This window comes from Octopus sinensis, linkage group LG27 (genome assembly GCF_006345805.1).
Source record: "Octopus sinensis linkage group LG27, ASM634580v1, whole genome shotgun sequence".
Taxonomy (NCBI): domain Eukaryota; kingdom Metazoa; phylum Mollusca; class Cephalopoda; order Octopoda; family Octopodidae; genus Octopus; species Octopus sinensis.
In genome coordinates this window covers 5,408,898-5,480,986 of record NC_043023.1, presented here as the reverse complement: position 1 = coordinate 5,480,986, position 72,089 = coordinate 5,408,898, and the positions used below count along the sequence as shown (strand labels likewise).

The following is a 72,089-nucleotide window of genomic DNA, read 5'->3' as shown; positions in this document are numbered from 1 at the left end:
AGGCCCTTCGATTCTAATCCTTGTTTCCACACCTGAAACTTCTCCTCCAGTTCTGATAGCGACTCAGCAATTAGAGCAAGGTCATCAGCATAGAGGAGCTCCCAAGGGCATCCTGTCTTGAATTCCTCCGTTATTGCCTGGAGGACTATGATAAATAGGAGGGGGCTGAGTACTGAGCCTTGGTGGACCCCTACCTCTACCCGGAATTCTTCACTGTACTCATTTCCAACCCTCACCCTACTAGCGGCGTCCCTATACATGGCCCGCACAGCTCTCACTAACCATTCATCTATCCCTAGTTTTCTCATTGCCCACCAGATAAGGGATCGGGGGACCCTGTCGAAGGCTTTCTCCATGTCAACAAAAGCCAGGTACAGGGGCTTATCTTTGGCTAGGTATTTCTCCTGCAGCTGCCTTACCAGGAATATAGCATCAGTAGTACTTTTCCCTGGCACAAACCCAAACTGCATCTCATCTAAACTAACTCTCTCTCTAATTAGTTGGGCTATGACCCTCTCCGTAACCTTCATCACCTGGTCCAACAGCTTGATACCTCTGTAGTTATTTGTATCTAGGGCATCACCTTTACCTTTGTAGCAGTTGACTATTATACTGCTACACCAGTCATTGGGTATGACCCCTTGTGTATCACCTGATTACTATATGGGTGACTAGGCTATAGCCGACACTACCAGACATTTTGAGCATCTCTGCAGTGATTCCTGATGGGCCTGGGGCTTTCCCTGTCTTCATGCTTCTAATTGCCTTAGCTACCACAGAACTATCAACTCGGATAGCTGGTCCCTCTGTTGGGTCAACATTCGGCAGACTCCCTTTATCCCATTCATTTTCTTCATTCAGCAACCTTTCATAGTGGCATCTCCAAACCTCTCTCTTTGCATCCTCATTTAGCGCAAGTGAACCATCTTCCATGCGAACACACTTCTCTCCTACCACATCACGATTCTCTCTCACACACTGTCTTGCAACACGAAACACCTCCAGTCTTTGGTCCTCACGGCGCAGAACATTGGCAAATTTTTTCTTATCTGCTTCCCCTCTGGCTAAATAAACCTGTCTCCTAGCTTCTCTTTTGGCAGTCTGATACAATTCCCTATATATATATATATATAATAACTCTACTTTTCCTTTCTCTCTCTATTCTCTCTTTCCCTATTGTTTTCTCTCTCTCTCCTGCTCTCTTTCCCTCTCTCATTTCTTTTGTATGTGGTCCTTTACTAAACCAAAGATATCTTGTTTTTCCCTATTACAGTCAGACTGACAAAGATGTCCTCCCACACAAAAAAGGCCCAAGACCCAAGCGAGTAAAACTACAAGTAAGTATCCCCCCCCATTCCCCTCATTCCTCTCCTCTCTATTTTATTATTTCTGTCTTCATCTTTCAGCTTCATCTCAGTCAAATTCTCCCTAATTTCAAATTTCAAACACTAGTAGAATGTGTCATACAAAACATCTTTTACTGTTAGCGTTTTTAAGAAAAACATATTTACAAAGTTATTTCATGTTAAAGTAGTCCTATTTCAGTAATTTCAACCAATCAGTGACGTGTGTTCAGCTGAATAAAATTACTGCCACTGTTTGTCAACAAGAACTATCAGCAGTGTATATTTTGTTTGTCACTGTTATTTATGACAACCCTAACCCTAACCCTAAAACCTTAAAGCTAAAACCAGTACAAACGCACAAACGATGTCATAAATAACAGTGACAAACAATGGCAGTAATTTTATTCAGCTGAATACACATCATTGATTGGTTGAAATTACCAAAATACGACAACTTTAACATGAAATAACTTTGTAAATATAACTTTGTAAATATAAGTTTTTCTCAAAAACGCTAAGAGTAAAAGATGTTTTATATGACATATTCTACCAGTGTCTAAAGTTTGAAAGTGTTTAGTTACAAAAAATTGTTTTTAAAATCTGTTGGTCAAAAGGTAAAGATCCCTAATAGGGGTTACAAAATTGTATATGTTAGGTGGACATGTAAGGAATTCCCTGTTAGAAATTCTTCAGACAGAGAAATTAAATAATACAAATTTTACATTTGGATGAATTGTTTATATTTAGACAATAATTAGGACCAGCACAGATGACCCTAATGAAGGAAGAAAAGAGAGAGAGACAACAGCTGGGATTTACCATAACTACCTACACAAAATATATGTATAAAAATAGGCGCAGGAGGGGCTGTGTGGTAAGTAGCTTGCTTACCAACCACATGGTTCCAGGTTCAGTCCCACTGCCTGGAACCTTGGGCAAGTATCTTCTACTATAGCCTCGGGCTGACCAAAGCCTTGTGAGTGGATTTGGTAGACAGAAACTGAAAGAAGCCTGTTGTATATATGTATATATATGTGTGTATGTATACTACACTCACGGAGTGGTTGGCATTAGGAAGGGCATCCAGCTGTAGAAACACTGCCAGATCAGACTGGAGCCTGGTGCAGCCTCCTGGCTTCCCAGACCCCGGTCGAACCGTCCAACCCATGCTAGCATGGAAAGCGGACGCTAAACGATGACGATGATGATGATGTATGTGTGTGTATATGTTTGTGTGTCTGTTTGTCCCCCAACATCGCTTGACAACCGATGGTGGTGTGTTTACATCCCCGTAACTTAGCGGTTCATCAAAAGAGACCGATAGAATAAGTACTAGGCTTACAAAGGCGGTGCTCCAGCATGGCCACAGTCAAATGACTGAAACGAGTAAAAGAGTATATATAAATGTTTGTGTCTGTATTTATATATCTGTGTATGTATGGGTAAAAAAACTTATAGTGTGCTTTTCAAAGGTCCTCTTCAGGAATTAGACACCATGTGCTATGATACAGCAGGAATTCTTTTACTGGATACTCATGTGGGAATCCATTAGTGCACATGGAATTCATAAAAAAAGACTTTAATACATCTTGTTTTATCATTTTTGCATGTATGTATACCAAAATGTGAAACTAATATTTAAACACTTTTTTTAAATAGTTTTAACATCTATTTCTAAATCCCCTGTCACGAAACAGTCATTTCATGATCCGTTGAATGTTTATAAGTTATGTGTTTGGGGAATTTACCTTACGAAATTTTGCTGTATAGGATAATTTGCTGTGAGATAAATTCATTGCATGGACAATGATAATGTGAATTATATCAGCATCTTTTTAAAATAAAGGGAAAGAATGATAATAATTTTTTATAAAAGTATTAAATAGACAAGTCAATATTCAAATATTTTTAAATTAAAAAGGTTAGGTTTTATAAAAGCATTAAAACTAACAAGTCTTTACTCACAGAATAAAGAATGATGAATGGTTTTATAAAAACATTAAATAGGCAAGTCTTTATTCAAATTTTATTATATAAAAAGCAATAACAAAAAGTTATAAAAATGCATTAAACGGACAAGTCTTTATTCAAATTTTATAAAATAAAAGAATGATGAAAAGTTTTATAAAAGCATTAAACGAACAAGTCTTTATTCAAATATTTTAAAATATAAAACAGAGTGACGAAAGACATAAAAACATTAAATTAGGCACCTTTATTCAAATGTTTGAAAATAAACAGAATGATAAAAAGTTATTAAAAAAACATTAAGTAAGCAAGTGTTTATTCAACATCAAATATTAAACAAATGTGTTGAGGTCATTTCAAATGAAATTTCTTGCAGTGAATTATTTTTGTATGACAAAAATATTTACAGCAAAATTTCCTGTAACCTCAAAATTCTTGTTGTGTCTGAGGAGAGTCATAGTGCCATAGTATAACACACTCACCAGTTGAATTTCCACTCATTTATTTAGAGTCAAAATCCATTGATACAGCAACAACAGTAGATGTGCAATGGCCCAGTGGTTAGGGCAGCGGACTCGCGGTCGGAGGATCGCGGTTTCAATTCCCAGACCTGGCGTTGTGTGTGTTTATTGAGCGAAAACACCTTAAGCTCCACGAGGCTCCAGCAGGGGGTGGTAGCGATCCCTGTTGTACTCTTTCGCTCCAACTTTCTCTCACTCTTTTTTCCTGTTTCTTGTCCCCGACTTCCTACGCAACCGCTGAGCCTGGATGCGCATTCATCCATCTGTCGATGCTCTCGGTGTCGGGGGTTGACCTGCTTTCTCTTCTGCGGGTCTTACGAATAGCAAAGGACCACGTTCCGGACTTCTCCCACTACAGAGGCGCGATCTTGCGAGCTCTGGGACGAAGACCGCTTCGCTCAACAAACAAACAAACAGCAACGACAAAGTTTTCTGGAATAAATAAATGTGTGGAAATTAAATTGCTGAGTGTGTTACCTTAAAGCAGTAAAACTCTCCCCAGATACAACAAAATTTGTTCCCAACACAAATTCACATAAGGTGCTTTGCAAACCAGATACAAAAGTGAAGTAGAATAACCCCTAAATTCTTCTGATGCTAACAAAAGCTTATATCTTTCCCTTTTCTTTGTAGGATTCAGCAACAGATGACACTGGAGATGGCTCGGACCTGGAGCTGGAAAGTCCTCCTTGCCGACGGAAGTCAGTCAGTCACATCGACCAGGGCCTGTGTGGCTCGACCACGACCACCACCACAAACAGCAGCAACAACAACAACAACAACACGACTTCCTCGACCGGTTCGGCCTCGTCCTCATCGACCAGTGCATGCAACGAGGGTGCGGCGTCGGGCAAATACCGGCCCCGCGACACCTACAGAGGCCTGCCGGCTGTGCCCCCTCCTCCGCCTCCCCCTCCGCCTCCTCCGGACGTCGGCCGCAAGGACCGGGACCGAGAGAGGGAGAGAGAGCGGGAGAGGGAGAGAGACAGGGAGCGGCCATCGTCCCACAAGGGACTCGACGACAAAATGACTGCAGGCAGCAGCAACAACAACAACAGCAGCAGTAATAGTAGTAATAGCAACAACACATCTGGTGGCGGAGGGGGGGCGTGTGGCGGGGCACATCGCAGCAGCAGTAAGACCAGTGAGAGATCAAGTGGCGGGTTAATGGACGCGAACCCAAGTGGGTCACACAGCTCCTCACTTCAGGTGCACCACCTTCCTGTGAAGAGGGGCCCAGGTAGACCCCCAAAGAACCGAACCACATTGGGTGTCACCTCCTCTTCCACCTCCACCTCATCCTCTTCCTTGTCAAATGCCTCCGCGAAGTCTCTGTCCTCGACTTCCTCCTCCAACCGGCCCTCATCAGTCATAAAATCCACGGGGAACGTAACGCACCACACGATGCGCAAGCAGGACAAGGGCTCCGGTGTTGGCGTGGGGTCGTCGTCAGGGGTGTCGACGGGATCCGCGTCGTCGACGACCGCTGCCAGCCCCACCTCCGCGTCCGCGGCCATGACGACAGCATCAGCGGTGAACGGGCAGAGCATAAGGAGCACCACCGCCATCACCACCACCACCACCACCACCACAAGTGTAGCAAAGATGGCGGCGGTGGTGGAGGGGGCAGTGGAGGTGGTGCTACCGGCGGTGGCGGCAGCAACGCCCCAGGTGGCGGTGTGGGTGTCGGTGGGGGCATGTGCACTGGCGTGGGCGGCGGTGGCGGTGTTGGCAGCGGGGAGTCTCGGGCCGTTCTCGGTCAGCTGCAGGACGGCCACGAGGACACGATGTCCTCATCCGGTCGGCACGGATCCGAGAAGTCCGGCAAGCGGATCTCGTTTGTGTCGCGGGACCGAGAGAGGGACCGCGATCGGGACAGAGAGAGGGAGAGGGACGGCAGCTACGATGGGCTGGAGTACGGCACAGACACCGAAAACAAGAGCGGCCCTGGCAGCGGCGGCGGAGCCGGCGGGGTCGGGGGCGCAACGATGGGCGGTGTGGGTGGAGGAGGGACAGGCCCCGAGCGGAGGACCTACTGGTGCCCACCGCCCAATGTCAAACCCTTACTTGACCAAGTGTTCATCACCGACGTCACGTCCAACAAGGTCACCGTTACTGTCCGGGAGTGCACAACCGGGAAGGGGTTCTTCCGGAACAGGGAGGACGGACAGTCCGGGTGATGGTGATGGTGATAATGATGGTAGTGATGGTGATGAGATAGTGATGGTGTCAACGATGGTGGTGGTGGCGATGATAGTGTAGCTAATGGTTTTGATGGTGGTGTTGGAGGTAACAACAAATAGGACCATGATGATGATGATGATGATTGTTATAGGGGATGATTTTGATGGTGGTGGTGGTGGATGATGATTATGATGTGAAGACCCTAGTAATGGTGGTGGTTGTGTTGGCCAAGGTCGATGGCTGTGCAAAAGTGTAGGGAATCGATTATTGGTGGGGGTGGGGTCAGGGTTAGAAGGTTGGGTTGGAAGGGGAGGTTTCTGAGCTCAGCACATGGAGGTGGCAGTGGCGATGACGGCGGGGCATATATTTTATCTCCTCCCGGGCACTCCCCTCCTCCACCTATCTTTGTTACCCCTGTCCTTCGGGAGTGGGGTAAGATTCGGGGCCCTAACCCTTCCCCCGTTACGCTCTCAGTTCACTTGTTTCCCATCCCATTCCAGCACCCTTGTATCAAACTAAAATCTTACCCTCACCCTTCACAAATATTTGTACTGATAAATCAGTAAAGCCTCCGAGAAAATACCTTGTGGTGTTTAGTTCATGTCATCCCTCTTTGTGTGTTTGTCTTTTGTATTTTAACCCAGATCCACCAACATCACTTGACCCTTTATTCCTATCCATCTGTAGATTCGACTGACTGATGAATTAAAAACGAAGGAAAATTACCACAAGGAGTTTTAGGGGTCTGTGTAATCAATAATCAATTGGGGTCCCTTTTCTATTTAAAAGCCCTCAGGTCCTTCCTCCTTTGCTCCTATATTAGAAATCAAATTCCAGCCCTGTCAAAGTCGAATTTATCTTACCTTTTATCCTTTCTGCAGGGGCCGATGAAATACTGTAGCTGTCAATTTCTGTGATGGGGTCTATATATTAAGTACTAAGGCGGCGAGCTGGCAGAGACGTTAGCACGGCGGGCGAAATGCGTAGCCGTATTTCGTCTGCCGTTACGTTCTGAGTTCAAATTCCGCCGAGGTCGACTTTGCCTTTCATCCTTTCGGGGTCGATAAATTAAGTACCAGTTACGCACTGGGGTCGATGTAATCGACTTAATTCATTTGTTTGTCCCCTCTGTGTTTAGCCCCTTGTGGGTAATAAAGAAACATATATATTAAGGCGGGGTCTGTATGCACATATATATATATATATATATATACACACTCACATATATACGTATATTAATATACATACACACCCATTTTCATCTTTTGTTATTTTGTAAATTCTCACCATGTGTTTAGGTCCCCGTAACTTAGTGGTTCGGAAAAAGAGACTGATAGAATAAGTACTAGGCTTACGAAGAATAAGTCCTGGGGTCAATTTGGTCGACTAAAGGCGGTGCTCCAGCATGACCGCAGTCAAAATGACTGAAACGAGTAAAAGGAGTAAAGAGTATATATATATATGTATGTATGTATGTATAGGCGTAGGAGTGACTGTGTGGTAAGTAGCTTGCTTACCAACCACATGGTTGCGGGTTCAGTTCCACTGCGTGGTACCTTCAGCAAGTGTGTTCTACTATAGCCTCAGGCAGACCAAAGCCTTGTGAGTGGATTTGGTTGACAGAAACTGAAAGAAGCTTGTCTAATATATATATATATATATGTGTGTGTGTGTGTGTATGTTTTTGTGTCTGTGTTTGTCCCCCCCAACATCGCTTGACAACCAATGGTTGTGTGTTTACGTCCCCGCTACTTTACCGGTTCAGCAAAAGAGACCGATAGAATAAGTACTGGGCTTACAAAGAATAAGTCCTGGGGTCGATTTGCTCGACTAAAGGCGGTGCTCCAGCATGGCCGCAGTCAAATGACAGAAACAAGTAAAAAGTGTTTATTTAGCATTAAGAACACAATGCAACGCCCAGTTGAGGAATCAAGATCACAATCTTACTCTCAAGATTTGCAACACCCTAAACCCACAGCCATGGGTCCTCACATGTATATGATCGCCTCTATACCTCTCTCTCATTTCCTGTAGATTTTCTGTCGTGTTAGGAGCGTCCATGAAGCGGTGGATTGATAGAATCGGTCGAGCATTGCAAGAATTCTTCGTGTTTCTCCTGGATCTTTATGTCCCATGTTCAAGCCTCGCTGAGAGCAACTTGGCTTTTCATCCATTACGAGGTTGCTAAAATAAAGTACCAGTCATATACTGGGATCGGTGTAATCAGCTGACAAATCCCTTCCCTCAAAAATTGTTGGTCCAGTGCCTAAATTAGAAACAATTATTATTATTAAAAAGGCAGTGAGCTGGCGGAATCATTAGCATGCTTGGCAAAATTCTTAGTGATACTTCGTCCATCTTTCTGTTCTGAGTTCAAATTCCACTGAGGTTGACTTTGCCGTTTATCTTTTCAGGGTCAATAAAACAAGTACCAGTGAAAACACTGAGGTCATTGTGGTCATCATCTAACCCCCTTCCCCAAAATTTCAGGCCTTGTGCCTATAGTAGAAAGGATTATTATTATTATTATTATTATTATTATTACTAAGGTGGAAAGTTGGCGGAATGGTTAGCATGTCAATAAGTTTAAATAAGTACCAGTTACACACTGGGGTCGATATAATCAACTTAATCCATTTGCCTGTCCTTGTTTGTCCCCTCTGTGTTTAGCCCCTTGTGGGCAGTCAAGACATAAGAATGGTTTGCATGACAAGCGAAATTCTTAGCAGTATTTTCTTTGTCCTTATATTCTAAGTTCAAATTCTACCAAGATCATCTTTACCTTTCATCCTTTCGGGGTTGATAAAAGAAGTACCAGTTGCGCACTGGTGTTGATGCTGTCAACTTACCCTCTCCCCCAAAACTGTTGACCTTGTGCCAAAATTTGAAACCAGTAATTATATTCATACAAGGCAGCATGCTGACAGAATCGTTAGCACATCAGACAAAGTGCTTAGCTGCATTTTGCCCCATCTTTACATTCTCAAATTCTGTTGGGGTCAACTTTGCCTTCCATCCTGTTGGTGGTTGATAGAATAAGTAGCGGCCAAATACTGGGGCCAATGTAGTCAACATCCCATCCCCTCAACTGCTGGCCCTGTACCAAAATTTTGAAACTATTATTAACCCTTTTGTTACCAACCTGGCTGAAACCAGCTCTGGCTCCTTGTAGAAATGTCTTGTTTCCATAAGTTCTGAATTAAAATCTTCCACCAAACCTTAGTTACAATTCATGTTTCTAACACTAGCTGAATGATAACTAAGTTATTTTACTGAATTCTTTGTTATATTTAAAGTAATTGAAAGAAACACAGAACATCTCAAAATAAATACGGTAACGAAAGGGTTATGGTGGGCAAGCTGACAGAACCATTAGCATGTCCGACAAAATGCTGAGATACAATTTTTGCAACTCCTTAATGCTCTGAGTTCAAGTTCCACTGAGGCCTTTCACTTTTTTGGGGTCAATAAAATAAAGTAGCAGTTGAGCTCTGGGGTCAGGCTCAGTGGTTAGAGCATCAGGTTCACAATCATGAGGTAGTGAGTTCGATTCCCGGGCTAACCTGCATGTTGTGTTCTTGAGCAAGACACTTTATTTCACGTTGCTCCAATATACTCAGCTGTAGAAATGAATTGCAACATCACAGGTGCCAAGGTGTATCGACCCCTTTGCCCTTTCCCTTGGATAACATTGGTGGCACGGAGAGGGGAGGCTGGTATGCATGGGCGATTGCTGGTCTTCCATAAACAACCTTGCCTGGACTTGTGCCTCAGAGGGGAACTTTCTAGGTGCAATCCCATGGCCCTTCATAACTGAAGGGGGTCTTTACCCTTTTATCCCCCTGACCCCAAATTTCAGGCTTCGTGACCTTGTGAGCTGGCAGAATTGATAGCGTGCTGGGTAAAATGCTTTGTGGCATTGCATCTGTCCTTGTGTTCTGAGTTCAAATTCTGCCACGGTCGACTTCGCCTTTTACCCTTTCAGGGTTGATAAAATAAGGACCAGTTGAGCACTGGGGGTCGATGTAATTGACCAGTCCACTCCCGCAATATTTCAGGCCTTGTACCTATAGTAAAAAGGGTTAGTATTATTATTTTGTTATCTTCTAACGCTGGAGATGTACTACGGTGTCAGCTTATTTTTCGAGCACCATCCGGAGTATTCGAGTGGTTCCAAACAGTGCTGTTTTCTGCAGGTGCTCCACCCTTATTGCAGCCCCTAATTCCTCCATGTACTCCTCAAGATTTTTATTATTAGTATTATTATTATTATCATCATCAGTTGTTATCTTGCCAGACAAAGGGCTTAGCATTTCTTCTGGTTATTTATATTCTGGGTTCAAAGTCCCCTGAGGTTGGTTTTTGCCTTTCATCCTTTCAACCATATCCTAACTGTGGACCCCATTGATTCCTATTTTATTCTATTGCCCCCCATCCCCCCCACCACAGTCATTCAATGTTTAAAAAATACTATTATTATAGGTGCAAGCATGGCTGTGTGGTAAGAAGCTTGCTTCTCAACCACATTGTTCTGGGTTCAGTCCCACTGTATGGCACCTTGGGCAAGTGTCTTCTACTAAAGCTTTGGGTTGACCAAGGCCTTGTGAATGGATTTGGTAGACGGAAACTGAAAGAAGCCCATTGTGTGTGTCTGTATGTGTATATATATATATATGTATTCGCATTGAAAGCATATATGTGTATATATAGGTATGTATGTATATATGCATATATATTCGCACCAAAAGCATATATATGTATGTATATATGTATGCATATGTTTATATGTGTGTATATATATGTGTGTGTATGTATATATATATATATATACACACACACATGTGTATATGTATATATATCTTTGTGTCTGTATCTTCACCCTCACATACCAGGTGGTGTTGGTACGTTTACGTCCCCATAACTTAAACAGTTCATCGAAAAGAAGACCAATAGAATAAGTACCAAGCTTAACAAAAGTAAGTTCTGGGGTTTAGTCATTAAACTAAAAATCATTCCAGGTGCTGCCCCAGAATGGCTGCAGTCTGAAGACTGAAACAAGTAAAAGATAAAAGATTCTTTTATAATTAAATATTCTGAGGAATTTTAGTAAAAAATTCTCAAAACACTTTTATTGTTCTTTCTTTTTTCTTTTACTTGTTTTAGTCATTTGACTGCGGCCATGCTGGAGCACCACCTTTACTCGAGCAAATCAGCCCCAGGACTTATTCTTTGTAAGCCTGGTACTTATTCTATCAGTCTCTTTTGCCCAACCGCTAAGTTACGGGGACATAAACACACCAGGATCGGTTGTCAAGCAATGTTGGGGGGACAAACACAGACACACAAGCACACACATATATACCATATATATGACGGGCTTCTTTCAGTTCCTGTCTACCAAATCCACTCACAAGGCTTTCGTCGGCCCGAGGCTATAGTAGAAGACACTTACCCTAGGTGCCATGCAGTGGGACTGAACCTGGAACAATGTGGTTCGTAAGCAAGCTACTTACTACACAGCCACTCCAATGCCTATTGCAGATAAATTTTAACAACTAAATCTTATATGGACCTTGGTTGAGTAATACTAATCATCTGATGTTATCAACTGTCACTCTACTTTCCTCCACTGCCAAAATATCAGTGAAAGAGAGGCAGAATTAAAACTGAGAGGAAATTGCAACATCAGAGCCTGTTCTGGCACTGTTTTTCTATACATCGCTGGTGGGGAGATGAGTTGCTGCTATCCAGCGGATGGGCATCCATAACTGATGAAACAAGGAAGGTAGAAATTAAGTGATCTGGTAGTCTCGGTGCTGGAGGTGACAAGGATTTATCTCCTCACTAGCAGTATAAACAAGCATGCATTTTGCTCCAAAAGCCAATATGAGGGTTTCTCACATAGCCTAGTTTGTTCTAACAGAGAAGATCCATGTTTAAGTGGGGATAAATATTACCTCTCAGTATTAACACTGCCTCCATAGCTAATATGTACCTTTTAATAAGCTCACTTGCTAATCACAACACCAGTGCCTGCTCTGGTACCACTGATTTTTCTATATATCACTGGTGGGGAGATGAACCACTATCTCTAGAGGTGGAGCATCCATCACTGATGAGACTAATGAAGGTTGAAATCACATGATCTGGTGGTTTCTCTCTCTCAGTGCTAGAAGTAGCAAGTATTTATCTCCCCACTAGAAATATATAAACAAGAATGCATTTTGCACCAAATGGCAATATGAGAGTTTCTCTCATGGTATCTACCACAGTATAGTCTGTTCTAACAGAGCCTCCACATTTAAGTGGGCATAAATATTACCCCACAGTATTAACACTTCCTCTGTTGCTAATATATATATTTTTAGCAAGCTCACTGGCTAATTGCGATACCAGTGCCTGTTGTAGCATTGTTATTCTATATATCACTGTGGGGAGATGAATCGCTGCTATCTCTAGAGGTGGAGCATCCATCACTGATGAGACCAATGAAGGTTGAAATAACGGGATCTGGTGGTCTCAGCGCTGGAGGTTACAGGAATTTGTCTCCCTGCTCGTGATATAAACGTGCATATTGCACCAAAAGCCAATGTTTACCTATCCCAATATGGTTTGTTCTAAGTGGGAACAAATATTACTAACAATTTCTGGCGCATAATGTAAGAGAAGTGCATTTCAAAGTCATGGGATCAAATCCCACTGTGGTCAACACTTAACAATTTGGCCCCTTTTTTTTTAACATCCCGAGGGTGGTGGGGTTGGGAGGGCAGTAAACCAAATAATTCAGCTGCATACAGGTGTGCGTAAATAGTTGGGTGGATGGGTAGGAGAGTTGTGAATTCCGTTGAATGCGTCCTACCTCCATTTTTCTCTGCCCTCTCACCTGCTCCACCACTGATTCTGCCACCTCCACCCTACAAGTCTGCTGCCATCATGGGCCCATATAAAACAAAGGAAATAGATTTTTTTTTTGTGTTTTTTTTTAAAAAAACCCAAAAAGATTGCCAGGAAATTTGGTTTTCATTCAGTAAAGTCCTTTTGACAATATCTCTAGGTTCAAATCCCCGCTGGATTCAACTTTACACTTTCATCTTTCTGGGGTTCAGAAAGTGGGATAAAAAAAAAAAATCAAGATAAATACTAGTCGAAAGTTCTGGGGTCCTACTTTCCCAGATTTCCTGGCCTTCATCCCTGAATATGAAATTATTACACTTGGCAGAGGAGTGGGGTGTCAATGTAGTCGACTGGCCCCACCCCTCAAAATCGTACCAAAATTTAAAACCCTTTTTTTTTTTTTTTTTTTTTCCTCCCTGTATTATTAACTTCAATATGGTGGATCGACTGAATTTTCGGAGCATCGGATAAAATGCTTTGTGATATTTGTTCCGGCTCATTTGCATTCTGAAAGTTCAAATACAACCAAGGTCATCTTTGCCTTTCACCTTTTTTTTTTTTTCTTGTGGGGATGGGTGTGTGTGGAGGTTGATTAAAGAAAAAAAAAGGACCGGTCGAGCACTAGAGGGATAGTGGCATTGACTTAACTCCCCCCTCCTCCCTCCCCTCAAAAATGCTGGCCTGGTGCTTAAATCAGAAAAAAAAAACATTTCTTTTCTTTTTCTGGCGAGAAGTCCCAGGGGTTGAACCCCCACCAATATATCTTGTTTTCTATCTGCCGCCATGCCCATCTCTGCTTCACTCCCATACTACACACAGCTTCCAGAGCAGTGTGGATATGTAAATTTATATGTGTGTGTGTGAGAGCACAATATATATACACACATGCATGCATACATACATATATACAATATATATATATATACACACGTATATATATACATATATATATATATATATATATATATATATACACATATATATTTGTATATGTATGGATTTTCTGTGTGTGTGAATATTTATATTATATACTCACAAGCACATATATTGGTGTGCGTGTATATATATATATATATATATATATACACACATCATAAATATGTCACACGTGTCTATATATATATATATATATATATATATATATATTACATATGTACATATATATATATATACACACACACACACACACTATGTTAATAATATATGTAATATATAGAAAATGTTGATAAATTTCTTGTGCGTCAGGATTTCATGGACACTACATGTGTATGCTTAAGTGTGTGTGTGTATATATATGAGTGTGTATGTAATATATATATACATACACACACATGCATATACACACACACTCATATATATACATATATTATATATATATATACATATATTATATATATATATATATATATATATATATATTATATACACATATATATATATATATATACACACATATATATATATATATATACACATATGTGTACAAATCCATTGAATGTATATAATAATAAATATCTGTAGGGCAAGAAATATACATACATGCATAACTCCTGCATCCATTAACCACAGACTTATTTTACACACTCGAGAACTGGAAAACAATAAACTGTTTGTAGCCATCTATACATACACGCCACAACACACACATTTATATATGTATATACATACATTTACGTACCTACAGGCTGATCTTCATTTCATAATACAGAGGCAACACACACACGTATATTTATCTACACACGCAAACACACACATATATATACATATACACATATATATATAACGATAATGGACAAAGAGAATCTGTGTGAATTGAACTTATAACAGCAGAACCATCCTGAACTGTTCTTCTCTTGTTTTTATTGTAAAACTAATATATATATATATACACACACATATATATATATATATTACACATACATACACATGCAATGTATACATGCATATATATATATATATATATAATGCTTACATGAACACATATATACTGAGATAAATTCTCTACACATCTATTTTCTTTGTTGTTTTTTCTTTACTCTTTCGTATTTAGATTACTCAGAATGTAGGGTGGGTGTGAGAGGCCAAACGTGGCCCAGTTCAACCCTCCAGCGTTCAGATTGCACTGTTAGATGCAATACTTATTTATTCACATTAATTTGAATTGATCATGCATTGTTTTGTTGTGAGATTTTCACGATGGGATTGTTTATTTAAAAATAACACTGTAGGGTAAGTGTGAAAGGCTGAATCTGCTCAAGTTGGACATAAAACAAGGAGAATATTTTGGCCCTTTAACATTCAGATAACTGTAAATCCTCGAGTATAATCGGAATTTTTTTCCCCCAAATTTAAAGGTCAAAATCCCAAGTGCATACTATACACGAGGTTAAAAATGAAAAATATTTTCTAAGCAATGTCCGAGTCTCTATTTGTTGTCCGGCAATGTTTATTCAGACGCATTTTGTGATGTCAGACGCGAAAATACCTTAAGCTAAGCCTGAAAGCAATGAAGCCATAAAAGAATCATCCATAACTTGCAGTAAGCAGCATTTATTAAAACAAAAGTATTCAGAACACAGAATAACATGTAACAAAAACAATTTGCAAACATATTTACATTCCCATATAACAGTTAAGAACATCACCATTATTGTATTACGCATGCGTGGAAGTGTTTGTTCGACTAGGTGCTGCTGGCTTAATTACGCACAACTCAAGTTAGAGAAGGGGTGCGTATTATACACCAGGTTTAGGTTTTTCAGAGGTACAGCCCCCTAAAAATCCCCAGCATATTATACTCAAAGGCGGACTATACTCGAGGATTTACGGTCCTCTTATTTATTAACATTGTTTAGAATTAATCTTGCATTATCTCAAAGCTACACATCTATTGTTTATTTTTAAAATGACACTGTAGGGTAGGTGTGAAAGGCTAGATCTGGTCAGTTTGAACATAAACAGAATATCTGGTCTGAATATGGCCTGTTTAACCCTTCAGTATTCAGAATACTCTATCAAATGTAAGGCTTGTTTATCCACATTGTTTTGAATTAATCCTGTGTTATCTCAAAGCTTTGAGATTTCAGTGATGTGATTGTATTAGTTTAGAATGACATTGTATGAGAGGTGTGAGAGGTTGGATCTGGTCAGTTTAACCTTCCAGCATTCTCATTACTTGTTCAGGTGTAAAGCTTATTTATTCATATTGCTTGGAGTTAATCCTGCATTATCTCGCAGCTCTGAGATTGCAATGATGCGATTGTTTATTTTTAGAATGACATTGAAGGTTAGGTATGAGAGGCTGGATCTGGCCTTCAAAGCAGGTTGAGTATAGCTGGTTTAACCCTCTGGCATTCAGGTCACTCTGTCAAATGTAACGCTTATTTATCCACATTGTTCTGAATTAATCAAGCATCATCTTGTAGCTTGGAGGTTTCAATGATGTGACTGGTTATTTTAAGAATGGCATTTTAGGATAGATGTGAGAGACCAGATTTGGCTAGTTTGAACATAAAACAGACAGAATATTGGGGTTGGATCTGGCCAGTTTAACCCTCAAGCATTCAGATTAAATGTAATTCTTATGTATTCCCATTGTTTTGAATTGATCCTGCATTATCTCATAGCTTTGAGATTCCAATGATGTGATTGCAAATTTCTAGAAATGATATTGTAGAGTTGGATCTGACCAGTTTAACCTTTTAGCATATTTAAAGAAACACAGAGCGTCTCAAAATAAATACAGTAATGAAAGGGTTAACACATAAAGCGTGATGGTCCATGATCGTGGCCATCAGACGCAAGTCGACAGGCCACGATTATGACCCAGATAGATGCGTTTGTTGAGGTTTAATGTCACTCAAACACTCTGATACCCCCCAGAATGCAAGAGGACTAAAAGCTCAACTAATGACTTTTCTGATGATATAAAACTTGCCACCATTATATACTAAGAAGATATTTTAACTATTTTTTGGTTTTTTATGTGTGCATGGTGGTCTTATTTTCATAAAATGTGTTCAGCAGCACATGCTATGTGAGTCCAAATCCCAGCATTTTATGGGTTAATTGATGATCACACCATATATTACAAATGATCGTTTCTATTGTGCCAACATATTTAGGTGCAGAAAAAGATATAAAATACCAAAGTAATAGGTCTGAAAGTATATGCAAACACAGTATTATCAAGGGAATCCAAAGTGGACCAAGAAAATATCTCTTATATATATTCTTACTGTGGCTTAGTGGTTAGGGTGTCAGCATCATGATTGTAAGATTGTGGTTTCAATTCCTGGACCGGGTGACATGTTGTGTTCTTGAGCAAAACACTTAATTTCCCGTTGCTCCAGTCCACTCAGCTGGAAAAAAATGTGTAACGCTGCGATGGACTGACGTCCCGTCCAGCTGGGGGACACATATGCCATAGAAACCAGGAAACTGGGCCCATGAGCCTGGTTAGGCTTTAAAAGGGTGCACTTATTTTTTTATTTATATTCTTACTACACAACCACACCTGCATCCCTGCCAGTTAAATGATGATGATGACAATATATGCTTCTGATGGAAAATTATCTGCACTTTTCAGACGATTGTGGTTCTGTTAGTGAATATGCTTTCATTCATGTGCTTTAAAACTACAGCATTACAGCAGTTTAGCTCTTCTTTCTAGCAATGTAGGTATTTCCTAACACCCTGGTCACATTTAGTGACTCATTTTTGGTGAAACATTGCAAACTGCTGTTTATATCAATTTTATATATACACATTGGATTGCAGAACAACCTGTGCTTACCTTGGATCGTAGGGCGACCTGCTGTGCTTGGAGACCTATTGAGTCAATTACATCAACATCAAAATAAAAATTCAAATGGAAATTGTAGTTGTGATACCTGTGCCGGTGGCACGTAAAAAGCACCAACTACACTCAGTTGGCATTAGGAAGAGCATCCAGCTGTAGAAACTCTGCCAGATCAGATTGGAGCCTGGTGCAGCCTCCTGGCTTCCCAGACCCCGGTCGAACCGTCCAACCTGTGCTAGCACAGAAAACAGACGTTAAATGATGATGATGGTGACATTAGCGAATCATTGAATCATCGAATAATTTGGATGCCAGGAATGTAGATACGAATGGTGAAACTGAAAGAAGCCTGTCGTGGAGAGACAGGGAGATTGGGAGGGAGAGAATGTGTTTACTGAAGGAAACTGAATTTCAATACTTTGTTCATTAATTTTCACCTGTCACTTAATGCATACACTTAGTGAATTAACTATCATAATGCTCAGTTAAGACTTTTACAATATGTCCAACAACAGATGTAAAACTAACAAATAAAAGCTAAAGTGTTTTTATATTTGTTTTCAAGTCACCAAATTAAGATTTATTAAAACTTTACCAACATACTGAAACAACAAAACTATAGATAACGTCTTTCATTCGTCTGGAAACCGTTCAGCGACGTGCAACCAAGAGAATACCCTCCATCAGGCATTTGCCATATCCTGAACGCCTTACTTCCCTGGGCATGGACACATTGAAACTCTGACGTCTGGCAGCTGACTTGGCAGACACCCATAAAATTATTAACCATCTTACTAACAATAACTCTGTGCACCTTTTCAAACTCCACCTGTCTAACACTCGTGGACATATTTACAAAGTCAGAAAACAGCACAGCTCCCATGACTTTTGGAAACATTTTTTCACGCTGAGAGTTGCTGAAGCATGGAACAAACTGCCGGCATCAGTTGTTAGTTGTCGGAGCACTGCATCCTTCAAAACTTCCATGCTTCCTGAGATTCGCCAACACTACACCTGATTTTCTCCCCTCCATACACATGCAAGCATGTATCTGACTCATACACTGTTCACTTCCCTGACATTTGTACATTACTGCATATGCTTTAGAAAAACAGAAACACCTTACAATGCTTCATTTCCGCTGTTTTCAACATAATCTTTCCCAACTGATTTTCCAAACACTTCTATAGTCACGGGACCGCTGAACTCTCATTGTTCCCTTCATTGGATGCAATCAACCAAGAATTAGGACTTCGTTTCTAATTCCTAAGAATGGTAAAAAAATATAAAAAGTGCAAGAGTTGCTTCCCTTGCTCTTCCAACCCCCGTCATTCTTTTCAGATTTGTTTTCATATATAAACACACACACACACGCACATATATATATACATCTGTATATGCGAATGAGTTAGAGGTTAAAATAACTGTCTAAGGGATAATCGATGGTGGGAGGGACAAACAGCACAGAACCAGCGTCCTAGGGAGAAACACACACAGCATGACTTGATTCTCACCATATTTAACCTTTCCTTCTTCTTTTCTTGTCTCTTCTTTTTATTTACTCTTTTATTTTCCACTCTGATGAAGCTCCATGTTTCAAATCAGTTTTATTACCAACTATGATATATATATATATATTTCTATCACAATAAAGGAGATACCAAAGAACATCGGCTGTAGATGGGATAGTCTTTTTGTAAATAATTAATAAATAATAATTGATACAAGTCAATTGTTGTTCCTCAATGTTATCTCCATTTTCTGTTTTATTTATATATATATATATGTATGTATGTATGTATATATATATATATACATATACATGTATGTAAACTGCAGTTGTGATCCCTGAGCCGGTGGCACGTAAACAGCACCATCTGAAGGTGGCCGATGCCAGCGCTGCCTAGACTGGCTTCCGTGCTGGTGGCACGTAAAATGCACCAATCCGACCGTGGCCGTTGCCAGCCTCACCTGGCACCTGTGCGGGTGGCACGTAAAAAGCACCCACTACACTCACGGAGTGGTTGACATTAGGAAGGGCATCCAGCTGTAGAAACACTGCCAGATCAGACTGGAGCCTGGTGCAGCCTCCCGGCTTCCCAGAACGCTGTCGAACCATCCAACCCATGCCAGCATGGAGAACGGACGTTAAACGATGATGATGATGATATATATATATATAGCAAAAAGAAAATGGAGGGATGATAGGTGGTTCATCAACTTTTAGACATTATATTATTTTAACTCATTTATTTATTTACTAAACTGATAATTACAATAATATACATACATATAACATATTATGCTTTACATACAAAATATAAAATATATATAAGGATACTAGTAATTATTATAAAATAAAAAACATGAACATAAATTGGTAAAATAACTTACAGCTGTTTCAGCCTATAGATAAAAGTACCTCATTCTACCTTTATTACTCAGATGAAAATGAGGTACTTGGGTATATCTCTAGGCTTCGCCAGAGATTATAAAGTACATAATGTTAAGTTATAAATAAATATAAATATAATATAAAATAAATAAAATACACACACATTTGAATACTTATATATATAGACATAAATACCTATATATATACTGAAATATACATACATATTTGCATTTATAAGCATATACAATAATAAGTTAATACTAATATTATTAATATTAGATGTATTCTGTTATTCATAATAGATATAATATAAAATATAATATATAAACAGATATTTTTGAAAGTTATGAGGATAGTAATTTTACAATCAATATATCATAAAGGTATTACAGTTATGTCAAAACTAATCTGCATATACACGAGGAACGTATATATATGCATATGCACACATACATATATGCACAAATATATATATATATATATAAATATATATTTTTCCATTTACACATACTTATATGTACATACATATTATGTTTTTGAATGTAGGATAATTCGCAGACTAATTTATATTTATATATATATAGAGAGAGAGAAACGTGGTAAACTTTCTTCTCCGTTGTTTCATCGAATTATTGCAGTAATTTAAATCTTGCGGGAAGTAGAGAGGGATTATTTTTAATTATTTACTTAATCTAATTTTCTTTTTGTCATTTTGTTTTTGTGCCTTATAATGTAACACACTCACCAGTGAAATTTCCACTTATTTCTTATTTTTATTTTCCTTAAATTTTCGTTGCGTCTTGCAACCTTTTCAATAGTCTTGACTCTAGGGTTAAGCAATTTATAGGAAGATTCCTCATTAAAAAAACAAAAAAACTGGAGTTTTTTTTTTTTTTTTACAGGAGTGGATAAGTATAGTTACCTCCCTTAGCCTGTTTATTTTAAAATTTACCAAGATTAGCTTTTTGAATATTTCGATTTAAGAAATTATTATCAGATTGTTATCTATGGAAGAAACATTATGAGTATTATTATTATTATTATTATTAGTACAACTACTATCAACCTGATTATCAGAGGTTAAACTAGGATCAAGCAGGTTGTAATACTTAATTTGCTCCTTATATCCTGCCTTTGATAAAGATGAATTATAGAAGTCAGCATTATTATTTAAAATGTTAACATTAGCGGATAATTTAGAGAGTCTAAATGAAATGTTTTTAACTAGATTTTTAGTTGTATTGGTAGGATGATTGCTAAAAAATTGATATACTTTAGATTGGTTGCAGGTTTGTAGTATGGGAAATACAAAGCTGTATTTGATTTGAGTGGAAGGTCAAGGAAATTAACTTTTGTTCTGTCATCATCAAAGATAATACTTAGGCCTGTATTGCTGAAGAATTCAATTAGATTATTTTTTAAAATATGTAATTTTTGATTAGAGATATTTTGGAGGTAAAGAAGACTGCTGTCATGATATAATTACCGAGGATATATGGGAATTGGTCAGCCATTTCAGATAGATTATAAATACCGACCAGGTCCAAAACTTGGGCGGAGTCGCTAGCTCCTATTGTCATATCAAAGCAATCAGGTCTATCTTTTCGAACCCAAAATTTATTATCAAATTTGATATATTTTCTAGCTGCTAAAACAACATTAATTTCATCTCAGGTGAGGCCGGATTTATTATGCATAAACCATAGGGTTTTATTAAGGATGATGGGATTAATAGAGGAATAATACCTATAAACATCAAACTGGATAAATTTAATGTTTAGTTTATTATCAATAGAGTTGAACCAGTCTAATACCTGGAATGGATTAGACCATAAGTTGAGTTTAAGCTTTTTCATTAAAGTAAGAATGTACTTATCAAGAATATTGCTAAGTAAACTGATATTGGAGATGGAAGGACAGATAAGACAGAGAGTTTGGTTATTGAAGGAGCTAGGTTTGTGGTTCTTTGAAATAAAATGGGGTTGCTTTGGATTTAAAGGTTCAGCCTTCATTTTCCATAATTTTCTTAGCTTCCAGGTTGGCTTTCCTGATAGCATTTTTACTAATAGTCTTGTAGTGTATATTTTGTGTTTTCTTCCTGAGTAATTTTAGGTAATAATCCATGTTTAAGTAATTCACGTTACCAGTTTTATCTAATTGAACAAGTAGACTTTCCATGCTGTAAATTTCCTTGGTAATATTATGTAGATATCTCTAATATCAATTCCTTAAGAGGGAATGGTGGAATTTAATATTCTTAACAATAGACCTGAGGTCGGCTTCAAACTGTTTTGATCTTGGGTTTGGAGGAGGATTACTTTCAGATTTAACACTTTTGGTCAAGATCATTCCCCTATGATAAAGGCAAATCATTTTGCCCTCTTTGTACGGATGAACAGCTATTTATCCTTTTTTCCAAACACACACATCAATACCTATAAAGAACGTGTTTACATCAGAAAAAACACACTTTTAGCTATTTCAAATAATATCTGCCCCCTTTGCCTAATAATATCTGTAACTTACACTTTATTCTTTTCATTCCATACATCCCTTTATCAGTTCTACCCATTTGTCATTCACTTTTTGTTTATTCCTCCATAACTCCTTTTACTTTATCTTTCTCTCTCGTCCTATGACGTTAAATTTCTGAACACTATTTTAAAATTACTAGCATTCTCTATCCACCTTATGTTTTTCATATATTATATAATTTCTTACATCTGTAAAAATGGCTTATTAATGAACGCTGTTATTTATAATCTCCTCCCTGATGATATTGATATTCCACATTGTTTTTCCTCCTGGATAAATTTTAATGTATCCATTGAAACATATGTCGGTCATATGATTTAACCCTTTTGATTATTATGTGTGGGGTGCAGTTGAGCTAGAGACGAACAAAACTTCTTGTAACACCAAAGATGAACTGAAGGCAAGGATTATGGCAGCATTCACCAACTTAAACAAGGAGACCATCCAGAAGAGTCGCAGGAGATTCTGAAGTCGTCAAGAGGCCATTGTTGAAGCCAATGGTGATTTTATTGAATAAATTTACTCTTTAGTATTTCAAGATATTTTTATGTAATTTTGGTAAATGTATCTATTAAAATGAGATGTCAGTGTTATTTTCATTTTTGCGTAATTTAGATGACAGTTTATTCACCATATCCTATATGTGTGTGTATGTGTATTTGAACGTCTGTGTATGTATATAGATATGCGTGTGTATGTGTAATATATATGTACACATGACAAAGCTTTGGTTAGTCCTAGAATATAGTAGGTGCCATGCAGTGGGACTGAACCCGAAAGCCTCTTAACTGCGCAGTCACACCTAAAGTTACTTCAAAATAAAAACAAAAAATAATAAACAAATAAAATAAAATGTCAGCAAGACTTCTTTAATTAAAGCAATCAAGAAATATAATTATGACCAAAATATTGTTGTAAACCAACGGTCAAAGGGGTTAGAGATGTAGTTATGGTTAACATAACAATTAACATGTTAATGAAAGTGAACAAATCAACAGGAAATTAATGAATTACAAATACAAATATGGATATTTCTATGCTAGGGGCGTAACGAACTCACTTATGTGTACCTTTCCTTCATTTGGACACTAAACTCTGCTTGTGAAGACCTGTTGAGGCAAGTGAAATCGAAATTGAAATCAAATTCGATGACTGGCATCCGTGCTAGTGGGGCGCTAAGAGCACCATCTGAGCGTGATCGTTGCCAGAGCAGCAAACTGGCTTCCGTGCTGGTGGCACATAAAAAGCACCATTTGAGTGTGATCATTACCAGTGTCGCCTGACTGGCACGTGAAAAAACATTTGAGCGAGGTCGTTGCCAGTGCCGCTGGACTGACTACTGTGCAGGTGGCCCGTAAAAAACACCATTTGAGCGTGGTCGCTGCCAGTACCGCCTGACTGGCCCTCATGCTGGTGGCAAGTAAAAGCACCCACTACACTCTCAGAATGGTTGGCATTAGGAAGGGCATCCAGCTGCAGAAACTCCGCCAGATCAGACTGGAGCTTGGTGCAGCCATCTGGTTCGCCAGTCCTCAGTCAAATCGTCCAACCCATGCCAGCATAGAAAGCAGACGTTAAACAATGATGATGATGATGATTTTGATTCTCTTGTTTTTTTTGTGTGTGTGGGGTGGGTGGGTGCCACTATTCATTGTCTGTAGACAGGTTTTTTTTTGTTTTTAAAATATCACAAAATATTTGAAGAATTTATTACACCCAAGTGGTTTGTCTAGTAGGAGAGGCGCAGGGGTGGAAATTAATGATTTTTATTACTGCATTTAAAAATTATTTTTTTTTACTAGTGTGGCCATCTTGCTGGGACACAGCCTTGAAAAATTTCTAGTAAAATGGATTGACTCCAGTACTTTTTTCCCTTTTTTTAAAGCTTGTTACTTATTCAGTCGCCTTTTGCTGAACCACTAAGTTACAGGAATGTGTTTCACCATCACCAGTTGTCAAATAGTGGTGGGGGACAAACAGACACAAAGACACACACACATATGTATCACCTCTTGTACCTGACGTGACTTTTTAAACCAAAGTATTGAAAAGGCACCCAGATAGATTGCATATCGTTTTATATATTCTCATATGTATATCTAATATAATAAATGCGAAAATTAATTTTTGTTTGTCAGTGTGTCACACTTTGACCCCTTCACTATTCAATGACACTTCTACTATTCCTCATGCTGGGGTGAGAGCAATAGTAGGCATAGAGATGGTGAGGGCAGTGGCGAAGGCAGAGGGAGAAAGAGACAAAGAAATTTAGGGAGAGTTGATGATGTTTTATTAAAAGTAATAGTGTTGATGGTGGCAGTGGGAGTAATAATAAGAGAGAGAGAGAAGGAGTGGGTATGTGAGAGAAAGAGGGAGATGAGGTGCAACTTTCCTGGACAGAAATTCCTGTGGCCATCATACTGAACCAACTACTGAACACTATCATTTTTGTTTTATTTTTTGCTTTCTTTAATATATATATATGTGTGTGTGTGTGTATGTACATATACATACACACGCATATAGAAAAAAAATTTAATTGAAATACAGTTTCTCCAAAATTAAACATATATATGAATTTATATAAATAAGGATAAGATTGTTATTTAAATACCAATCTTATCAGGTGACCAGCATGGGAATAAAAACCTTCAAAGGTAATAATTATTATTAAAATTATAATTAAGGTTTCTAAGAGATACCTCCATGCTGGAAATAGCAGCCAAAACTTGACTCTAAAACCACATTAAATGTTCATACAGCACCAGGAGATAAAACAAAAAGACAAGATGAACTAGCAAAAAATTACTGGATAATTCCAGATCCCAGATTTCTGGCTTTGCATAAGAAATGCTTTACCTCATCAGTAGAATATACTCAGATAGTAACATATTTCCAGCGTGGAGGTATCTCTTAGATACCCTAAATTATAATTTTAATATATATATATATACATATACATATATATATATATTTATACACACACACAATCATATGTGTGTATGTAAATAAATAAGCACACATTTCTGCATGTATGTCTGTGTTATTCAAGTGCCACACACCTCCCCCTCGACATAGTCACATGAAATTCATCTGACTGAAAACCAATCCCTTCAATTCCACTCGTTCACATCTATAAACTCCTGCCTCCCACCTATTTCCTGTTCTCTTGACTAATTAAATAATCCAGTCAAATGACTTTTAGCTAAGTCCGTAGATAACAAGATAACAAATTTGAAGTTATTTACACAATTACAAATTAAGATTTAAAAAATTTTTTGATCATCTGTCATTATAGTCAGAGGTGTGGTTCTGTGGTAAGAGGATTCCTTTCCAGCCACATGTTTCTGGTGAGACGATTTAGCATCTATTTCTCAGCATATAGGCTAGAAAATTTTTTCTAAGCCTTTATTATAATTATACATATAATTTCACCTTAATCGGTCTTCCCTTTTATAAGCTGGCCCCTGATAAAATTTTTTTTTAAAGTTTTATCCTCTAACATTATATATATATATCAATAATTTATATTAAGGTTTTTATAATTGTATATTTTATAATTTGCCTTTCATCTTATATGTATTGAATTTTAAAGCATATATATATGTTATTATGGTTCTCATATATATGTGTGTGCTTGTGTTTGTCCCCCCAACATTGCTTGACAACCGATGCTGGTGTGTTAAATAAATAAATAAGTCAACATTCTAATATCCGAAAGCTGATGAACCAACTAAATTGTTTCTCCATTTTCTTATTTGCATTATATATATATATATAATACATATATAACGGCGGTGCATCAGCATGGCCGCAGCTCTAAGCTGAAACTAGAAAAAAAAATATATATATTATATTCTTTTACTTGTTTCAGTCATTTGACTGTGGCCATGCTGAAGCACTGCCTTGAAGGGTTTTAGCCAAACAAATTGACCCCAGAACTTAATTTAAGTTTAGTACTTATTCCATCAGTTTCTTTTTCCAAAGTGTTAAGTTATAGGGTTGTAAACACACCAACACTGGTTGTCAAGCGGTGATGGGGGTGGGACAAAACCCAAAGACACACACACACACACATATGACAGGCTTCTTTCAGTTTCTGTCTCCCAAATCCATTCACAAAACTTTAAGCATTTACGCACATATGTGCATGAACACATATTCATATACTCACACACTGATATAGTCATATACACATGCACACGTGTCCTTTTTTGCCCAGATGAGGACAAGTCTATGAGAGGGTTTCTTTAAAAAAAAAAAATATATATATATATATATAACCCACTGAAGTCCCTTTATTTTGTGAATATCAAAGATGTCTGTATGCATCTTAGAGTCTCTTCCAGAATAAACAGGATTTTAGATTTTTTCCCCCATAAATATTCAGTTTTCCTCCGGGAGGAGATTTCTGGAGACATCATTGGAGAGGCTATGTTCGACTGGTCCGGAACTGAGAAATCTGGAATGGGCATACAAGTTTCTTCGGTGTGAGGAGAGAACGTGTTCAGTCTGGTGAGCTGTGGCGCCAACATTCCGACTACTGGCCATCCTGCAAGAAGCATATACATACACATAAATATACACATATGTATAAATAAACACACACACACACACACACACACGTTCTCTCTCTTGCCTAAACACACACACAAATAAAGCCACGTATACATATTTGGTTAATGAGAGAGACAGAAGATGGAAGATACAAGAATCTTTATTGATCACTAGAATTGTTTCAGTGGAGGCACGTGGCTTAGTGGTTAGGGTGTTGAACTCATGATCATAAGGTTGTGGTTTCAATTCCTGGACCGGGCGACGCGTTGTGTTCTTGAGCAAAACACTTCATTTCACGTTGCTCCAGTCCACTCAGCTGGCAAAAATGAGTAACACTGCGATGGACCGGCATTTCGTCCAGGTGGGGAATTTCTACGCCACTGAAACCAGGAGACCGGCCCTTATGAGCCTGGCATGGCTTGAAAAAGAACATTTTTTTAAAATAATTATTTCAACCCATCAAGCATCAATCCCTTGCAGGTGGGATTCTGTAGTGATCAATAACTATTCTCATAGATTCCAACTTTCATCTCTCTCATTATATATATAGTGAGAATTTACAAAAAAACAAAAGATGAAGACAGGTGGTGTAAACAACAAACAGATGTATTAGTTTAACGTTTGGGAAGTGAGAAAGTCTTTTATGTTTTGAGCCTGTGCTCTTTGACAGAAAGGAACACAGAAATAAACAGGGAGAGAATGACACGTCCTTTTTTTCTTTGTATCATCTATCTGGATGTTTTGCGTTCTTGTCCCATTTTGTATTTTATATATATATATATACATACATATATATATTTGTAAGCCTAGTACTTATTCTATCAGTCTCTTTTGCCGAACCGCTAAGTTACGGGGACGTAAACACACGACCATCGGTTGTCAAGCAATGTCAAACACAGACACACACACATATATATACATATACATACATACGATAGGCTTCTTTCAGTTTCCGTCTACCAAATCCATTCACAAGGCTTTGGGTGGCCCGAGGCTATAGCAGAAGACACTTGCCCAAGATGCCACACAGTGGGACTGAACCCGGAACCATGTGGTGCATAAGCAAGCTACTTACCACACTGCCACTCCTGCATCCAAATTACTTTTATGGAACCAACTTCATGGTGGTGTAAGAAGGGGAAAATGTTGTCAGACATTGACAACTTGATTGTAGACATTGGCCTGGAATGTATCCAGGACACCGAAACAATTGTGTTGGAGAGAGAGGTGTGGCAGACGGACTTTGTTGCTGTGACTCAGGTCAGAACCTAACCATAAAAAAAAACAGAGTGGCTGTGTGGTAAGTAGCTTGCTTACGAACCACAAGATTCCGGGTTCAGTCCCACTGCGTGTCAACTTGGGCAAGTGTCTTCTATTATAGCTTCGGGCTGACAAAATCTTTGTGAGTGGATTTGGCAGACGGAAACTGAAAGAAGCCTGTCGTATATATGTGTATATGTATATATATATATATATGAAGCATGGAACAAACTGCCGACATCAGTTGTTAGTTGTCAGAGCACTGCATCCTTCAAAACTTCCATGCTTCCTGAGATTCGCTAACACTACACCTGATTTTCTCCCCTCCATACAGACGCAAGCATGTATCTGACTCATGCATTGTTCGCTTTCCAGACGTTTGTACATTACTGCATATGCTTTATACGCACTTTCTGACAAGTTGTGGTGCACCTGAGCACTATATACAATAATTTCATTATTATTATTTCATTATTATTATATATATATACACATACATATGACGTGGAACAAATATAGTATTATTGGATGCTCAGGATAGAAGGTGGGTTTAACGTTTAGAGCGGAGCTCTTCGTCGGAAACATAGGTGAAGGAAGATCCAGAATATATATATGTATATATATATATATATATATATATATATATATATATATATATATGTATATATATGTATGTATGTATGTATGTGTGTGTGTGTATCTGTGTTTGTCCCCCCCAGCATCGCTTGACAACCGATGCTGGTGTGTTTACGTCCCCGTAACTTAGCAGTTCGGCAAAAGAGACCGATAGAATAAGTACCAGGCTTACAAAGAATTAGTCCTGGGGTCGATTTGCTTGACTAAAGGCGGTGCTCCAGCATGGCCGCAATCAAATGACTGAAACAAGTAAAAAAATGACTGAAACAAAAAAAACCAGAGAAATTACATTCTTGGATATGAGATAAAGCTGTCAACTGGCACCAATAATGATGGTTACGAGTCATGTAGTACTCCAGCATATTTCCAGCCAATGAATACAAGGACCGCTTATCTTAATGTCAACAACCTTTAATCTACGACAAGTGTTACACCAATTGTCCACCAAGTGAAACACTTTATATTCATAATCACTGCTTATCTCGGTTCCTGTTGAGAAGGAAGCGTATATATCAAGCACGTTTAATTCATTGGTAAGAGATAGATCACTAAAGTACTTTTAGAAAATTGTTTTACAAAATTTCAGGCGGTGATTGGTGCATTGCAGAATTTACGACAGGCCTCATACTTCTGGATGTGTATCCAAGTCCGGGTTAAATTCACCAGCTTTGACAAGTTCCGTGTTGTTTGTTTGCAAAGTAGTTTTGCACAATGGAATATGTATGAACTGCAAAGGCGGCGAGCTGGCAGAGACGTTAGCACGCTGGGTGAAATGCTTTGTGGTATTTTGTCTGCCGTTAACATTCTGAGTTCAAATTCCGCCGAGGTCGACTTTGCTTTTCATCCTTTTGGGGTCAATAAATTAAGTACCAGTTATGCACTGGGTTCGATCTAATCGACTTAATCCCTTTGCCTGTCCTTGTTTGTTCCCTCTATGTTTAGCCCCTTGTGGGTAGTAAAGAAATAAGAATCGTTAGCACACTGGGAAAAGTGCTTAGTGGTATTTCATCTGTCTCTACGTTCTGAGTTCAAATTCTGCTGAGGTCGACTTTGCCTTTCATCTTTCCAGGGCCGATAAAATAAGTTTGTTTGTTCCTTCTCGAGTCATGCCTGGCTCATAAGGGCCAGTTTTCCAGGTTTCCTTGGCATATAGGTTCCCCACCTGGACGGGACACCGGTCCATCACAGGTGAGCTGCAAGATGCAGGAGGAAAGAGTGAGAGAAAGTTGTGGCGAAAGAATCAGCAGAAGTTTGCCATTACCTTCTGCCGGAGCCGCATGGAGCTTAGGTGTTTCTGAGATTTGAACCCACGATCCCTCGACCATGTGTCCACTGCTCTAACCACTAGGCCATGTGCCACCACGATAAAATAAGTACCATTTGAATATTAGGGGGTGGGGGTCAATGTAATTGACTATCCCCCTCCCCCGAATTTCAGGCCTTGTGCCTATAGCACAAAAGATTATTATTATTATTATTTTATTATTATTATTATTATTATTATTAAGGTGGTGAGCTGGCAGAATTGTTAGCGTGCCGGGTGAAATGCCAAGTGGCATTTCTTCTATACTCTCTCTCTTTTACTTGTTTCAGTCATTTGACTGCGGCCATGCTGGAGCACCGCCTTTAATCGAGCAACTCGACCCCGGGACTTATTCTTTTGTAAGCCCAGCACTTATTCTATCGGTCTCTTTTGCCAAACCGCTAAGTAACAGGGATATAAACACACCAGCATCGGTTGTCAAGCAATGCTAGGGGGACAAACACAGACACACAAACACAAACACACACACACATATATATATATGTACATATATATGATGGGCTTCTTTCAGTTTCCATCAACCAAATTCACTCACAAGGCTTTGGTCAGCCCGAGGCTATGGTAGAAGACACTTGCCCAAGGTGCCACGCTTTGGGACTGAACCTGGAACCATGTGGTTGTGCTGAGGTCAACTTTGCCTTTCATCCTTTTGGGGGGAGGTCAATGTAGCTGACTAGTCCTAGTCCCCTCCTCACAAACTTCAGGCCTCATGCCTTTAGTACAAAGGAATATCAATATTATTAAGGTGGTGACCGGGCAGAATCGTTAGCACACCGGGCAAAATGCTTAGTGGTACTTCATCTGTCTTTGTGTTCTGAGTTCAATTTATGCTGAGATTGACTTTGCCTTTCATCCAATTGGGGTCAATAAAATAAGTACCAGTTACGCACTGGGGTTGATGTCATCGACTTACCTCCTCCCCCAAACTTGTTGGCCTTGTGCTAAAATTGGAAACCAACATATAGGCAGTATATATATATATTTTTCATGGGAATCCGGGGTAGAGGTTGACCCAGGAAGATATGGGATGAGGTGGTCAAGCATGACCTTCATATGTTGGGTCTCACAGAGGCAATGACAAAAGACTGAGACCTCTGGAGATATGCTGTGACTTCGAAGACCCAACAAATGAAGTGAGTTCATGGCTCACAGGACGGCCTGCTGTGCTAACCTTGGTTCGTAGGGTGACCTGCTGTGCTTGGGGAGACCTATTCAGTCAAGTACATCAACACCAACATCAAAATAATAATCAAATGGAAATTGTAGTTAAGATATCTGTGCCGGTGGCACGTAAAAACACCATCCAAATGTGGCTGATGCCAGTGCCACCTGACTGGAGTCCATGTCGGTGACATGTAAAAAGAACCAACCAACTGTGGCCGTTTGCCAGCCTCCTCTGGCCCCTGTGCCGGTGGCATGTAAAAAGTACCCACTACACTCACGGAGTGGTTGGCACTAGGGAGGGCATCCAGCTGTAGAAACACTGCCAGATCAGACTGGAGCCTGGTGCAGCCTCCTGGCTTCCCAGATCCCAGTTGCACCGTCCAACCCATGCTCGCATGGAAAACGAACGTTAAACGATGATGATGATGATATATATATATATATTTCATTTTTGGATTTGGTTTGCAAGATTCTTTATGTGAGTTGATGTGTTGAAGCATATTTGGTTGTGTCTGGGGAAAGAAATTCTTGTTGCGTCTTCCAACCTTTTCAATAGTCGTGACTGTATGTATGTGTATAATGAAGGCTTAGTGGTTAGGGTTCAAGTACCAGTGGCGCATTGAGTCCTTGAACAAGACTCTTTATTTCTCAGTGCACCAGTCCACTCAGCTGGCAAAAATGAGTAGTACCTGTATTTCTCCCCAAGAAATATGTGAAGGGGTATGTGTGTCTGTGGAGTACTCAGCCACTTGCACGTTAACCTTAAGAGCAAGCTGTTTTGTTGATCAGATCAACTAAAACCCTCAATCTTTGTAAGCAACAGAGTGCCAATTATTTTGTGAAGGTGCATGGCTTAGTGGTTAGGGCACTGCACTCATGATTGTGAGATTGTGGGTTCGATACCCAGACCGGGCGTTGCGTTGTGTTCTTGAACAAAGCATTTCATTTCACGTTACTCTGCGATCATTTGGACATCTGACATGTGTCACCCAGTTGCACCTGTACAGGTAATGTCAGTTTGAAGGAGCTTATGTCTACACAAACATTTGATCACTATAAACAAATCGTCTGTGTGGTTGTTTGGTAAGAAATTGTCAAACCTTCATACGTTACCTAACGACAGAAGAGTCCATCATATGTATATGTGTGTGTGTGTATATGGGCTTCTTTCAGTTTTCATCAACCAAACCCACTCACAAGGCTTTGGCTAGCCTGTGGCTATAGCAGAAAACACTTGCTCAAGGTGCCACACAGTGGGACTGAACCTGGAACCATGTGGTTGAGAAGCAAGCTTCTTACCACACAGCCACTCCTGACCCTATCAGTTCCTCTTTTCAATTTACAGTTTTTTAAAAAATAGTTTTGAATTCTTTTTTTCATTTTCAAAGCATTTAAAACTCACTAACCTTTTCGTTACTCTTTCTCTTTACTCTTTTATTTGTTTCAGTCATTTGACTGCGGCCATGCTGGAGCACCGCCTTTAGTCGAGCAAATCGACCCCAGGACTTATTCTTTGTAAGCCCAGTACTTATTCTATCGGTCTCTTTTGCAGAACCGCTAAGTGACGGGGATGTAAACACACCAGCATCAGCTGTCAAGCAATGCTAGGGGGACAAACACAGACACACATACATAAACACACATATACATATATATATATATATATATATATATATATATATATATATACGACAGGCTTCTTTCAGTTTCCGTCTACCAAATCCACTCACAAGGCATTGGTCGGCCCGGGGCTATAGCAGAAGACACTTGCCCAAGATGTCACGCAGTGGGACTGAACCCGGAACCATGTAGTTGGTTAGCAAGCTACTTACCACGCAGCCACTCCTGCGCCTATGCGTTACTGTATTTATTTTGAGATGCTCTGTGTTTCTTTCAATTAATTTTGAATCTAAAATAATTTGGTTATCATTAATCTAGTGTTAGGAACATAAATTGTGACTAAGATTTGGTGGAAGGTTTTAAATCAAAACTTATGGAAACAAGACATTTGAACTCAGAGCCAGACCGGTTTCAGCCGGGTTGATCACGAAAGGGTTAAAACCATTAAAACAACTCACCAAGTTGGTTCTTGCTGCAACGAAGTACTCCGAGAGATTTTAGGTTCAACCTTCACTTCATAATGTGTTGACGAAGGGCTTCCTTCTCTCACCATTGCTGTTAGTTCAATGTTATCAAGCATTATTTTACTATCGCTGGTGAAGATAATCTCACTTTTGCAATTAGGGTAGAGAATGACATCATTGACAACCACTTCCTTGGATGAGCTGATATTGCGCAGTTTAAACGTGCCACAGTTGTTGACGGGCAACCACAGAACAGCATAGTTCCTCGACATACAATCGTCATTGAGCTGGACGTCAGAATCGAGTCTCCGTCCAAAAGACACATGTTCGCCTTTCGCACGGACTATCACGTCCTTCGGAAAGTATTTAATCACCGAGGTTGAAAGCATTGATGGCTTGTAGAAGAGTGTGAGACGAGTTGGAGTGTGTGGGGTCACACTAGATAAATGTCTTCTGTAGTTTGATAACCCCGTCTCATCCATACTCTGATAGTGTTGGAGATGATTATGGCTGCCACAATTGTTGTTGCCATAGTTTGAGGCTTTTTGTTCCATTATGCTGTTTTGTTCAGCTAATACTTTGGCACTCACACCATTTGTGTCCCCAGGGCCTCTCCCTTTGCTTACCACTTCACTATCCACCCGATCTCTCTCCTTCGTCACACCCTCAGCATCCACCCGATCTCTCTCCTTCGTCACACCCACAGCATCCACCCGATCTCTCTCCTTCGTCACACCCACAGCATCCACCCGATCTCTCTCCTTCGTCACACCCTCAGCATCCACCCGATCTCTCTCCTTTGTCACACCCTCAGCATCCACCCGATCTCTCTCCTTTGTCACACCCTCAGCATCCACCCGATCTCTCTCCTTCGTCACGCCCACAGCATCCACCCGATCTCTCTCCTTCGTCACACCCTCAGCATCCACCCGATCTCTCTCCTTTGTCACACCCTCAGCATCCACCCGATCTCTCTCCTTCGTCACACCCACAGCATCCACCCGATCTCTCTCCTTCGTCACACCCTCAGCATCCACTCGATCTCTCTCCTTTGTCACACCCTCAGCATCCACCCGATCTCTCTCCTTTGTCACACCCTCAGCATTTACCCGATCTCTCTCTTTTGTCACACCCTCAGCATCCACCCGATCTCTCTCCTTTGTCACACCCTCAGCATCCACCTGATCTCTCTCCTTTGTCACACCCTCAGCATCCACCCGATCTCTCTCCTTCGTCTCATCCTCAGCATCCACCCGATCACTGTCCCTCATCACGCCCTCAGTATCTACCTGGTTACCCCTTTCTTCAGTGAGATTTTCCACCCCAGCATCCATCCTCACACTTTCTATCATTTCCTCTTCATCATTTACAACATTTTGCACCCTGGAACCTAACTCTACGCTGTCCATTACACCTCGGTTCCAAATATCAGACCCTCCAGCATAGTTGACTCCATTGTTGTTGTCCACGCTCTGCCTGTCCCCTATGCTTACCTCCTCGCTGATCACTGTACCATGAAGCCTAATACCCACTCTACCCTGAACACTAATCACCACTTCATTCTCGTTTCCTTGATGTGCTTCAACACAAGGTATTACATTCACCATCCTTCAGAGAGCTGTCCTACCCCTGGCTGTTCTCTGTTGAGTCTACCAAAATGGCACAACTACACACACATACCAGGGGACAGGTATGTGCTGAGAGGTGGACTTGTCACCTGGAAGGTCCTTCAAATGGCCAACAAAATGATTTGCTACCAAATTTGATTCCTCTTCAAAATTCTGGAGAACCTACAAAAAAAAAAAGAAAAAAGAAGATATATATAAGATATAAAGAAAGAGAGCAAGTAAGAGATGAATATATTTATTTTAGTGTATAATAAATTATTCTGTAAATGTATATGTATGTATGTGTGTGTGTGTGTCTGTGTTAGTCCCCCCAACATCGCTTGACAACCGAATCTGGTGTGTTTACGTCGCCGTAACTTAGCGGTTCGGCAAAAGTGACCGATAGAATAAGTACTGGGCTTATAAAGAATGAGTCCTGGGGTTGATTTGCTCGACTAAAGGCAGTGCTCCAACATGGCCACAGTCAAATGACTGAAACAAGTAAAAGAGTAAAAGAGTAAGAGTATAATATATATATATATATATATATACGCCTTAAATGGTCCTTTTACATACTGAACACTTGGTGAAATTGATTAATTAATTAATTTTACCCTCAATTGTTGATATTATAATTCATTTCTCTTGGTCATACTGCCTCGGTTCTCGCGGTTAAAATATAATGTTTGCTAGATAGACCACGTGGGTGGAATGGGGAGTGCAGAATTTTACACGCCTGCGCATTTTGAATTTGTTGACACCTGTTTAGTTGGAGTGGTTCATCTGAAGCGACAAGTTCGCTGATAGGTAAGTTCCTTCTTTTTAGTGTTCCCAAATCCAAATTAAGAAATTTTGAGCTGACGAAAGAAATGCTGATTTTATTTGGCTAATCTTGAAACGTTGACGTACTCAAACGATCTATGTACTTGTGATATTTTTCTGTATTTACCCCCAAACCTTCGTGAGCTGTCTAGAGTAAACATTATCTGAGAGAAATTTTCTTTAAGTAGTAGAAATGCTAAGAAAATTTTTTTTTTGGCTGCTATTTCTACTAAGTTCAGTATGTGGCAAAGTAATTTATTTTACTAAGCCCTATTATATAATGTAATATTTTGAATTCGCCTTAAATGGTCCTTTTACATACTGAACACTTGTGAAATTGATTAATTAATTAATTTTACCCTCAATTGTTGATATATATATATATATATATATATATATATATATATATATTATATATATATATTACGTGATTACGTGACCGACCAGTCCATCAGATGTTGTTACACATCGCTGGTCACAATGCGTTCGCATTGTTTTAACCTTCGAATGACGCCACCCCGCTGGCTAAGCGAGCAGGCCAACAGAGGAAAGAGTGGGAGAAAGAGTGGTGAAAGAGTACAGCAGGGATCATCACCCTCGTGGAGTTTTTTTTTAAGGTGTTTTCGCTCAATAAACACTCACAACGCCCGGTCTGGGAATCGAAACCGCGATCCTATAGCAGCGAGTCCGCTGCCCTAACCACTGGGCCATTGCGCCGTATATATATATCGTCAGTGAATCATATATCCGAAAAAGGGGGGGAAGAGAGAAAGAGGGAGGAAGACATGGCGTAACGTGTGTAGACACGTGGTTACGTGTGTGTGTAGGTGTGTATAGCAACAACATCAATAAGTGTAATCATAGCCTAAACACCCACGTCTTGGGGATTTCCCACAAATGTCTACAGATTTGGGATTTACACTCAGTTGTCCATTGTCATAAGCCATAATTGTCGTTGCCACAGACATGACTATGACACCAATTGTAGAAACGTGTTGGTGGGCGTTTGACATTTTAGTTCAGTGACTTCCAACCACCACCACCACCACCACCACCAGCACTACAGATAAACCATTACAAAACATACGCCTACTATTATATATACGCACACACATATATTTGTATATACATACGTACACACACACACACACACACATATATATGGCATTACCTGTTTCAATCATTTGACTGTGGCCATGCTGGAGCAAATCGACCCCAGGGCTTATTCTTTGTAAGCCGAGTACTTATTCTATCGGTTCTCTTTTGCCGAACCGCTAAGTTACGGGGACGTAAACACACCACCATCGGTTGTCAAGTGGTGGTGGGGGTGACAAACAGATACAAACACACACACACACATATACATATATACATACACACATACACGCATACATACACACATACACGCATACATACATATATACATACATCAGTATTGCTACTAGCTGACTCCTACATCGTCAATAATATTGTTTACAAATCCACTTTTTGCCGTTACATACTGATAGGGCACAGAAAGTGTGTCAATAACCAGCTGGAGGAGGTGTCCTCCTGGGGCTACAAGCTACTGTAGCATCCACCCTTAGGGTTAGCCACATTTAAGTGGCAAATATACTTCATGATATATATATATATATATATATAATATATATATATATATATATTATATATATATATATATACGACGGGCTTCTTTCAGTTTTCGTCTACCAAATCCACTCACAAGGCTTTGGTTAGCTCGAGGCTATAGTAGAAGACACTGGTCCAAGGTGTCACGCAGTGGGACTGAACTCGGAACCATGTAATTAGGAAGCAAGCTTCTTATTACAGCCAGTTGTGGCGAAAGAGTCAGCAGAAGTTCGCCATTACCTTCTGTTGGAGCCGCATGGAGCTTAGGTATTTCACTCATAAACACACACATCGCCCGGTCTGAGATTCGAACCCGCGATCCCTTGACCGCGAGTCCGCTGCTCTAACCACTAGGCCATGTGCCTCCACACATACACACATCTTAGAAGAAAAGGAGAGACAAGCAAACAGGTCACATCACCACCACTCCTATTATATTTCCACCACGACTAACAGCAACCAAAATCACATGAGCAACAACCACCATCTGTTACAAAACTACCATCAAAACAAAAGCCGAATTATTTAGCACTAGGTCAGTTTACTGGGAATTTCCCAGAGAGATAGATAGGGAGAGATAGAGAGAAGAGAGAGAGAGAGAGAGAGAGAGAGTGTGTGTGTACAATAGTTATAGACATTCCTACATATACGTCTTGTATACACAGACATGAATAATCACACACAAGAAAAAAAAACCGCGCGCACACACACACACCAACACAGAGAGAAAACACACATACAAATTCACACAAAGAAAGAGAGAGAAACCCAAACACACACACAACCGCAGTGGGAAAGCACAACAGATAAGACTACACAGAAGACAGATATAGATAGAAAAAGAGAGAGAGAGAAATCCAAACACACACACACACCCAATTTCCTGTTTATCTCAACCTTCAGTTATTTCAATTGTTTTAAGGTTGGTTAACGAGAATAAAGAAGACGAGAAATTAAACTACGTTGCACAATCGAATTAGAATGTTTTTCTCCCTCCTGAAAGCATTAAAAACGATTTATCTTTTACCAAATAACGGACAGAATCAAGACTACTGAAAAGGTTGCAAGACGCAACGAAAATTTAAAAATAGAAATAAGAAATAAGTGGAAATTTGGATCTTTTCCTTTTGAATGGCAGTTTTCAACACAATTTCTAGTTAACTTTTAAACTTCGTATACTGGTAGAATGTGTCAAAATAAAACATTTTTTTCTCTTGGCTTTCTTGAGAAAATTGTAATTTGTAAGTTTAACGTTGTTTAATTTTTCGAATTTTAACCAATCCTATGCCCTCTTTTGAGCTAAAATCATTTGCTGTGTCTAAAACAGACAACATCCTGTCACTTCCCCTAATCCACACCCTCAAGTACAGAGAGCTCCTACCTTTGTTGGTAACTAAGGCCTTAACTAAGGCCCTTAGTTACCAACAAAGGTAGGAGCTCTCTGTACTTTGATCAACCTGTTTTTATTCTAGCAGTTACACATTTAGAACTTGCTCCTCCACTACTAACTTGCTCCCCTAGATAACAGAAGCCATCTACTATTTCTAATGATCCCCCACTTTTTAATGCTTATTGTACCCACACATTTGCCACACAAAAAGGCTATTTTCTCCATTAACCTTCCTGTGATAGCACTATGCTTCTTATGTGTCCAAAAGAAAGCGGGGACGACAGGCTACTTTCACTTTCTATCTATCAAATCCACTCACAAAACTTTGCTTGGCCCGAGGCTATAATAGAAGACACTTTTCCCAAGGTGCCATACAGTGGGACTGAACCAAGAACCACATGATTAGGAAGTGAGCTTCTTACCAACCAGATACATCTGCACCTGGAACTTTCTAAAAGAAAAAAAATCATTATACCAGGCACAGACTTTTGGCTATGCTGGGGCTTTGCCTGAAAGCATTTTAGTCGAGCAAATCAACTGCCGTACTTCTTATTTTAAGCCCAGTGCTTTCACTAAAAACTGGCATTCCATCCGTTATGACAAAAGGAGTTACAGTTGACGTGATCAATAGAACAACCTGCTGGTGAAATTTATGTGCAAGTGGTTGAGTATTCCACAGACACATGTATTTTTAACTTAGATCTCAGGGAGATTCAGTGTGACATAGAATGTGACAAAGGTGGGCCTTTGAGATACAGGTAGTGCCCATTTCTGCCAGCTGAGTGGTCTGGAGGAACATGGAATAAAGTGTCTTGCTGAAGGAAATAATGAATTGCTGGGAATTGAACTGACGATCTTATGATCGTGGGCCGAATACCCTAACCACCAAGCCATTTGCCTTCACTATCTATTTCTTTACTACCCACAAGGGACTAAATACAGAGGGGACAAACAAGGACAGACAAAGGGATTAAGTCGATTACATCGACCCCAGTGCATAACTGGTACTTAATTTATCGACCCCGAAAGGATGAAAGGCAAAGTCGACCTTGGCGGAATTTGAACTCAGAACGTAATGGCAGCCGAAATACCGCAAAGTATTTCGCCCATTGTATCAACACCGTAAACATTATCAGTATCAACAATCGTAGCGCAGCCATTTGCAGCCCCGCCACCAACACCAACAAAACCACTAATTGCCACCATCAACAACACCAAACACTGAAAGCTGAAAAGTAGGACAACCACAACCACCATGTCATTTCCATCACTTGTGTCATGGTGATGGTGGTGGTGGTAATGATGATGTTGATGGTGGTGACAGAAATGGTGGCAGTGGTGGTGATGGTGTCACTATGAAAGAAAGGACATAATTTCTTCCACTTACATCAGGTCAAGAAATAAGATGCTGGGGAATTTTGATAGGAAATTCCGTAAACGAAAGAGGCTGATGAAACATCCTTTTTTAGTCAGTGTAGATTTATTATATCGTATTATATTTCTATCTTTATTTAATATTTGTCTATAGGTCTTTTGGTAGTTTATGAATTTTTAGTCGAGTATATTTAACTCTTTGATTGGCTGTTCTGTTTGTATTTTATTTGAATATATTTCTACCTTCTGTGATTTTATGAATGTGTGTTATTTTTTATGTGTTTGAAAACTATGGTGATTTAAATATATGATTAAATGTTTTGGGGGATGGTGTTGTATGTAAAGTCATTGACCCAAATTTAAGGTTTGTTCTATAACCAATGCTTCTTTATATATATGTATATATATATATGTGTGTGTGTGTGTGTGTGTATATATATATGTGTATATATGTGTGTATATATATATGTATATATGTGTGTCTATATATATATATATATATATATATGTGTATATATGTGTGTCTATATATATATATATATGTGTGTATATATATGTGTATCTTATATATATATATATATATATATATATATATATATATATATATATCAGTAGTTGATAGTTTCTGCTACCTATGTGACCAAGTTAGCAGTGGAGGTGGATGCTCAGAGAGTGTCACCACTAGAATAAGAATAGCCTGGGTGAAGTTTAGGAAGCTTCTTCCCCTACTGGCGACAAAGGGTCTCTCGTTCAGAGTGAAAGGTAGATTGTATGATGCATGTGTGTGAACTGTCATGCTTCACGGCAGTGAAATATGAGCTGTGACTGCAGAGGACATGCGTAGGCTTGAAAGAAATGAAGCTAGCATGATCTGCTGGATGTGTAATGTCAGTGTGCACTCACAACAGAGTGTATGTGTCCTGAGAGAAATACTGGACATAAGAAGCATCAAATGTGGCGTGCAAGAGAGATGTTTGTACAACGGATGAATGAGGATAGCTGTGTGAAGAAGTGCCACCCCCAACAGTTGAAGGAAGTAGAGGTAGACCCAGGAAGACACGGGATCAGGTGGTCAAGCATGACCTTCATATGTTGGGCCTCACAGAGGCAATAACAAAAAACCGAGACCTCTGGAAATGTGCTGTGACTGCGAAGACCTGACAAATAACGTGAGTTCATGGCTGTTTCCTGCACCAGCTTCACATAGCAGCCCCAGTTCATCCAAAGTACCTTGGATCGCAGGATGGCCTGCTGTGCTTACCTTGGATCATAGGGTGATCTGCTGTGCTTGAGTAGACCTATTGAGTCAAGTACATCAACATCAAAATAAATATCAAATGGAAATTGTAGTTGTGATACCTATGCTGGTGGCACATAAAAAGCACCCACTACATTCATGGAGTGGTTGGTGTTAGGAAGGGCATCCAGCTGTAGAAACACTGTCAGATCAGACTGGAGCCTGGTGCAGCCTTCTGGCTTCCCAGACCCCAGTTGAACCGTCCAACCCATGCTAGCATGGAAAACGGATGCTAAATGATGATGATGCCGTTGGATGTTGTAACTAACACCTTTATCTTTTAAGGACCATATATGACTGGATAATTGGGTTGTTTTCCTTTTATCCCAGTGCCTGAAGCTCAAGGTGTTATTATTGAACCTGGCCTTGAAATTACCTTCTGTAAGGCCCATGTATTTCTTCATCGAAACCGTGTCCTTAGTGGATATAGAGTCCACGCTGGCTTCATAAATTATGGTCTCGGACATGCAAGCTCCATTCGGTGGGCATAAATTTTTATCCCTGCATGAACAGCTGGTTTTGTATGGTGTGCTGTATGCAATTATGTTTTTAAAACTGATTTTTAAGTTACGTCTACTTTCTGTAAGTGTGGTTGACTGGAAAATGTCTATCAGTGCTAAGAAATACTTGCCTATATCAAAGGTCACTTTGGGTGAGTAGGGGTGTGTGAAACAGATAGTTTTCCTATGCCTGTGTTTCCTTTTCTTTATTATTGGATTAGTGGCAGGTGTATAGGTTATTTCCTCACTAATTCCACTATCTTTTAGAGCCTTATTATATACTGGGACAACACTACAAAAAAATGTCTTTATCGGAGGAAAGGCTAGAAATTCTTTTGCTAATGTTTTTAACTAAATTTTTAAACACTATGGGGGAATGGCAGGAACCCACATTAATATAACTAAGTCTATCATTGGGCTTCCTATAAGGTTTGTAAATATTCTTATTTAGATCTAAAGGAAATTGACAACTGTTAGGTTGGTATTTGTACTTATGCTAAGACCGAAAGTTTTCATCAATTGGATAATGTCCTTCCTAAACCGATCCTGTGCTGGTCCATTGGTATTTGCACTTAATATATCATTATATATATATATATATATATATATATATGTATATATATGTCACTAGCATGGGAACCAGTCAAGGGGCACTGGCATTGATCACATTCCGATGGTGCATTTTATGTGCCACCAGTACGGAAGCCAGTCAGGCGGCACTCGCCTGTTGTATGTGTGTGTGTATGTGTGTGAGTGTATGTGTGTGTGTGTATGTGTGTGTGTGTGTGTGTGTGTGTGCATGTATGCGTCTGTGTTTGTTCCCCACTATCACTTTACAACCGATGTTCATGTCTTTACATCACCATAACTTAACAGTTTGGCAAAAGAGACCAATAAAATAAATACTAGGAATAAGTTCTGGGGTCAATTTCTTCGACTAAAAGCCCCTTAAGGTGGTGCTCCAGCATGGCTGCAGTCAAATGACTGAAACAAGTAAAAGAATATATGTATATAAATAAACACACACACATATATATATACACAAACATTTAAGTCACAATATATGGATTCAAGTAATCCAGTAGTACTTAAGAAACTCCTTAATGTATCATTTTATAAAACATCTAGAATATATAGTTATGAAACAATTTGTTGTGACAGAATTTTTTTATTGTTAAATAAAATTTCTTCAAACTACTTTGCTCTTTGTGTGTGTGCGTGTGTTTGTGTACATATTTATGTACACACACACACACACATATATATATATATATATATATATAAAGTTAATCCAAACATGAAAACACAGAGAACACACAACAATGCAAGGACGTGGAACAAGTATAGTATTATTGGACGCTCAGGAAGGAAGGGAAGAAGGAGGGTTTAACGTTTCGAGCGGAGCTTTTCGTCAGAAGAAAAAGGAAAGATCCAAGACGGGGGAAAAAAATCACCAACGGTACACACGTGGTCACATTGTATGATGCCTGTGTGAAAACAGCTCAATTACATGGTAGTGAGACGTGGGCCAAGACTGCAGAGGACATTTGTAGACTGGAGAGGAATTAAGGTACGTTTGCGTGCGTGTGTGTGTGTGTACAATGGAAATGGGATGATAATGTTCGTGCCAGTCACGAGGCCAAACATCCCTGAAAGTTTCATCCGAATCCATCCAGAGGTTCTTGAGATGACCATGGACAAACCAACATGACTGAAAACAATACCTCCACTTTCGCTAAGGCAGAGGTAATAATAATCCTTCCTACTATAGACACAAGGCCTGAAATTTTTGGTGGGAGGGAGCTAGTTAATTATATCAACCCCAGTGCTTGACTGGTACTCATTTTATCAGTACCAAAAGGGATGAAAGGCTAAGTCGACCTCGGTGGAATTTGAACTCAGAACATTATGACAGATGAATTGCCACTAAGCATTTTACCCAGCAAAGTAACAATTCTGCCAACTTGCTGCCTTTATGCATATATATATCTTTATCTTATTTCTTTATTGCCCACAAGAGGCTAAACATAGAGGGGACAAACAAGGACAGACAAAGGGATTAAGTCGATTACATCGATCCCAGTGCGTAACTGGTACTCAATTTATTGACCCTGAAAGGATGAAAGGAAATGTCAACCTCGGCGGAATTTGAACTCAGAACGTAACGGCAGACGAAATACTTATTTCTTTACTACCCACAAGGGGCTAAACACAGAGAGGACAAACAAGGACAGACAAAGGGATTAAGTCGATTACATCGACCCCAGTGTGTAACTGGTACTTATTTAATCAACCCCGAAAGGATGAAAAGCAAAGTCGACCTCGGCAGAATTTGAACTCAGAACATAACGGCAGACGAAATACCGCTAAGCATTTCGCCCGACGTGCTAACGTTTCTGCCAGCTCGCCGCCTATATGTTTATCTTAATTGCTTGTAGGGATACCGTATTTCATTATGCAGCCATAATATCTTATCAACAAGTATATTAAGAGGAGTGAGGCCAGTATTCTCCACTGGATGTGTAATGTAAGTGTATATGTTCTACGGAGTTTCGTGTATTGAGAGAGAAGTTAGGCATAAGAGGAATTAGATGCAGTGAGCAGTGAGAAGACTGCACTGCTTTGGTCATATGATGCAGATGGATGCTGACAGCTCACAAAAAAGCACTGATCTCTCAAAGTAGATGGAACACGTGGAAGAGGGAGATGAGGAAGACACAGGACAAAGGACTAAAGGACACCTCAGCATGCTGAACCTTTCCAACAAGATGACAAAGAACTGAGATACCTATTTCTTTACTGCCCACAAGGGGCTACACACAGAGGGGACAAACAAGGACAGACAAACGGATTAAGTCGATTATATCGACCCCAGTGCATAACTGGTACTTATTTAATCGATCCCAAAAGGATGTAAGGCAAAGCTGACCTCAGCTGAATACTGAAATACCTGGCACCATGTTGTACTCATGAAGACCTATATTCCACAACAGAAGTGTTAAGGCTGCACCTCTGGCGAAGAGGATTGACCTGAAAGAGTTGTGTGCTGGTGCCACATGAGAGCACTCATGTAGTGCCACATTAGAGCACCCAGCACACCCTGCAAAGTGGTTGGCGTTAAGAAGGGCATCCAGCCATAGTTACCATGCCAACTCAAACTGGGGCCTGGTGCAGCCCTCCAGCTTGCCAGCTCCTGTCAAACCATCCAACCCATGCCAGCATGAATCATGGATGTTCAATGATGATGATGAATATACTTCAAAGTATATTAAAGGCTTCATCAGTCAATACTGTCTCCTGCCTGTGTTAGCAGTGTGATTCAATCAGTTTTAAAAGCTATCTCTTTTACTTGTTTCAGTCATTTGACTGTGGCCATGCTGGAGCACCACCTTTAGTCAAGCAAATTGACCCTAGGACTTATTCTATGTAAATCTGGTACTTATTCTATTGGTCTCTTTTGCCGAACCACTAAGTTACGGGGATGTAAACACACCAGCATCACTTGTCAAGTGATGTTGGGAGGACAAACACAGACACTCAAACATATATACACACACACACACACACACACATATATATATATATATATATATATATATCCATATATACGACGGGCTTCTTCCAGTTTCCGCCTACCAAATCCACTCACAAGGCTTTGGTCAGCCCGAGGCTATAGTAGAAGACACTTGCCCAAGGTACCACGCAGTGGGACTGAACCCAGAACCATGTGGTTTGTAGGCAAGCTACTTACCACACAGCCACTCCTATGCCTATATATATATTTTTTATCTTTTACTTGTTTCAATCATTAGACTGTGACCATGCTTGGGAACCACCTTGAAGAAATTTAGTGGAACAAACTGACTACATATTATTTTCTGTAAAGTGCGGTACTTATTGTGAAGGCGCATGGCTCAGTGGTTAGAGCGTTGAGCTTACGATCATGAGGTTGTGAGTTTGATTCCCGGAATGGGCTGCATGTTGTGTTCTTGAGCAAGACACTTTATTCCACTTTGCTCCAGTTAACTCAGCTGTAGAAATGAGTTGCGACATCACTGGTGCCAAGCTGTATCGGCCCCTTTGCCTTTCTCTTGGATAACAAGAGGGGAGGCTGGTATGCTTGGGTGACTGCTGGCCTTCCACAAAAAACTTTGCTCGGACTTGTGCCTTGGAGGGTAACTTTCCGGGTGCCACCGCATGGTTATTCATGACCGACGGGGGGTCTCCTTGGTACCTGTTATATCAGTTTCTTTTGAGACTAGTTGTCAAATAGTGGTGGGACACGAAGACACACACACACATGATGGGCTTCTTTCAGTTTTCATCTACCATATCCACTCACAAGGCTTTGGTCAGACATTTAGAAGACATTTGTCCAAGGTGCCACGCAGTGGGACTGAACCCTGAACCATGTGGTTGGGAAGCAAACTTCTTACCACACAGCCATCGTTGCACCTATGAGCAATCTTTGAACAAAGGCCATCGTTTACTTTAATTAGCAGTGAGTCACCTACTTCACAGTTTAACACAAACAAACATCAATCAAAAGGTTACCCTATTCTACACGGTGCAATTCTCCTCCCCTTCTCCACCCCATGTAATGTGTTGTCACCTTTACAGGATAAAACAGTGTAGAACATTCTGTGTAAGCAGTGAAAAAAAACCAGACCTATTTCTTACTCATCTTCTCTCAACTCATTAAACAGATAACATAGAGGTTATTATCACCAATTCTCTATATTTACGAAGCTATTAAAAACAGATAAATTTAAGGTCAAGTACTTATACATGAATGTTTGTATGTGTCAACGTGTGTGAGTGTGTGTGTGTGTCTAACCCCTTCAAGTAAATAGCTCTGATTAATCTGTAAAAAAAGCATAGGTAGGAATTCCGTAAGATGTACCAAGTGTAAGCTAAGGACACATAAAAGGTGCAGCAATATCAAAGGAAGGTTAACCAGGCAGATAGTTGCACAGGGATAATAAACACCAAAGATGTACAGAAAACAGCTTCTGTCACATGCCAGGGGGAAAAACTAGAAGTAGTTGATAGCTTCTGTTACCTAGGCGACCAAGTCTGCAGTGGGAGTGATTGCTCTGAGAGTGTAGCAGCTGGGATAAGAATAGCCTGGGCAAAGTTCAGAGAGCTCCTACTTCTGCTGGCAATTAAGGGCCTCTCACTCAAGGTGAAAGGTAGACTGTATGATGCATGTGTGCAAACAGCCATGCTACACAGTAGTGAAATATGGGCCACAAATAACTGCTGAGGACATGCGTAGGCTTAAAAGAAATGAAACTAGTATGATCTGCTGGATGTGCAATGTCAGTGTGCATACATGAACAGAGTGTAAGCACCCTGAGAGAAAAGTTGGGCATGAAAAGCATCAAATGTGGTGTGCAAGAGAGATGACTGTGCTGATATGGCCATGTGTTATGTATGGATGAGGACAGCTGTGTGAGGAAGTGCCACTCCCTAAGAGTGGAAGGAACCTATGGGAGAGGTAGACCCAGGAGATGAGGTGGTGAAGCATGACCTTCAAATGTTGGGCCTCACAGAGGCAATGACAAGAGACCAAGACCTTTGGAGATATGCTATGATTGGGAAGACCCGGCAAGTAAAGTGAAATCGCAGCCATGACTGATGCCAGTGTTGCAGGATTGGCACATTTAAAAGTACCCTTGAAGCATTGGGTGATATGATATGCTTGAGAAGACCTGTTGGGTCAAGTAAAATGGAAATCGTAGCAGTGGCGAGTGCCGCCTGACTGGCTTCCGTACTGGTGGCACATAAAATGCACCATCGGAATGTGATCAATGCCAGTGCCCCTTGACTGGTTCCCATGCTAGTGACATGTAAAAAGCACCAACCAAACGTGGTCAATGATAGTGCCGCCTGACTGGTTCCCGTGTCCTGAGGTCGATTTGGTTGACCAAAGGCGGTAAACAAGTAAAAGAATAAAAGTAAACAATTAAAAGAATAAAAGAATATTGTCATTAAATAGATTTAATATAACATGAAAACCGTAAATATTTTATATAAGATGAAAACATTCACATTTAAGGCAAAATATATCACCTCTTCATGACCGAAATAAGATTCATAAATAGTTTTTCACAATCTCTGAAATTGTTCCGCCACACATGCTTATGAAAATATGATGTCAATATATCACTATTCCCACATTATCGCATGAGTTTCTTCTTTGCGAGCATCCATCACACTTCTCATCGTTTAGATCAACAAAACTCAGTGAATGATTAACAAATCCAACTTCATGAGCATGTAGGAAGTCCAACCATCTACCGTAAATCCTCAAGTATAATCCGCATCCCCCCCCAAAATTTAAAGGTCAAAATCCCTAGTGCGTACTATATACGAGGTTAAAAATGAAAATTTTATAAGCCATGTCCAAGTCTCTATTTGCTGTCCGGCAATGTTTATTCAGACACATTTTGTGATGTCGGGTGCGAAAATCCCTTAAGCTAAGCCTGAAAGCAATGAAGTCATAAAAGAATCATCCATAACTTGCAGTAAGCAACATTTATTAAACATTATTACTGTTATTTCTTTATTTTCTGCAAACAAAATGCACAAAAAAGCTACACGCTTGCATTATATTATATATACAATAAAGGACGTTACCGTATACATTTTTACAAACCAAAGACGTTATATAGACCTCCTTGACTCAGGTTAGAGAAGGGGTGCGTATTATACACAAGGTTTAGGTTTTTCAGAGGTACAGCCCTCTAAAAATCCCCTGCGTATTATACTCAAGGGCGGACTATACTCGAGGATTTACGGTATTTAAAAATGTCTTTAAGAATTTTGACGTATCGTTGTTGTCATTTCCGATTTCTACCTCAATTTAGTTTCATTTTCTTCAGAAAAATTAATTTCGTTTTTTAAAACCGTTGACCGACGTTTATAGCTATTCTACGTTAAGACGAAGAAACACACACACACATATATATATACCCACTTCAAGACCCGAAGTATATACCCACAAAGTTATCAACCACCTCACCAACAACAACACTGAACACCTTTTTGATCTCCATGTGTCTAACACACGTGGACATGCCTACAAAGTCAGAAAACAATACAGCTCCCATGACTTTCGGAAACATTTTTTCACGCTCAGAGTTGCTGAAGCATGGAATAAACTGCCTGCGTCAGTTGTTGATTGCCATGACACTGCATCTTTTAAGGCCCTCATGCTTTCCGAAATCCGCCGAAACTACACCTGATTATATATACACTTTAGATGAGTTGTAGTGCACCTGAGCACTGTACACAATTATTATTATTATTATTAGAATTTAAGACTCAAGGACTCAATTTGGCAAAACTATCCACCACGTGTGTGTATATATATATCTACGTAAGTGTGAATTTTACCATATCTTTATCTTTCAACAGATGGGTACATCGTGTGGTGGTGGTGGGGGGCATTTAAAATTTTTGAAGTTTTTCAGATTTTCACCAGATTATTATTTATTTATGTTGCCATGGTCTCCGAGAAGGGAAAGTATTTGTTCGGCAAATTCCGTATAAATTTTTTATTACTTTAATGTTTGTTTGTGGTCGAACAGTAAAAAGCACGGTCGCACTCACACACACATTAATTGTCTTTCATTTCTATGTATGTGTATCTATATATGTGTGCGCGAGTGTGTTGGCGTGTGTGTCACGGTTGGAGTCATGTTTTTCACAGTTCAGCTGCAAAAAAATAAACATTAAAGAAATAAAAATTTTATACGGAACTTGCCGAACAAATGTTTTCAGTTTACGGAGACAAAAACCGATTGATTGCTTTTTTTCTTAAATGTAGGTCTTATGTAATTTTGCACTTGTTTTATAGACCCCCGAAAAAACTGAAAAGCAAAATTGATCCCAGCAGTATTTGAACTTAGAATGTAAAGAGTCAGAAAAAAATTGCCGCTCAGCATTTCGCCCGACACGTTAGTAATTCTGCCAGCTCACGGCCTTAAGATCCAATTTCCCCAGTGGGGAATTTCCAGAATTATTGCTAAAAACGATGATGATGAAATAGTGAAAAGAAGGACTTCGTTTTTCGTTTTCTGTAAATTATTACACACACATATATATTATATATATATAGGCGCAGGAGTGGCTGTGTGGTAAGTAGCTTGCTAAACAACCACATGGTTCCGGGTTCAGTCCCACTGCGTGGCATCTTGGGCAAGTGTCTTCTGCTATAGCCCTGGGCCGACCAATGCCTTATGAGTGGATTTGGTAGACGGAAACTGAAAGAAGCCTGTCGTATATATATATATATATTATATATATATATATTATATATATATATATATATATTATATATATATATATATATATATATGTATGGTGTGTTTACGTCCCCGTCACTTAGCGGTTCGGCAAAAAAACTGATAGAATAAGTACGGGCTTACAAAGAATAAGTCCCGGGGTCGATTTGCTCGACTAAAGGCAGTGCTCCAGCATGGCTACAGTCAAATGACTGAAACAAGTAAAAGAGTAAAAGAGAGAGTATGTGTGTGTGTATGTATTATGTATATGTATTGCCACACATATATATGCCAATAAAAAAATCTATTAATAGCTCTTATTTTAAATAATTTGTCTGTTAAATTTTATATATCTACTGAGATTAGGCAAATTTGTATAGTATGCTTTGTGTCTCCAAGCAATCTTGAGGCCCTGAGACATGTATTGCTTGGACACACACACACACATATATATTATATATATATAGGCGCAGGAGTGGCTGTGTGGTAAGTAGCTTGCTAAACAACCACATGGTTCCGGGTTCAGTCCCACTGCGTGCATCTTGGGCAAGTGTCTTCTGCTATAGCCCTGGGCCGACCAATGCCTTATGAGTGGATTTGGTAGACGGAAACTGAAAGAAGCCTGTCGTATATATGTATATATATATATATATATATATATATATATATATGTATGGTGTGTTTACGTCCCCGTCACTTAGCGGTTCGGCAAAAAAACTGATAGAATAAGTACGGGCTTACAAAGAATAAGTCCCGGGGTCGATTTGCTCGACTAAAGGCAGTGCTCCAGCATGCTACAGTCAAATGACTGAAACAAGTAAAAGAGTAAAAGAGAGAGTATGTGTGTGTGTATGTATATATGTAATGTATTGCCACACATATATATGCCAATAAAAAAATCTATTAATAGCTCTTATTTTAAATAATTTGTCTGTTAAATTTTATATATCTACTGAGATTAGGCAAATTTGTATAGTATGCTTTGTGTCTCCAAGCAATCTTGAGGCCCTGAGACATGTATTGCTTGGACACACACACACACATATATATATATATATATATATATATATAGGGTTGGCTAATAGTCCCCTGACAGTAAATCAAAACCATTTACTTCCAAGGTTTATTTATGTTAAACAACTGAATGAATTTAATAAAAGCATCTAAACATGAAACATCATGAAAATTATTCAAACTGAAGTCCTTCTTGAGTGACACATTTTCCCATTCAAGTCAATACAGAATTACAGAGAGTATTTATGGAATTTTGATTTACTGTCAGATGATTTTGGGCCAACCCTGTGTATACATACATATATATATATATATATATATATATATATATTATATATATATATATATATATATATAAATGTATGTGTATTTTTTCAATGTGTACAAATAACAAAGAAAACATAAATAGTTACCAGGGTAGCAAAAATTCACATAAGTGTCAAGGATATTACAACCTACTTATAAAGGTAGAAATTCCAGGGTTAAGTGAAATGTTTTTGTATAACATTGATAAATTAAGAAATGGAGTCAAACGAAGGTGTCACTCAAATCATTTATACTTCCAACATATGTTTCGAAGAAAGCATTGAGATCATTCCGGAGGGAATAGAAATTATGTAAAACAATGCAATCATCTCATCAGGGAAACAAAACACATCAATAAGTCATTTTAACCGAATGTGATTACCGCGTATATGATGAAGGGGAATGCTAGCAAGTTATTTTTTTTTAAAAAACCGTTAATAGATTATAAACAATTATAATCAGGGGTCAGCTAATTGCTTCGCCAGGCACCGAATTTAGAAAAAGGTGTTAAAATATTTATAGTAGCGGAAAAGGTATTTTAACTCCTATTTCTAAATTCGGTGCAGGGCGAAGCAATTAGCTGACCCCTAATTATAATTATGTTTATAATTATAGAATATTTGTATAATTTTACCTAAAAAGGTTATTTTAACGTACCGAACTACGTAGTAAAATTAATAATTATTAATTAATTAATTAATTTTACCCTTTCATTATTCTTTTACTTGTTTCAGTCATTTGACTGCGGCCATGCTGGAGCACCGCCTTTAGTCGAGCAACTCGACCCCGGGACTTATTCTTTTGTAAGCCCAGTACTTATTCTATCGGTCTCTTTTGCCGAACCGCTAAGTAACGGGGACATAAACACACCAGCATCGGTTGTCAACTAATGCTAGGGAAACAAACACAGACACACACACACGCATATATATACATGTATACGACAGGCTTCTTTCAGTTTCCGTCTACCAAATCCACTCACAAGGCTTTGGTCGGCCCGAGGCTTAGTAGAAGACACTTGCCCAAGGTGCTACGCAGTGGGACTGAACCCGGAACCATGTGGTTGGTAAACAAGCTACTTACCACACAACCACTCCTGCGTTGAAACATATATATGTCTAATGTAAATAATTCTTCCTAAGTTTTCGAAATCATTACATTGCAAGTATTGCGTCGTTATTTTGTCCTGGTTCATCATACTTAAGAATAAAAATTGGTCAGCATAGTTGTTAAGTTCAGACAGTTCGAAACATAAGCGGTAGCTCCTCTTTTTCCAAGAAATTTTCGTCTGGGGGAGTGTTGTACACATATATACTCGCATTCCGATCAACAGAAACAACCTGCTTGTGAACCTAACGTGAAAGTAATTGAACACTCCCCAGACGAAAATTTCTTGGAAAAAGAGGACCTATTTCTTATGTTTCGAACTGTCTGAACTTAACAACTATGCTGACCAATTTTTATTCTTAAGTATGGTGCACCAGGACAAAATAATGACGCAATACTTGCAATGTAATGATTTCGAAAACTTGGGAAGAATTATTTACATTAGACGGATATTTGTCCCCATCTTGTCTGTTTCGGCTGAGATACCCGCCAAGCCTTCATCAGGTGTCTTGGCTATATCAGCCGAAGAAACAGGATGGGGACAAACATACGTTAAATATAAATAATTCCTCATTTCTTAAATACAGAACTGTATTACGTGTGGTTAAATGACAAAAAAAAGGACAGAAATTACTCATTCTGCCCCACCCGTGTATGTGTGCGTGTGTGTGTGTGTATGCGTGTCTGTGTGTGTGTGTGGGGGGGGCGCAAGGGCCCAGTGATTAGGGCAGCGGTTGTAGGATCGTGGTTTCGATTCCCAGACCGGGCGTTGTGTGTGTTTATTGAGCGAAAACGCCTAAAGCTTCACGAGGCTCCGGCATATATGCTAATACCTTGCCGAACAAATTTTCACTTTCTCGAGCGTAAAACCGATTGACCGGCTACATATACACCCACACATACATATATACACACACACACACTGCGTGGCATCTTGGGCAAGTGTCTTCTGCTATAGCCCCGGGCCGACCAATGCATTGTGAGTGGATTTGGTAGACGGAAACTGAAAGAAGCCTGTCGTATATATGTGTATATATATATATATATATATATATATATATATATATATATATATATATATATATGTGTGTGTGTGTGTTTGTTCCCCTAGCATGGGGGACACCGATGCTGGTGTGCTTACGTCCCCGTCACTTAGCGGTTCGGCAAAAGAGACCGATAGAATAAGTACTGGGCTTAGTATAAGTCCCGGGGTCGATTTGCTCGACTAAAAAAAGGCAGTGCTCCAGCATGGCCGCAGTCAAATGACTGAAACAAGTAAAAGAGAAAAAGAGTAATATATATATATATATAGTTAATCCAAACATGAAAACACAACGCGAGGACGTGGAACAAATATAGTATTATTGGACGCTCAGGAAGGAAGGGAAGAAGAAGGGTTTAACGTTTCGAACGGAGCTCTTCGTCAGAAACATAGGAAGAGGAAAGATCCAGAGAAGGGAAGACGGAGGAAAAAAAACAATCGCCAACGGTACACACGCGGTCAATGACACACACACACATATATATCGTGAGAATTTAAGACTGTGTGTGCGTATTCTTTACATTCGCCCCACTTATGATAGTTACTATATGATACACTATGTATGAATAAAAGACGGGACGTTAATGTTTACACCAAGCATTAACCGATGGGATGCTCATGTCCGGAACATCTTACATCAAAGGACTGTTGGCTCAGGACTGACCTGGGACCAAACAACAATTATAGTCACAAATACAAGCTGCTATATTACTCATTAGAAAGATAAAATAGTCCTTGGTACGGTATGTCTGAATAAAAGGCGGCGAGCTGGCAGAAACGTTAGCACGTCGGGCGAAATGCTCAGCGGTATTTCGTCTGCCGTTACGTTCTGAGTTCAAATTCCGCCGAGGTCGACTTTGCCTTTCATCCTTTCGGGGTCGATTAAATAAGTACCAGTTACGCACTGGGGTCGATGCAATCAACTTAATACCTATGTCTGTCCTTGATTGTCCCCTCTGTGTTTAGCCCCTTGTGGGTAGTAAAGAAATAGGTATGTCTGAATAAAAGACGGGATGGTCACGTTCGGAATATCTCACATCCTAGATCTGTTGGATCAGGACTGACCCGGGGCTAATGAACGACAGTAACCACAACAGCAAAAACATTTATATAATTACAACAAATTAAAATAGACGGAAGCTATAACTTACTTCTGCTTATTAATCGTCTGTTATTTTTCAAATCCTTGATTAATTAAAACAATTAATCAGTGTTCTGGTTTGTAATTAATCCCTTATTTGTTACGACCAGTTGTGGCAGAAGCAATTCGCGAAGCACAAACGGCTGGGGAGCGATTCAGGTTTCAAGTCTGTGCTGTCTCGAAGTTGTTTATTACTCTGAACTAAAGTCTGAAAGAGAGGCGGGATTTTTATGTAAGAGAGAGAGAGAGAAAGAGAGGGGAAAGAGAGAGAGGGTGAGAGAAAGAGAGGGAGTGTGTGTGTGAATGGGTGTACTGTATGAATCATTTACTGTGTGTGATTGTGTGAATGTGTCAGTGTGTGAATGTTGCGTGTGTGGGCGTGAATATGTGAAAGGGTGTACTGTACAGCGTGTGATATTACGTATACTCTTTACTCTTTTACTTGTTTCAGTCATTTGACTGCGGCCATGCTGGAGCACCGCCTTTAGTCGAGCAAATCGACCCCGGGACTTATTCTTTTGTAAGCCCAGTACTTATTCTATCGGTCTCTTTTTGCCGAATCGCTAAGTTACGGGGACGTAAACACACCAGCATCGGTTGTCAAACAATGCTAGGGTGTACAAACACAGACACACAAACATATACACACACACACATACATATACATATATACGACAGGCTTCTTTCAGTTTCCGTCTACCAAATCCACTCACAAGGCATTGGTCGGCCCGGGGCTATAGCAGAAGACACTTGCCCAAGATGCCACGCAGTGGGACTGAACCCGGAACCATGTGGTTGGTTAGCAAGCTACTTACCACAGAGCCGTGTGTGTATGTATGTTTTCAAATACGTGTTTATGTGTCTGTCAGCGTGTGTGTGTATATCGAAATACTACGTTTAGTGTCTAAATGCATGTATGTAGATATTTGTGTGTGAGTCATATATTGGTTCGGGTCTTGTATCCTCCCCGCCAACCCCGAGTACCATATGACGACCTATTTGGGGATAAAATGCAAGAAATGACCTTTAAAACTTCAGAAGTGGTTGTAATGGTTTAGATTCACTTCAGATAAAGTCGATTCATTGAAAAAGAAAAACAAACAAACAAACTGTCACTGTTCGAGAAATAATCCCCGTCTAAATGCAACAATAACAAGCAAACCTACACAACCGTGCCCCACCCAACTTCTGTAGTTATGCCTTATGACGTAAAAGTTTATTTCGTATTTACGCAGTACTTGGTAATGTTTTACTGAGCAAACCTACAGAAACGTACCCCAACCCCGAACAAGGCATACCTACACAAATGTGCCCGCCCACCTTGAATTTGTATTTTTACAACTTTCGTAATTATTCTTTTACTTTTTTTCGGTCATTTGACTGCGGCCATGCTGGAGCGTCGCCTTTTAGTCGAGCAAATCAACCCCAGGGCTTACTCTTTGTAAGCCTTGTACTTATTCTATCGGTTCCTAGCCGAACCGCTAAGTTACGGTGACGTAAACGCACCAGCATCGGTTGTCAAACGATGTTGGTGGGGTCAAACACTGACCTACAATCACACACACACACGCACGCACACACATACATACACACACGCACAGACACGACGGGCTTCCTTCAGTTTCCGTCCACCAAATCCACTCACAAGGCTTTGGTATTTTTTATTGAAGATTTGTACAAGTTCGCTTCATATGATATAGATTACGATTATACTGGAATTAAATATTGAAAAAATGTAATAAATTAATGGACTCGCACTTATACATACTGACAGACATCATAACTTTTTTTCGAAATTTCAAGTTTTAATTTGTAGCTGAATGTGTACGAGCTCACCAATTTTATTTTATCATACTAAATCCCGGTATAATCGTAATCTACATCTGAAGTGTATTTGTACAAAGTTTTATTTTTTTAAAAATTCATTCATAATTATGAAAGTTATGAGGAGACAAATTCAGTGATGAGGCACAGTTATGTAGGTATGCCTAGCTTGAAGTCTGGGCACGCTTTTGTAGGTAAAAACATATACGAAGTCCTTGTAAAGAATAAAGTATAACTACACAAACGTGCCCCAATCACAACTTTGTTTTTTTGCAACCTTCAGAAAAATTAATATTTTTCAATTAAATTTTCTACAAACCCACTTCAGATGGTGTAGATTCAGCTAACATGGATATTTGTTGTGAAAATTATTTTCCAAGGATGGGAAGGGTAGTTTCAGAAAATTCACTCATGCCAGCCTTATTTCCTCGTCACTTACAGAAAAGAACTGCCCTTTTTGAATGAAATTTTCTACAAATACCTTTCAGATGGCATAAATTATTACTGAGTCAGAATTTAATATGATAAAAAAATTTTTTTTTTAACTGATGGGGGCACAATCACGCATACTTGTTAAAGATCGCACATTTATATCTACAGAATGAAACTTGAAATTTGGAAAAAGTATTCTGATGTGTATCTATATATCAGTGCATACTCTCTTTTACTTGTTTCAGTCATTTGACTGCGGCCATGCTGGAGCACCGCCTTTAGTCGAGCAAATCGACCCTGGGACTTATTCTTTGTAAGCCTAGTACTTATTCTATCGGTCACTTTTGCTGAACCGCTAGTTACGGGGACGTAAACACACCAGCATCGGTTGTCAAGTGATGTTGGGGGAACAAACACAGGCACACAAATACAAACACATATATATATACATATATATATATACATATATATATATATATATATATATATATATATATATATATATATATATATCCACCTACCTTCGTCTTTGTTTATTTCCGTAAACCTGCCTTCGTCTTTTGTCTATTTTCATAAAGCTTCCCGTTATATATATATATATATATATATAATATATATATATATAATATATATATATATATATAGTCAAGATAAAACTCTGAGTTTCAGATGCCGAAGTGGAAATCCACAACACCATCTCTTCGGTTATCTGGCCAGAGATGGTGTTGTGGATTTCCACTTCGGCATCTGAAACTCAGAGTTTTTATCTTGACTATTGAGTAATGTAACATATTATTTTATATATATATATATACTAATATACGATGGGCTTCTTTCAGTTTCCGTCTGCCAAATCCACTCACAAGGCTTTGGTCGGCCCGAGGCTATAGTGGAAGACACTTGCCCAAGGTGTCACGCAGTGGGACTGAACCCGGAACCATGTGGTTGGTAAGCAAGCTACTTACCACACAGCCACTCCTATGCCTATACATATATATATAAATTTTTTGTTTTTAACTTTTATCATTCTTGAACCAGATGGACATATAACAACAAGCCGACACAAAAAGTATCCAGTAAGACTCCTTCATCAATGTACCTGACGCGACCCAGACTGAAGAGTCAAAACATATGTTGTACCTAATTAAAGTCTAATACGAAATCCATCTCCTACTATCAATTAATACTATAACACGAATATATATATATTTTATTTGTTAGACTAATGGGTATATGTCAATTAGTGTGTAACAGGTACGAACAACATGCCTAAGACATCTCAGTATATCTAGAGGGACATTCCCTTCTTTGTGCATGTATCTGATGTGATGCAATTACATGCACAAAATCCTACCCATAGCGGTGGACAATTGCAGGATGGATTGAAACGATTGTTGTTCTGAATAAAGACTAGTGCCAAATCTATCTTCTGTTTCCTTCATCAATTATTATATATATATATATAAATTACAGAGATGTACTTGCATAGCGAGTGACCTGATCTGAGATTGTGTGCTGGAACGAAAACAATTGCAGTGTGGAAGGTGTTTATAAGCCATTTAAGAAACACACAAAACCCGTTAGATTCACTTTGTGCTGCATCAGTGAACAGGTCGCGGTCTCAAAGCACCAAAAATATTTTGACAAATTAAATTTAAATGTTGAAGTGAATCTAACGGATTTTGTGTGTTTCTTAAATGGCTTACAAACACCTTCCACGCTGCAATTCTTTATATATATATATATATATACAGGGTGCGTAAGGTATTTGAGGACATACCTTTTTTGGGTCATTGCTGCATTTTTTGCTAACTCTGTAAAATCTTTGTTTCAGAAAATAATAATGGCAGACCTTCAGCTTACTCAAGAAATGGAGAGACATGCTGTTATTGTGGTTATAAAGGTTGAGATTTAGAAATATCTCGTTTTTTAAACATTGCCAGATCTTTTGTCTACAAAGTTTTTAAGGAGCCAAAGATTGAAGATGGAAATGTATCCCCAATATCAAAGCATAAAAATCATTCTAAATGCTCTGAAATCATCAGAACACCTGAATTTATCCAGCAAGTTCAACGGACCATTGATTACAATCCGAGAAAATCCATGAGGTCAATTGCAAAAGATCTCCATGTGTCAGAAGGAACAGTCAGAAATGTTGTCCACAAAGACATCAGATATAAGTCTTATATGATGAGGAAAGGTCAGTTTGTCAGAGAAAGCTAAAGAAAATCACTACATCAGATCTAAAAGGCTCTTAAACAAATGAAAAACCTAGCAGAAGAAAATTTGATTTGTTTTTTTTCAAACAGGAAAAACTTTGACCAAGTGAAGCAATGGCAGATGGTTATGTGCAAACTCTTCTGAAGTTCCGAGTGTTATGCATACAAAATTTCCTGTGACTGTCATGGTTTTAGGGGTTGTCAGCAATGAAGGACATGTGATGCCTCCTTACTTCTTTCCACAAGGTGTTAGAGTTAACTCTGCCACCTACACTGAGGTCCTGGAAATAATTGTTAAACCCTGAGTAGACAGTGTATGCAATGGAAGGCCATATTTGTTTCAGTAAGACTCTGCGCTATCACACATGGCTCTTGTAACACAGGAATGGATGGCTGAAAATTTTCATGCTCAAATAATCCCTAACATTTGGCCTCCTAATTCCCCAGATCTCAATCCATTGGACTATTACATGTGGAGCATTGTTGAGATAGAGGTCAATGAACATGCCCATAACACTAAAGATACTTTGAAAGCTGCCATAGTCAGAGTAATGTCCAAAATGAACCAGAACCACTTGATTCGAGCATGTAGATGATTTAGATCTCATATAAAAGCAGTTGTTGAAGCTGAAGGTGGCTTTATTGAATAACATTATAGAAAAGAAGGTTTATTTTTATCCTCATAGCATTTTTTGATAAATAAATTTATCATAAATCTGTTGTTTTTTTTAATAAACATAAATCTGTCCTCAAATAACTTATGTACCCAGTATATATATTATATATATATATATATATATATATATATATAAACAATAAACGTTGCCCTTTTCACGCCTAGCCAGACTCATGGGCCCAGTTTCCTGGTTTCTGTGGCGTATATGTTCCCCCCAGTTGGATGGGTCGCCAGTCCATTGCAGCGTTACTCAAGAAACAGGAAGAGAGAGTGGGAGAAAGTTGGGGCGAAAGAGTACAACAGGGATCACCACCACCTCCTGTCGGAGCCTTGTGGAGCTTTAGGTGTTTTCGCTCAATAAACAACACCTGGTCTGGGAATCGAAACCGCGATCCTCCGACCGCAAGTCCACTGCCCTAATCACTGGCCCATTGCGCCTCCACACACACACACACACACATATAGCCAAAAACGAATAAAAAAATAAAAATTGGAAAAGAAAAGAAAAGGAAAATGAACATGAAGATGTGCACAATAAATATATTAGCTTGATGCTTGGGGAAAATAAGTGTTTACACACACACACACAAAGAAATAAAGACATCTAACGAGCATTCTGTCACAATAACAATTGAAGCCGTCTTTGTTCTGAAATATAGGCCAACTAAACTATTTTTCACACACATTTATTTATTGTGGTGCAAATAACTGTTACTCATTGTTGGGGGAAGTAATACAGAAAGACTTATGTGGTAGTAAAAAGACACATGTACAAGCTGATATTTAGTACCTCACAAATGCACGCATCATTACTCATACACAAAGAAATAGACACAGATACATTATCGTATCTGTGTAGAGGAAGAAAAATAGTTGCATTACTCATTGTTTAATGTCTACCTTCTATGCTAGTATGGGTGGGATGGTTTCACAAGAGCTGGCTAGGCCAAAGCCTGCACCAGACTTCTGTGACTGTTTTGGCAAGATTTTTACGGCTGGATGCCCTTCCTAACACCAACCACTCAGCAGAGTGGATTTGGTGCTGTTTTGTGACACAAGCACAGGCAAGCTGAGTAGTGCTTTTTACAAGGAACAAGCACAGATGAGGTCAGTCTTGGCAAGGTTTTTACAGCTGGATGCCCTTCTAACACCAACCACTTTACAGTGTGGAATGGGTGGCTTTAAGTGGCACCTGCACTGACAGGGTCACCAAGTACTTGCAAGACAAAAAAACTTTCAAGAGGAGAGGAGGTGATCTTGTGTTGGATGATGAAAAGGTTATAGTGAGACAGATACAGGTGTCTTACTGTAGAGGAAGTACAAGGTTACCCAGCCAGAGAGAGAAAGATCAGGAATGGAGACAGAAAGAGATGTGCTACCACAAAGAAATTACATGGTTACCCAACTGAGGGAAGTGGAGAAGGAGAGAGAGAGTAGGAGACAGCAGGATAGAGACGGTGGCAAAATGCTGGGTATACTCAGAATATAAATGGGATGGTTGATGTACAATTGTAAATATTTGTACCGGAAGTTGACTCATTTAATGTCAGAATAGGTTTTTACAGCAAAAATATAATGAAGTTGACTTTTATCTATGCTGGATGGTATAATGCTTACTTTTTCTGTATAAATTTACTAAAACTATTAAAAATGGTTAACTACTTTTTGAAGTTTGACATTCATGCTGGTAATCTTGGTCTGGGCCATATTTCACATTGCTTGGAGTTTCTACTTATCGCAATGGAGCCCAGCAAATTTCCTTAAATAGATCAGTTTTTCTCCCCTTAGGGAGTCTAGCTTGCGTTTGCCTCCAGGAAGCTATTGCTCACTTTCTTTGCATTAGGACGATGAAATTCATCACTGCCAACAATTGCCACTACCAGCTCTTACTGCATCTAACGCTGATGACAACATCATAATTCATCCTTGCGCACGTAAACTCACTAAATGAATATGACTTAGCATTCCTACAGAAACCTTCATTTACCTTATACGATGTTTAATATCACTTCACATTCATGTTGAATTATGCAGCAATCTAATGTTCTCTTCATAGAACACTTGTATGTATTACCAGTTCTTTTGGTATTGTAGATTTTTGCTATTCTTGTTCCTGTCTCCTCACAGATGTGTTTACTCTAACAAGTTGCTTCTTAAATTTCACACCTCTCCTGTTCAATAAACACTGAGTTAAACTTACAAAGCTGTGTATTTTCTCCTTTTGATTTTTACTGTTTATTTTAGTGGGTTACCAAACTATCAGTTTGGTCTCACGGCTAAAACAGTAATGACAAATTTTAAAGTTTGCTTGACATTTTATAAGTGTGAAAGGGATTCAAATTTCGATACTCTGTATCAAAGATTACAAGAATAGGTAGAAAATCAGAGCTTGAGACAAGAAGACACTTTTGACAAATCAGAATTCTGTTTACATAATCAGTTTCATTGGTCACCTTCCGCTGTCTGTTGAGTAAAGTGTCATCCAAGCTGATGTTTATTGGTAATTAAACTTATTTTGCAACACTTGTGCCTATTTATCAGCTTTGATTTTGTTGATAAGAATTATCAACAACTTCTGCAATCATCATTTCAGAAGACATACAGAAGTATGCTAACGATCAGACATAATCTCTTGTTGGCAAGAAATGTGAAACAAAGTTTATGATAAACAACACAAACATTTCGTAATTTAATAGCTTTCAATGTGATACCTGTTAAACAGAAATTATTTTTATTTAATGAAAATTTAATAAAATCTAATCATATGTATATGAAATTATGCTAAATATGGGCGTATCGGCAATTCTGAAAACTTTTGGGTGCGAATTTTACATGAGTAGAAGCTCTTTTAAACAATTTTTATCCTGTAAATCACCTGTGTAAATTACACAGGTGCAAAAATTACATGGGTTTTTATGGTAAATGTCCTTAACATGCAATATCTTACTGCTTGCCTTCCTTCACTATTTTAACCTACACCTACTGACTCAGAAGGAAGCCACCTTTAACCTTTTTGAACAAGATAATCACATAACCACAACTCCAGTTGGTGTTCAAACTGGAATTTTGGTGACACACCTGTTATTTGAGTATTCAGAACGCATACCTATTAGGTTGAGTCATACTGACAAAGACTCCTCATATCTCATATATATATATATCACCGTGATCACTGTGACCGACCAGGCTATCAGATGTTGCTACACATCGCTGGTCACAATGCGCTTTGCATTGTTTTTTAGCCTTCAAATGACACCACCCCGCTGGCTAAGCGAGCAGGCCAACAGAAGAAAGAGTGAGAGAAAGTTGTGGCGAAAGAGTACAGCAGGGACTGCCACAGCCCCCTGCCGGAGCCTCGTGGAACTTTAGGTGTTTTCGCTCAATAAACACTCACAACACCCGGTCTGGGAATCGAAACCGCGATCCTGGGCCATTGCGCCTCCACACACACATGTATATATATATATATATATTATATATATATATATATATATATAGTGTTGGTAGCTAAGATGGGTCAGTGTCTCTCTCTCTCTTTTTTTTCTTCCTGTAGTGGGACAGTTTGTGCTGCTCTTGATTACTCTCTAAATATAAACACTTCATTCAAATGTGAAATTTGTATTATTTACTTTCTCTGCCTGAAGAATTTTTAACTGGAAATTCTTTACATGTTTATCTAAAATGTAAAACTATGTAATTCCTATTTGCAAATGAAACACGTGTAATGGGGAATAAATAATACCAGAAAAAAATGGTCCATTTTCCTGTTTTATTATATATATATCACCATCATCATCATCATCATCGTTTAACGTCCGTTTTCCATGCTAGCATGGGTTGGACGGTTCAACTGGGGTCTGGGAAGCCAGGAGGCTGCACCAGGCTGATCTGGCAGTGTTTCTACAGCTGGATGCCCTTCCTAACGCCGACCACTCAGAGAGTGTAGTGGGTGCTTTTTATGTGCCACCTGCACAGATATATATATATATATAATCAAAATAAGCAACAAGAATGACTCCGGTAATTTGGTACGATCGTTTCGTACTACATCATTTTATTAAATGTTGTAAGTATTACAACAGTTTTAAAATGCTGAGCACTCATCAGCCAATTATAGAGGTTTTCCATTAATACATAATTTTCATATCAAGTGATAACATTATAGAGAAGGTAGATATATAGACAAAGATGTGGATTTAAATTTTAAGAACACTTGAGGTAGTGGAGCCCATCAACTGACTGTCTAAGATTTGGTTGATCCAAACTACTGTGAGAGGGAAGAATAAGTTGAAGGAGACAATAAAGATATTCTAATTATAGAAATGAGGTAAAGCGGGTTTCATAGTTCCATATAAGGAATTTTTGTGGAAGACAGCACAAAAATTCCTTATATGGTAGTCAACCGCAGGATTTACTCTTTGTAAGCCTAGTACTTATTCTATCGGTGTGTTTTGCTAAACGGCTACATTACGGGGACGTAAGCACAGCAACATCGGTTGTCAAGTGATGGTGTAGATACAAACACAGACACACATATATATACATATGTATGTATCTATGCATGTGTGTGTGTATCTTTGTGTCTGTATTTGTATCCCCATCACCGCTTGACAACCAGAGTTGTATGCATGTTCTCGTAACCTTGCAGTTCGACAATAGAGACCGATAGAATAAGTACCAGGCTCAGCAAATGAATATGTACTGGGGTCGATTCGTTCGACTAAAAATTCAAGGCGGTGCTCCAGCGTGGCCATACTGTAATGATTGAAGCAAGTAAAAGAGATAATATACGTGTATGTATGTGTGGAGGCGCGTGGCTTAGTGGTTAGTGTGTCAGCATCATGATTGTAAGATTGTGGTTTCGATTCCTGGACCGGGCGACGCGTTGTGTTCTTGAGCAAAACACTTCATTTCACGTTGCTCCAATCCACTCAGCTGTCAAAAATGAGTAACACTGTGATGGACTGGCATCCCGTCCAGCTGGGGAACACATAAGCCATAGAAACCGGGAAATCAGGACCATGAGCCTGGCTAGGCTTTAAAAGGGCGTATTTATTTTATTTTATGTATGTATGTATGTATGTATGTATGTATGTATGTATGTATGTATCTATGTATGTGTGTATGTATGTATGCATCTATCTATCTGTGTGTGTTCCCACTACCACTCGATAACTGGTGTTGGTGTGTTTATATCCCCATAGCCTTGTGGCTCGGCAAAAAAAAAGACACTGATAAAATAAGTACTAGATATAAAAAATAAGTCCTGGGGTCGATTTGTTCAACTAAAACCCGTGAAGGCAATGCTCCAGTATGGCTGCGGTCCAATGACTGAAATGAGATAAAAAAAAATTTCAGATAAATAAACCATTAATATTTAGTACCATAAATCCTCGAGTATTGTCCGCCCTTGGGTATAATACGCAAGGGATTTTTAGTGGGCTGTACCTCTGAAAAACCTAAACCTTGTGTATAATACGCACCCCTTCTTTAACTTGAGTCAAGGAGGTCTATATAACGTCCTTGGTTTGTAAAAATGTATACGGTAACGTCCTTTATTATTATTGTATATATAACATAATGCAAACGTGTAGCTTTTTTGTGCATTTTGTTTGCAGAAAATAAAGAAATAACAGTAATAACGTTTAATAAATGTTGCTAACTGCAAGTTATGGATGATTCTTTTATGACTTCATTGCTTTCAGGCTTAGCTTAAGGTATTTTCACGCCCGACATCACAAAATGCGTCTGAATAAACATTGCCGGACAGCAAATAGAGACTAGGACATTGCTTAGAAAATAATTTTCATTTTTAACCTCGTAAATAATACGCACAAGGGATTCTGACCTTTAAATTTTGTGAAAAAAGTGCGGATTATACTCGAGGATTTACGGTATATGAATAATACGCTTTCAGACATGCTTTTATAATTTGGGTGTTTGTTAACAAGCTGATGGGAGGTAACTCTATAATTTAAATAATTGAGTAATACAGTAGTTATGACCCTTCATCTATAGAAAAGAACTTTTATTCTTTTCTTACATCTTCCTTTTCCATTTTTATCCCTGTAAACTTTTATAAAGGAAAAAACGATCTTTTTCATCGCATGTAACATCGCCAGTCTTCAGCGACAACTGATATACAAATTGTATATCATATGGAGTTGGTTATAGTAAGCACAAACATACATAGTTCCCAAATACATAATTTCGCGTTCAACCCCACTGTGTGGGACCTTGGCCGAGTCTGTTTTACTGTAATTTCAGCCGACCAAGATCATTCGAAATAAGATGTTACTACTGTTAGTACCGTAAAGGCGCAATGGTCCAGTCGTTAGGGCAGCGGACTCGCGGTTGGAGTATCGTGGTTTCGATTCCCAGACTGAGTGTTGTGTGTGTTTATTGAGCGAAAATACCTAAAGTTCCACGAGGTTCCGGCAAGGGGTGGTGTGACCCCTGTCGTACTCTTTCACTCATTCCTTCTTCCTGTTTCTTGAGTAACGCTGCGATGGACTGGCGTCCCGTCCAGCTGGGGGGAACTCATACGCCACAGAAACCGGGAAACCGGGCCCATGAGCCTGGCTAGGCTTTAAAATAGCACATAAGTAAGTAAATAAATAAATATATTGTTAATACCATCTATGGCAAATATTTTAAATTGATAATATTAACAGCAGTAATACAGGCAGTTCACAGGTTTAATAGCAATATAAAATTAGCACGAAGCCTTAAGGGTGCAGTGAGTATCAACCTAATTAGAAATGAGAGCTAAAGTCTCAATTCAACAACCAGAAGGCTCCAAAATAATAAAAAATAACAGTATGCGAGGAAATGGACAAAGGGGATCTTTTCACTTTGACCGGCAGATTTAAAAAATCATTTTTTGTAATTAAACACTTTTAAACTTCGTATACTGGTAGAATGTGTCACATAAAACATCTTTTTCTCTTGGCGTTCTTCAGAAAATTATGTAGTTTGTAAGCTATTTGTTATTAAATTTCTTGTATTTCGGCAATTTCAACCAATCAATGACGTCATATAGATGACGTGCAACATCTATATTCCTCCCCATGCCTGTCATCTCTTATGTCCCTGCCGTAAGGCTTTACTTCCACACACGCCAGCTTAATTTAATTCGTCCTTAGTCGAAAGACACCTGTTGTTATGTCCTGTTATTTGTAATTGTGTAACATTTCTCTTTTTTTTTTTCCATCCTTGTTTTTGTATACATTTGCTGCTTTACTTCAAGGAATCTAGTGCTCTTAGCTTAGTTTTTCCTTGAGTCTGGCCATATTGGAGCAATCTCGAGTATAACCAGCCGAAATTGCGACGATAATCTGGAATTCGACTGAGGAAAGAAAACTTCGGATGACTCGACCGTGTTTTTTCTTGTCCCTCTTTTGTATCATCTGTCTGGATGTTTTGTTGTTCCTTTTTTGTATCATCTAGCTGTCTGGATGTTTGTGTTCTTGACCCATTTTTTGCATTCCTTTTTATATACATATGGCGGCGTACATACACTTTGGTCTCTGACACACACACACACAACACACACACACACACACACACACACACAACACTAAAACTCTAGGGATGTTGGTGTGTAACTGAAATTTCTCAGAAACAATACATTTTATCTTCATTTTTTTTTACATATTTATTTTCATACTTAACTTCAGCAGTACAGTACAAATCTTTGTGACATTTGGACCTCTATTTAAACGGTGAAACACAATTTTTGGTATTTCTTGATGAAAAAATACATGACTTCCGTGATGTTAACACATACAGAATACACTCACATATAACGAATGTCATGGCTTGTCAATCAGCAAAACACACATCCGCTATCTGTGACATATACACACACATAGTTTTCACTCTCTTTTTTAAAGAGAAAAACTGTTGACTTTTGACATACACAGTATTTTAATCATTTAGAAATAATTTTAACTAAATGTGGTTTCATCATTCGAAGTTCGTCAATTTCCGTAAACAAAAAAATTAGGTGCAGGAGTGGCTGTGTGGTAAGTAGCTTGCTTGCCAACCACATGCTTCTGGGTTCAGTCCCACTGCATGGCACCTTGGACAAGTGTCTTCTACTATAGCCTCGGGTCAACCAAAGCCTTGTGAGTGGATTTGGTAGACGGAAACTGAAAGAAGCCCGTCGTATATGCGCGCGCGCGCGCGCGTGTGTGTGTTTGTGTGTACGTGTAAGTTTGCTTCTCCCCCACCATCACTTGACAACCAATGCTGGTGTGTTAACGTCCCCGTAACTTAGCGGTTCGGCAAAGGACACCGACAGAATAAGTACTAGGCTTAGAAAGAATAAGTCCTGGGGTCAATTTGTTTGACTAAAGGCGGTGCTCCAGCATGGCCACAGTCAAATGACTGAAACAAGTAAAAGAATAAAAGAATTGACTTTCGTTTTAAAGTGAAAGCGAGGAGGACGTGAAAGATGTATGTGGGATGGAAGCCTGCTCGTGAAATTAACGTGTAAGTGGCTGAGCACTCCACAGACACGTGTACCCTTAACGTAGTTCTCGGGGATATTCAGCGTGACACAGAGAGTGACAAGGCCGGCCCTTTGAAATACAGGTACAACAGAAACAGGAAGTAAGAGTGAGAGAAAGTTGTGGTGAAAGCGTACAGCAGGGATCACCACCCCCAGCCGGGGCCTCGTAGAGCTCTGGGTGTTTTCGCTCAATAAACACTCACAACGCCCGGTCTGGGAATCGAAACCACGATCCTATGACAGCGAGTCCGCTGCCCTAACCACTGGGCCATTGCGCCTCCACGTATGTACGTGTGTATGAAATGGACATGAGGTGTGTGTGAGAGAGAGAGAGAGAGAGAGAGAGAGAGAGAGAGAGAGAAAGAGAGGGAGAGGAAAAGAGAGAGAAAAAGAAACAGAGAGAGAGTGACTCAAGGGGTGTGTCGTCATATATACGTACATACACCAATACATATGCGTACATCTTTTCTGTATGTATGTGTGTGTGTGTGTGTGAAAGAGAGAGAGAGAGAGGGGGAGAGAGGGAGAGTGTGAGTAAGTGGACGTTTGTGTTCTCATGTTCTCATGTCTAAGTAGCACTCTCTCTCTCTCTCTCTCTCTCTCTCTCTCTCTCTCTCTCTCTCTCTCTCTGCCCCTGTCTCTCACACACACGCACCTGCAAGTTCATTCAACTTTCACTTTCTCCTCTCTTTCACTTTAAAATAAAAGTAACTGGTGATTTTCAGGATAAAAATTGTTTTAAAAATAACTTTCTACTCATGTAAATTGATTGCTATTGTTTGGATAGTTCCAATTAAATATATATATATATGACAGATATATATAAATGACAGAAGCATGTAAAAGAAAAAGAGTATATATATATATATATATATATATATATATATATATATATATATATATATATATATATATATACTCTTTTTTTTACTTGTTTCTGTCATTTGACTGTGGCCATGCTGGAGCACCGCCTTTAGTCGAACAAATCGACCCTAGTACTTATTCTATCGGTGTATTTTGCCGAATCGCTAAGTTATGGGGACGTAAACACACCAGCATCGGTTGTCAAGCGATGTTGGGGAACAAACAAACACACACACACACACACACATATGTTTTTATATATAATATATATATACGACGGGCTTCTTTCAGTTTCTGTCTACCAAATCCACTGACAAGGTTTTGGTCGGCCTGAGGCTATAGTAGAAGACACTTGCCCAAGGTGCCATGCAGTGGGACTGAACCCGGAACCATGTGGTTCGTAAGCAAGCTACTTACCACACAGCCACATATACATACATACACACACACACGAACATACATAGGCATTCCTAGTGAGTAAGATGGTTTAGATGGTATCACTAATTGTGATTTCATGACGCACTTCGTGACATGATCTGTCACACTTTTGAAAACCAACACACAATACAATCACGTACACACACACACACACACATACACACAGAGGATTGTATAGATACACAAAAACAAAGGGCAGTTAACTTTGACACCAGGATAGGCGATAGCAATAGTGATAGTGGTAATGTTGCGGCGGATGGATGGGCGCATGTATGTAGGGTGAGGGGAGATTTTATGGAATGGAGGGTGAAGTCGCATATCTATGTGTGTGTGTGAATTTCAAGTCCTCCAGCCGCTCCTCATAGATTTTCCTTGAAATGGAAAATAAAAAAGTTTCATTTTTAATTCGTAGGAGTGGCTGTGTGGTAAGTAGAATGCTTACCAACCACATGGTTCCGGGTTCAGTCCCACTGCGTGGCACCTTGGGCAAATGTCTTCTACTATAGCCTCAGGCCGACCAAAGCCTTGTGAGTGGATTTGGTAAACGGAAACTGAAAGAAGCCCGTCATATATATGTATATGTATATATATATATACATGTAGGCGCAGGAGTGGCTGTGTGGTAAGTAGCTTGCTAACCAACCACACGGTTGCGGGTTCAGTCCACTGCGTGGCATCTTGGGCAAGTGTCTTCTGCTATAGCCCCGGGCCGACCATGCCTTGTGAGTGGATTTGGTAGACGGAAACTGAAAGAAGCCTGTCGTATATATGTATATATATGTATATGTGTGTGTGTTTGTGTGTCTGTGTTTGTCCCCCTAGCATTGCTTGACAACCGATGCTGGTGTGTTTAGGTCCCCGTCACTTAGCGGTTCGGCAAAAAGAGACCGATAAAATAAGTACTAAAAGGTGGTGCTCCAGCATGGCCGCAGTCAAATGACTGAAACAAGTAAAAGAGTAAAAAAGAGAGTAAAGAGTATATATATATGTGTGTTTGTGTGTCTGTGTTTGTCCCTCCAACATCGCTTGACAACAGATGCTGGTGTGTTAATAGATGAAGGATAACATTACTTCATTACAAAAAACCATAATCATCAGATGAAACGTAATTTTACAAACAAAAGAATATCCCAAGAATATGGCGGAGACGTGGCTGAAGTCTGTCGAGGCTGACCATGAAATGGGAGAATGACCGACAAGATTGGCCGTTGTGGGCATTAAGGGGTGAGGTTAGGTTAAGAATATAGTTTGTAAAAGAGTTTATATGATATTTAAGTTCAGTGACCCGGGTGAAATAAGAGTCTGCTAGACTGGTTCTTTGATAGGCTAGAGATGGGGTGTAGGTGATATTTTATTATATGAGGTTTAGAGAAGTGGGTTCTTACAATTTTGATCCATAGAGTATATTGGCCAAAATTCTGGGGTAGGTGACCAGGTCTTTCCCCAGGCCAGAGCCGTTTAGCCAGCATACTCATCATATGCCGTTGCCACCCCAAGCACCACGGTGAGGAGAACGGTTGGACTTTGAAGGACATTAAAGAAAGCTGACCAGAAGATAATTAATGCATTCGAGCTTTGGTGTTGGAGAAGACTTTTGTGGATTCCATGGACAGCGAGGCCCACCAATGGAGAAGTTCTTAACCAGATCAAGCTGAATCTGTCGCTGGAAGCTAGGATCAGCAAGCATAGATAGGTATATTTTGGTCATATTATGCGGAGAAAATCCCTGGAGAAGGACATCATGCTCGGAATGGTCAGTGACAAGAGAGGAAGAGGCTGACCAAGAACCCACTGGCTTGACACCATCAAGAGTGATACCGGAATGGACATAGCCAATCTGAAAGAAGCGACCCAGAATAGAATTGGCTGGAGAACACTGATCCATCGAATAACCGAGAGTCAACTTTGACTGAGCGGATAGAGAGAGAGACA

At 39.3% G+C, this 72,089-nt stretch overlaps 2 protein-coding genes across 2 annotated transcripts in view; one reads left to right on the top strand and one right to left on the bottom strand.

Annotated features, from left to right (window-relative positions):
- LOC115225385 (uncharacterized protein DDB_G0271670) overlaps positions 1–6,736 on the top strand; it is a 40,443-nt gene extending 33,707 nt beyond the window's left edge. The window contains exons 4-5 of the mRNA XM_029796343.2: positions 1,274–1,337; positions 4,469–6,736. Coding sequence (XP_029652203.1) covers positions 1,274–1,337; positions 4,469–6,097 — 1,693 coding nt within the window. The 3' untranslated portion in view covers positions 6,098–6,736. The remainder of the gene's footprint in view (positions 1–1,273; positions 1,338–4,468) is intronic.
- Positions 6,737–26,916: 20,180 nt separating this feature from the next.
- LOC115225355 (kinesin-related protein 12) lies at positions 26,917–55,405 on the bottom strand. The gene is made up of 3 exons (XM_029796305.2): positions 55,200–55,405; positions 33,664–35,459; positions 26,917–27,196 (listed from the first exon to the last, which is right to left on the bottom strand). The coding sequence occupies exons 2-3, from the start codon at positions 35,274–35,276 to the stop codon at positions 27,031–27,033; spliced, it is 1,779 nt and encodes a 592-aa protein (XP_029652165.1). The 5' UTR covers positions 35,277–35,459; positions 55,200–55,405; the 3' UTR covers positions 26,917–27,030.
- Positions 55,406–72,089: the final 16,684 nt, after the last annotated feature.

What these genes read in the sequence shown, in the direction of transcription:
- LOC115225355 (XM_029796305.2), bottom strand. Translation starts at nt 35,276, where the DNA reads ATGGTGAATGTAATACCTTGTGTTGAAGCACATCAAGGAAACGAGAAT. An exon ending in TTGCAGCAAGAACCAACTTG is followed by an intron (nt 27,197 to 33,663) that starts GTGAGTTGTTTT and finishes TGCTTCTTGCAG; the next exon opens with GATGGCCAGTAGTCGGAATG.